We start from the raw sequence: 72089 nt of genomic DNA, 5'->3' as shown, positions 1-72089 counted from the left end.
ATTTAAACAATGGCTAAGTGGCTAAATGCATCTCGTTGTCATGTAAGGGCCCTGTTCGTGTTGAACAGACATTTTAATTCCATTTTGTGTCTGTTAAGAGAAACAAAGACACACTTTACGTTTATGCCCCCAAAGCTGCCGTTTTAGCTGAGGGGGGGCTCTAGGCATTAACTGTAATAACTCCGTGTTGCAAGCACCAATCCGGTTCGTTTTTTTTTTATATATATATATATATAGACTGTACTCACAAAGATATAACGATCAAGATAAACTTAAAAATTCGCTGGAGTTGTCCTTTAATTCCTATGAAAGTTAATCTTTTAAAGGCATGAACTGAACATGCGCCAGACTGAACATGCGCTGTGAATCTATGCCGCAGACGCGTTTACCTCAGCTCTCATAACAAGCTCATCCTTGACTGTCAATATATCTCACTCCTGCAGCATTTTGGGCTGTGAAACTCCCTCAGCGGTTAAATCACATATTGAACACACACGTTCAGTTTTTTATTGTAGTGTCTGTTCTCTCACTGAACTGATTTTATGAAGATGAACGCGGTCGCGGTGGGAAAGTGATCAGTGGTACTTGCTGTTTCCTGTTGTTACTGTACTAGCATCTTGCGTTATCTAGACAATGCTGTCTCTCTAAGAAACTTTCAATTTAATCAGAAATTGTTTAAAAAGCTAGTCAATAAGTGGATAAAATCGCTACTTACTGCTTGCAGGAATATAGTTGTAATTGCCACTTTCTTCAGTTTAAGACGCTGAGCGAAGCTTGTTTGAAATGGGCGGAACACACAAACGTTTTTGAATTAAATTGTTGTGTGTGGCAAGGGGGGCGTGGTTCAGCGAGGTCTGCAGCGGGAGAGAGGGCCGCGGGACGAGCGGTAAGTGAGTGGGTTGGACGCAGATCAATAACACCTGTCTCTTGTTCCAGTAATGAGCGCGGAGACGGGATAAAACACCAGCGGAACCGGAGACCAGGGAGAGAGAGAGTCGGACTGTTGGTGCGAGAACCCAGAGACTGAGTTTACCCGGAAGCCGGAAGTGCCGCGAACCGGAAGTTATTGTTGCTTATGAGTTTGACTGAGAACACACGAAGAAGTGTGTTATTTACATTGAGAAAGAGAAAATAAAAGATACGCATCAACAGTCCAGCCGACCCCTGTGTCCTCTTCCTTACTTACTATATCGAACTTGTTACACTGGTGCCGAAACCCGGGAAGGAAGCAGGACAGCGCCGCCGCCATGACAACGCCCTCCGCCTCGCCATTTGCGGATATCATCAACTCCCTCGCGGTCCTCCACCAGGAACACCATCAGGCATTGCTGGACCTTCGGACCGAGCAGGAGCGCCGCTTCGAGGCGATCGTCCAAGGCCAGCAAGAGGACCGCGAGCGGTTCCGGAGCTGGATGGACCGGGAGGTTCGCGCCGAGGCCGCTGGGCGGGCCAGCGCACCGGTGCACGTGCCCCTACAGAAGATGGGGCCGGAAGACGACCCCGAGGCCTTCGTGGATCTGTTCCAAAAAGCCGCGGAGGCCTGCGGGTGGCCCCGGGCACAGTGGCCGGTGCACCTCATCCCCCTTCTATCCGGCGAAGCCCAGGCGGCCGCGCAACATCTACCGGTCGCGAACCTCCTGGACTACGACGACCTGAAGCGGGCCATACTTCAGCGGGTCGGCCGGACCCCAGAACAACACCGCCAGCGTTTCCGCTCCCTGGAGTGGGGCGAGTCCGGTCGACCCTTCGCATTGGCCCAACAGCTCCGGGACGAGTGCCGCAGATGGCTGCTGGCCGGCGGCAGCGACGTGGACCATGTTGTCGATCTGGTGGTGCTGGAGCAGTTCATCACTCGGCTCCCCAGGAAGACCGCCGAGTGGGTCCAGTGCCACCGGCCCACGTCGCTGGAGACGGCCATCCACCTGGCGGAGGACCACCTGGTGGCGTGCCCGGGGGTCGGCGAACCCCCACTAACTTCTCCCTCTCTCTCTCCCCCCTCTCTCTTTCTCTCTCGACCTGTCCCTCTCTCCAGGTCCCGCCCTCCAGGCCCTCCTCGCGTCCCCCCCGGAGGCCGGGGTGGGATGGGCCTTGGACCGTCTGGGAGTTCGCAGGTCCCGCCCAGGGGGGCGGGGCCACTGGGGGCTGGTGGTGACAATGGCTCTGGTTCCGCCCCCTTTCCGCGCTCATCCTCCAACCCACTCCCCGCCGCAGGGGTGGCGGGTAAGCCTGGGCTGGCCTGCTGGCGGTGCGGTGATCCGGATCATTTTGTGGACCGATGTCCGAGGATGGACATCGGGACAATGATCCGGATCCCGGACGTCCAGCGGACCACCCCCGATCAAGCAGGAGAGTACCAAATTCCTGTAAGTATCAAGGGGGTACATATCAGGCCTTGGTGGATTCAGGATGTAACCAAACCTCGATCCATCAAAGCCTGATGCAGCCTGGGGCATTGGATACAAGCCGCATGGTTAAGGTGCGGTGTGTGCACGGGGATGTGGTGGAATATCCGGTTGTCCCAGTCACGATACAGTTTAGGGGGAAAAAGCATAATGTTGAGGTGGCGGTTAGTCCCCACCTCCGGCATCCGCTAATTCTGGGGACGAATTGGCCCGCCTTTTCGGCGTTATTGGGGTCGTTATGCGCGGATGCCGCTTGGGGAAAAAAGGCTAGGAACGGGGCGGTGCGAGTGCAGGTTGGCGAGACTGATACGGGACCCTTGGGAACAGCTTCAGGGGAACCGAGCGGGGTTGAGAGACTGATTCTCTCGGACCGCGATGACTTCCCGCTGGAGCAGTCCCAAGATGAGACTCTAAAACATGCTTTCCAACAGGTCCGCACTATCGACGGTCAGTCCCTCCAACCCGCATTGCCCGTCACGTATCCTTATTTTGCCATAATTAAGGATCGGTTGTATCGAGTGACCCAAGACACTCAGACAAAGCTAGATACAACCCAGTTGTTAGTACCAAAGAGCCGCCGGGAAATGCTTTTCCAGGCGGCTCACTCTAACCCGATGGCGGGCCACCTGGGACAGGCGGCCACGCTGAATCGTTTAATGACCCGATTTTTTTGGCCAGGCATTCATGACAATGTGCGCAGGTGGTGCGCGTCTTGTCCTGAATGTCAGTTGGTGAACCCACTGGCCGCCCCAAAAGCGCCATTGCGCCCCCTACCATTAATGCAGGTCCCCTTCGAGAGAATTGCGATGGACCTCATCGGGCCATTAGAGCGATCCGCACGCGGACATCGTTTTGCGCTAGTTATCGTGGACTACGCAACACGATATCCGGAAGCAGTGGCTCTCCGCAACATCTCGGCGAAGAGTGTTGCGGACGCACTGTTTCGGTTAATCTCCCGGGTGGGGATTCCGAAAGAAATCCTCACTGATCAAGGCACGGCGTTTATGTCACGCACGTTAAGCGAATTGTACGGATTATTGGGCATTAAATCCATTCGAACCAGCGTCTATCACCCACAAACAGACGGCTTGGTCGAACGATTTAATCGCACTCTTAAATCCATGATCCGTAAATTCGTACAGGAAGACGCCAAAAATTGGGATCGGTGGTTAGAACCCCTCTTATTTGCTGTGCGCGAGGTCCCGCAAGCCTCCACGGGGTTTTCCCCCTTCGAGCTTCTCTACGGTCGACAGCCACGGGGGGTGCTGGACGTCCTACGAGAAACTTGGGAGGAGGGGCCTTCGTTGGCCAAAAACGAAATTCAGTACGTCATGGACTTGCGAACAAAACTCCACACATTGGGGCGGCTATCTAGGGAGAATTTGTTGCAAGCCCAGGACCGCCAGAGCCGGTCATATAACAGGGGTACTAAACTACGCAAATTCACACCGGGAGAGAAAGTGCTCGTTCTACTCCCAACGTCGAGCTCAAAATTAATGTCAAAGTGGCAGGGGCCGTTTGAGGTCGCACGGCAGATAGGAGAGCTCGATTATGAAGTGATACGATCCGATAGGAACGGGGCACGTCAAATATACCACCTCAATCTGCTAAAAAAATGGAATGAGGTGGAATCGGTGTTGTTGGCAACGGTGATCGGGGGAGAGGATGATCTCGGGCCAGAGGCGAGCATTAAAGCACAATCAGTCGCGTTGGCCCCTGGGGGAGATCACCTCTCACCGTTACAACTCGCTGACTTATCGAAATTGCAGGCGGAATTCGCTGACGTGTTCTCGCCCCTACCGGGACGTACCGACTTGATTCAGCACCATATCGAGACCGAGCCGGGCGTGGTAGTTCGCAGCCGGCCGTATCGCTTGCCTGAGCACAAGAAAAAAGTAGTTCAGGACGAATTAGGCGCAATGCTCGACATGGGAGTAATCGAGGAGTCCAACAGTGACTGGGCGAGCCCGATAGTTTTGGTCCCCAAAACAGACGGCTCGGTCAGGTTCTGTGTGGACTACCGCAAGGTGAACGCTGTGTCGAAGTTCGACGCGTATCCAATGCCGCGGGTTGACGAGTTGCTTGATCGGTTAGGTACGGCTCGATTTTATTCGACACTGGACTTAACAAAGGGCTATTGGCAGATCCCCTTGTCTCCATTGTCCAAAGAAAAAACAGCTTTCACCACGCCGTTTGGATTACACCAATTTGTCACGCTTCCTTTCGGCTTGTTCGGGGCGCCCGCAACCTTCCAGCGACTCATGGATAGGATTTTGCGTCCCCATGCTGCATATGCTGCTGCGTACCTGGATGACATAGTGATTTATAGTCACGATTGGCAGCGGCATATGCAGCATGTGAGGGCGGTCCTGAGGTCGCTGAGGAGGGCGGGGCTCACGGCCAATCCGAAGAAGTGTGCGATTGGGCGGGTGGAAGTAAGGTATCTGGGCTTCCACTTGGGTCATGGGCAGGTGCGTCCCCAAATTGATAAGACTGCCGCAATTGCAACCTGTCCGAGGCCCAAGACCAAAAAGGAGGTAAGACAGTTCTTGGGGCTGGCGGGATATTATAGACGGTTTATACCAAATTATTCGGACCTCACCAGCCCTTTGACTGATCTTACTAGAAAGGGGCTACCAGATACGGTCCAGTGGACGGAGCCGTGTCAACAGGCTTTTACCCAAGTAAAGGCTGCTCTATGTGGCGGGCCGCTCTTACACTCCCCTGACTTTTCTCTCCCTTTCTTGTTGCAGACTGACGCGTCGGACAGGGGGCTGGGCGCAGTCCTGGCCCAGGAGGTGGAGGGGGGAGAGCGGCCGGTGCTGTACATTAGCCGTAAGCTCTCCAAGAGGGAAGCTAAGTACAGCACCATAGAAAAGGAGTGTTTGGCCATCAGATGGGCCGTTCTCACTCTCCGCTATTACCTCCTGGGGCGGGAGTTCACTCTCTGTTCGGACCACGCTCCTCTCCAATGGCTCCACCGCATGAAGGATACCAACGCGCGGATCACCCGTTGGTATCTGGCTCTTCAGCCGTTTAAGTTCAAGGTGGTCCACAGGCCGGGTGCTCAGATGGCTGTGGCCGATTTCCTCTCCAGAAATGGGGGGGGGGGGGGCCTGCAGGCCGGACGGCTCCCCGGCCTGAGTCGGGCGGTGGGGGTATGTGGCAAGGGGGGCGTGGTTCAGCGAGGTCTGCAGCGGGAGAGAGGGCCGCGGGACGAGCGGTAAGTGAGTGGGTTGGACGCAGATCAATAACACCTGTCTCTTGTTCCAGTAATGAGCGCGGAGACGGGATAAAACACCAGCGGAACCGGAGACCAGGGAGAGAGAGAGTCGGACTGTTGGTGCGAGAACCCAGAGACTGAGTTTATCCGGAAGCCGGAAGTGCCGCGAACCGGAAGTTATTGTTGCTTATGAGTTTGACTGAGAACACACGAAGAAGTGTGTTATTTACATTGAGAAAGAGAAAATAAAAGATACGCATCAACAGTCCAGCCGACCCCTGTGTCCTCTTCCTTACTTACTATATCGAACTTGTTACATTGTGGTATCCGATTATAAAAATCCACCATGACTGTTGACATTTTTTATCTGTGGGAAGGGTAGAAAAGTCCTCACGTCGCCTGCACAGCCTGGAACATGACCATGAGCTGCCGTTCTCACTATCCTGGCGTGAAACATGTTTATCTGCAGTCCCCATCATTTCCGCCTGACAATGAACATGTTTGGACAGATGCAAATGTTGGGGGTGTGCATATAAATGATCCCCAACGCTTGCGTCACGCTTGGTCTTATGTTGAGAATCACTTATTTCTCCATGGTGTTTTTCATGCACAAGATTTACATATGAAGGAGGATGGTGTTTGAGACTCACTGTATGTGATGTCCATGTACTGAACTCTTATTATTTCACTATGGCAAAGTTAATTCAATTGTTCATTCTAGGGCACCTTTAATGAGAATTAAGTGAGCATTAACGATGAACACCTTATGATGAGCAGAATCACTGAAGGCAAGAAACCACTACAACTGACTTCAGCCACAGCCTTAAGCCCTTCAGATGGTAATTTTTTCTCATGTGGATGTCCATAAATTTGCATTCCACCTCAGTGATAGATTTATTCACTGTGGTGGAGCAAGTTGTCACCATATGAACCTGGGAATGTGCTGCTCATTAGGTCAGTCGACTGATTGAAGTTTAAAATGTTGGACACTAAACACTTGTTTCCTTCATCCTTGAGGCCAGAGGGTGCCCTCGAATGGAAATTTCACATATGCCTCAAAAGGGATCGACATGCGTATTTACTGTTGTATTTTATGACAACACTGGCAGGAAATATTAACCGTTGTCATTTGACAAACTGTTGTGTGCAAGTTTCCAATACTAGCATCTTGCGTTCGATCTAGACAACATGGGATATCATTGGAATGTTGTCTTGGTAAGAAACTTTCAATTTAATCAGAAATAGGGTTGACAGTCAAGAAGTGGATAAAATCACTACGTGCTGCTTGCAGGAATATGGTTGGAATCGGCCCTTCAAGATGCTGAGTGACTTTTTCATTCTAGGGCATGTCTTTTTCATTCTTGTCTGTTGTAGCAACGGCATATGTTTGGCTTTAGGATCAATTTAATAGGACATTTTAAAAAAAATTAAAAACCGGGAAGATGGGCTAAGGTTAAAATGTTGGACACTAAACACTCGTTTCCTTCATCCTTGATTGGAAGTGTCTCACATGCCTCAGAAGTAATATGATGACATGTTCAGGGAATCTCTAATATGAAGCTAGAAACCCCCGACTGCCTGTGACAATATGTGGTTTATTTGAGTTCTTTAAGCCTGCTCTGGTATTTCCATAAATTATAATAATGCAGTGCTAACTGACATAGACTTCATCACTGTATAGAATACTATAACAAATGCATTGTCTGCCTCATGTGATCATTCACTGCAATTTCAAACACTGAGTTAAAATATGTTATTAAACATTGTCTTTCTTTTTTACTAACGCACGTTATAACAGATAGCATGCACAGTTGGGCCAATTCCGGCTGCAATGCGCCACTGTCGGCTTCGGTGAAAAGATAATGGTGTCGACTGTGCATAACCCATCTGGCTGACTGACAGACAACTTTTTCTGTATGGACGCAGTTGTTCTGGTGTCAGGTTCATACTCTGTGTAGTGGCGTGTAAACTCCAGCCCGTGTTTGTTTTGTCACAGGTGGGCCAGGGACTCGCCGACGTGAAACAAAAAAAAGTTTTGCCAGTTAAATCTTAGGAGGATCCTGTGTTTTCTAGAGGAATTTCAGCTTTTCAGCTGAAGTAATTTAATTAATTTAGTGATGCTTTATTTGTCAGGATAAAATGTTTTGTTTAATATCTAGATGGTTTGCAATGATAATTACGTAACTGCAGAACACCCGGAGATACAGAGTGTTGATAAAAAATATCCAGTGAACTATAATGTTGGCTAATGAAATTATATTGAGTTAGATTCCATAAGGTGGTGTTTTCATGTAGGGCACTTCAGGTTCACTCACAGAATCTCGATCATCATCCTCAGAAACACTGTCCTCCTGTGAAACATTCTCCTCTTCAACACCAATGACGTCTGGGTTCTCTTCTCCTCCAGAATCAGGAAAGTATTCCGGTAAGTCCTCACTGATTATTGCTGGTTCGAGCGGTTTCGCCTCAGGATTCAGCTGGATGGGCTTTCCATTTTGTTCAGAACGGGCTGGGAATTTACAACACAGTTCATACCCTTCACATACCTGTGAAGTATCTTCAAAGTCTCGTATTTTACCCTTCTTTCCCGCCGTCCTCCTGTATTAGTATTTTCCTGTAAATATCCCGTATTTTAACCTGCGTTATTAAAAAAATAATAATACCGGAGTAAAAAAAAAACATTTCCAATCTGAGCTCTGTAACTAGCCTTGTGATAACTGCCATCTGCAGTAGCCTACAGAAACTGTAGGTGACCGTTGTCGCGAGGTTAGTGTGTAAGGTCAGATGACGAGTGATAACACAGGGAAAAAACAAAAACAAAATAGAGACGGATGTTGGACGTAACGATAGAGACGGAAAGCACTCCTGCCAAAAAAAAAAAAAAAACCCTCGTGTCAATACCGTGATCAATGGGGCACCAAGTTTAATTTTCTGAAGAAGAGCAGGTAGGGGACAGTCATGCGTTTTGTAAGTTTTGTAACTGCGACTTCAGCATCTCACATCCATATCATGTGCGACAGCGGAAGATCTTTTAAAGTAACCACTTATAATTACAATGTAAAGAACAAAAGTAATTGCTCACTAAATATGCTCTGCTCTTGACTAAATAACTTCAGTACCTTTAATAAGGATTAATCTATATATATAATTCATAACGTCCATCCATCATCTTCCGCTTATCCGGGGCCGGGTCGCGGGGGCAACAGTCTAAGCAGAGACGCCCAGACTTCCTTCTCTCTGGCCACTTCCTCCAGCTCCTCCGGGTGTTCCCAAGCCAGCCAGGAGACATAATCCCTCTGGGTCTTCCCCGGTGCCTCCTCCCGGTGGGACGTGCCCGGAACACCTCCCTTGGAAGGCGTCCTGGAGGCATCCGAAATAGATGCCCGAGCCACCTCAGCTGGCTCCTCTCGATGTGGAGGGGCAACGGCTCTACTCTGAGCTCCTCCCGAGTGACCGAGCTTCTCATCCTATCTCTAAGGGAGCGCCCAGCCACCCTGCGGAGAAAGCTCATTTCAGCCGCCTGTATCCGGGATCTTGTCCTTTCGGTCATGACCCACAGCTCATGACCATAGGTGAGAGTAGGAACGTAGATTGACCTGTAAATCAAGCTTCTTCACCACGACAGACCGGTACATCGCCCGCATTACTGCAGATGCTGCACCGATCCGTCTGTCAATCTCCCGTTCCATCCTTCCCTCACTCGTGAACAAGTCCTGTAAGATACTTAAACTCCTCCACTTGAGGCAAGAACTCTCCACCAACCTGAAGTGAGCAAGCTACCCTTTTCCAACTTAGAACCATGGCCTCGGACTTGGAGGTGCTGATTCTCATCCCAGCCGCTCCACACTCGGCTGCAAACCGTCCCAGTGCATGCTAAAGGTCCTGATCTGAGGTTGCCAACACGACAACATCATCCGCAAAGAGCAGTGACGAAATCGCGTGGTTCCTAAACCTGACACTCTCCGACCCTTGGCTGCGTCTAGAAATTCTGTCCATAAAAACTATGAACTGAACCGGTGACAAAAGGGTAGCCCTGCCGGAGACCAACATGCACCGGGAACAAAAACTTCAAACTGGTCGGGTCACTGCTCTTTTCACACTGCATGACTATCTGCGGTATCATTCAGTCACTGCTGTGTTCACACTGACCGATGGATCGGTGACAGAGAGGTTCACACCGCATGACTGTGAAAGAGGAACAATCACCGATCACTCTCAATCACTCTCTCTGGTGCGCAAACTATGTTTCCCAAATAAACACACGTGCAATGTGACAAGTAAACAACGCAAGATCACACATGCGTTACACTGGAGTTCTCGCGCGAGACCGCGAAACTGCACAAATTTGCTCCAAATTGTCTGTGCTGATTTGTGGAAAAAAAGAAAAAAAAGTTTATGGCAGAGTAAATTGTTGGAGAGACAGAGGGAGTTAGTAAATCTAATTTTGTTGCAATATTATCCTGTTTGACACTGTGAAGCTGCTTTGACACAATCGTGATTGTCGTAGGCTATGAGGGGCGCTCATTCGTCAAAATGAGCTTTGGCGTGCATATGGTAGGCAGTTTTTCACGTGCATATGATATGCACAATATGGCGTGTTAAGGGGGGTTGCATTGCTGATACAATGTTATATCAGATGTAAAATATGTACAATAACAATTGCAGAAAAATTAGTATTAAGATGTCCGGAAATCAATTAAATAGTTCATTTATTGATATAGATCTCGTTTAATAATTGCATCTAAACACAGCGTTGTGCCAAGATTTTTCACGTGAATAAATGCATATAGATTTGCACACTTTGCTTATAATCCCTGGGTAAACTTGTTAGAAATTCTTGTTTCTAATCTGCCCTCGTAGCCTATTTTTTCTCTCAACAAAACCGAATATCATCAGTACATCAAGAGCAGGGACAGTTTTTGTGCATTTTGTTTCGCGATCTGACCGGAACAAATAGAAAGTCTCTGCAGCGGCGTTAAGCGTTCGATTAAAGCGCTCGTCTGTGTGGAGACTGCAGGAGCCGCGAGAGAAATCTGCAGCACTGATAACAGCGGCTACGAGCGCCAGATCGCCTCTTATTTAACAAACGAACAAAATGATACTCTTCTAGTTAACCAGAGATGTTTTGTTTGTATTAGTTAGGCTCATCCGTGAAGCAAGATGTTTTAAAAAAAGTGGTGGGGACATGTTTTGTTCTGCAAAGAGAGTTTGAGGTAAATAAATAATTTTGTAATGTGCTGCTGCTGCGGCTGGATGTGCAATGTTTGGGCTTTGTTTCTGTTTGATAGAATTTTAAATATATCTATTAAAATACTGTTATTCTGTTTATAACTTCTCCCTGGAACCTCCCACTGCCCTGTATCTCACTCTCTCATTGGCTGTCGGTCAAAAAACAACAACTTACATTTTTCTTCTTCTACATATTCTCTAAGTTTACATGTTTTTTTTCCCTAGGTTTGGACACTTTGTCAACAATTTTCCTTTTCTTTTCAGGACGAGTGGGAACCATGCACTGTGCAAATTAATCAAAATGCATTAGGCTATTAACCTACCATTGTGCCTAATACGATGAAAATAGCTTTGTGTCACGTCGTAGTTATTACACAAATATAAATGACATATTTTCAAATCAAATTGGCAAAATGAGACAAACACTCATTAGTTTGCATTCCTTAATTATGTAACATTTATTGTAAAACAGCTAATCAATAGTAAATGCTTAGTTTTCAGCCACTTACATTTTTCACGTCACGACGAGTCACGACCGTTAACTGAAGCGTCACGCTGGAATTCGCGCTCTGGGAATTTAAAACCCGCCTACTTTGATTTGATTGGCCATCATCACAAACATTTTGACACTGACGAGGATTTCTTGGTTTGTCTTGGTGAGAGGACCAGTGCTGTAAAAAGTTCAGACATTCTTAGGAATAGGGTAATACATTTATTTAATTTTTAAATGGATGTATGTTTGTATTTTTAGTGTTTTTGTTCCTCTGAATTATTTATTTATTTATTCTAAATGGATATATTTGTATCTTTTTATATATACTGTTTATTGATACATTATATGTTATTGTTCTTTATATAATAATATAAAGAATGTAAATACAAATTAATATAAATTAAAAAAACGTAGGAATTAGGCAATTCAATGAAATATAACATAATAATAATAATAATAATAATAATAATAATAATAATAATAATAATAATAATAATAGGCAGATTTAAATAAAAACAGTGCATTGATAGTTTTATTAAAAAAAAAAAAAAAAAAAAAAAAAAACGAATGGCTGGCTGTCACAGTGCCCTCTGCTGGTCTGCCAATGCGAACTAATACCCGGATGTTAATCGGCGCGGCGTCCAATGCGCAGCTGCAGGCCGGACTGACTGAGGTGAGCAAAACAAACCCAAACATGTACAAACATACGCAACATATTTCACCTTAGCATCAACACACATGTGTATACATGTCACACAATCTATTAGATTAGTGTTTGAAGGCTGTCTTTGTTGTTTTACCAAGGTATCTCTAACGTTAAGTACTGTATCATAGTTTTGATGTTTTCATCGAAATCCACTGAATAATTAAATGCACAGGATCCGTTTATCAACTTATGTGACACGAATGGATACAAGTAACACTATAACGCCAGCTTTAAGTGCTATTAAACCATTATTGTGCGGTTGAATGTCTCTGTGTAAATGCGCCATGATTAGCACGTTAGCTTGGTAAGTTTATGCAGGCAGATGAATAAAACATCGCTATGTAAACCTTTACAAATGATTCAGAGTGATCATAGTTCCTCTGAAGATGTGCTTCGGTCTTTAAAGTGCATTAAATAACTAATATCATAGTATGGTCATCATCATTCAGTACCGTGTTTTTATTTGTGCACCCGGCTAGCAAACATGTTTTGCTAACGTTTGCATTAAGTTATGAAAACGTTACTAAACTTTCAAAATGCCCCTATTGAATGTTTTAAAACGTTTATTTTGTATATACATCTTTTTGCAAACATTATGATAATGTTTATTTGGAATTATGAAAGTAGTAACGTAAAAAAAAATGTTAGAAAAACGTTTCAAGGGGAAAAAAAGCATTGACCATTCTGTGGGCTGGCTATGCAATCAATGCAATGTTGTGCATAGTGTTTAAGGAGGACATTTTGTTATTAAATGTATTATTTTTATGAAAACAATAGAATAAACTCTTTTCTGCTGTATCACTGGGCTGGTGGACATTATTGCTAAAGGTGCAGCTTTTTTACAACTTGCATGCCATAAATACAGGATATAAAGCACGCTGTATAAAACATTATACAACATTAACACAATTAACGTGTGTGTGTGTGTGTGTGTGTGTGTGTGTGTGTGTGTGTGTGTGTGTGTGTGTGTGTGTGTGTGTGTGTGTGTGTGATCGTTCACAGGAACAGGAAGGGAGCAGCAGTTCATGGAAGACAGTCGCCATAAGACAGGAGACAGCAGTCATCAGGAGGTGTGTGTGTGTGTGTGTGTGTGTGTGTGTGTGTGTGTGTGTGTGTGTGTGTGTGTGTGTCTACCTTGTTTGGCTATAGTTGTGAGGGCACAAACTTATATTGTGAAAAATTATGACAAATGACTAGTGAGGACATTTGACTGATCCTCACTAGTAAAAAAGGCGTATAAATCGGCCAAAATTGTATTTAAATCTATTGTTTTGCACGTTTTCTGGGATGAGTAGGTTTAGGTGTGTGTGTGTGTGTGTGTGTGTGTGTGTGTGTGATGGGTAGGTTTAGGGATAGGGGTTGGGTTAGGGTAATGATTAAAATATCATTAACAACCCTGTGTGTGTTTGTTTGTGTGTGTGTGTGTGTGTGTGTGTGTGTGTGTATGTGTGTGTGTGTGTGTGTGTGTGTGTGTGTGTGTGTGTGTGTGTGCAATCACAAGACATCAATGAAAACAAAAGATTCATGTTTATGTCCAAGCATCTGATGGATGGTTTGTTTCTATTCCAGGACTCTGAAGACAGCACACAAGGTTTGTGTTTTACTCGTGGCTATTCACCAGATTATACTAGTGTACTTCACGGCCATACGCAATATTATCGCTGGTGGGGATTGCAATTGGGCACTTATTTGATCTTATTAGCATTAATTCATGCTTAACTAATAATGTGTGGCTCATGAAGAGCTAAACCATTTATTAATGATTACTGCATTGGCAACACATAAAGACTCTACGTGACTAAGTAATTATTAAAGTGTAATTAGTTAAATGTGTCATATTGTACTAATTCTAACATTATATTAATGGTCCCGTTCTTCGCGTGTTTTCGAAGCTTTGATTATGTTTACAGTGTGCAATATAACATGAGTTCATGTTTCGCGTGTAAAAAAACACAGTATTTTTCACACAATTTGCTTATCTGTACAGCGCTGTTTCCTCTGTCCTACAAACGGCCTGATGATTTCCTTGTTCTATGAAGTCCCTCCTTCAGAAACACGTAACGAGTTCTGATTGGGCCAGCGCTTCCCGAGTTGTGATTGGACAGCAGCTTAGCGCACTTTGCCCCGGAAAGGTCCCGCCTCTTACCATAACGGGTAGATGCAAGCGCTGAATGCGCGCTCTTCTCCACGTGGGAGAGCAACGAGACCACGCCCCCTATTTTGCCTGTTCTTGTGGGCGGAGCTTTAGTCAACAAACGGTTCTAGTGACGTCATCACAGCAGGAAGTGCAGGGCTGTAGTCCAAACCGGCCCCTCGCTGTAGGCTTTGAAAGGGAACTTCTGTTAAATAAAATATCTCGCTTGGCATTGAACTTTAAGCGTTATAATTGTACAGGTATTATTTAAGCTCTAACAGCAACATTACACACTAACTAAAGTTTGAAAGATGGAATCGCGAAGAACGGGACCTTTAAATAATAGCATGGCTTCAACCATTGTGTTAATTAGGGATGCAACAATACAGGTCTACGGTTCAATGGTTTTTAATCACGGTTTTTCAGTTCTCAGGCGACAGGAACAGAAAAAGGTTAGGGAGAAAATGTTTTTATTGCAATACACTTTCTTGATTTTACTTAAAAAACTTGAAAACCCTTACTTAAAACTTTGATTAAAAAACCTTGTACACATTCCCAGTGTATTTTATTTATATATGTATATATATATGATTTACAGTGGCAGCTCAGAGATGAACAGTAGCATTTAAAGGGTTAGTTCACCCAAAACTGAAAATGATTTCATTAATTACTCCCCCTCATGTCGTTGGACACCCGTAACACCTTCGTTCATCTTCTGAACACAAATGAAGATATTTTTGTTGAAAGCTGAGAAAGGCTTCAGAAAGGCCTCCATTGGGATTCAGTCCATTTCCACTCACAAGACCCATAAAGGCACTAAAGACGAAGACACAAAGTCCATCTCACTACAGCGGCTGTAGAATAATTGTACCAAGCGGTGAGAACAGTTTTTGTGCCACAAAAAATCAAAATAATGACTTTATCTGCCAATATATTGTCTTCCGTGTTGGTCTCGTGAACTCACGTGATAGCGGCGCTCCTCTTCCGGGTCGTGTATTCGCTATGATTTGAACGGCGGAGCTGCGTCATATTCTTGTGCATGCGTCGAGTTCACGTCAAGAATTTGGTGGATTATATCGTTATTTTGATTTTTGTACACACAATAACTTTTCATTTTATTTAAAAGACCGAGAAGAAGGTTTTGGCTGCAGCCAGTCTTAAAGAGCAGAGAGTCTGAAGGGGAGGATGCTAATCTTGTACAGGAGCTAAAACTTCATCATGGCCGGTTCTGCACTTACTTTCTAAAGTCTGTGGGACAATTTGAGGATCTCCTCCAGAGACGGCAGCGCATCTGACGAGACAAACATACACTTCAGGAACCAATCGATCTGAGCAGATGTTTCCAGTCGAGTCACAATGTAAACATTTTCCATAATCGCGGACACAATGTTAAGAAAAAAAATCAACAATTTATAAAAGGTTACGTTATTGCTTGTCTGTGGGCAAACTCAGCTGCAGGTGCACAGCTTTAACTAGAACTACAGCTGTAATCTCATGAGAAACGCCACACCTGGCAAAGGTTAATGTTGAGTGAATAACTCGTGACATCAACTGGACATTTCGTCACCTTTGTTTCCTTGTATGTGATTGGTGGAAGCCATTTTTGTCACCACAAGAGTAAAAAAAAATCGACATCGGAACGGGAAAAATGTCGTTTTTTCGCCTCAGCACATTCGCGTTCGGTGTGGAAGCGCTCATTACACAAACAGCTGAGCAAAAAATAAAACACGGCAAAATCGCGTCCAGTGCAAAAGGGCCTTTACTCAGCCTCAAGTTGTTCAAACCTGTAAGAATTTCTGTCTTCGGCTGAACACAAGGGACGATGTTTTGAAGAATGTCAGTAACCAAACAGTTACCGTGAGCCATTGACTTCCATAGTATTTTTTTTCTTCCTACTATGGATATAATGATTTGCAAAAGTATTATGATGTTATTACTTTACTAGTTGAGGCACATGACTATTAACTCTTTTATGATAAAAAAAAAATATATATATATGGTAACACTTTAGTATGAGGAACACATTCACTGTATTAACTACGGCTTTTCCCTCAACAAACTCCTAATTTACTGCTCATTAAAGCAGCACTAGGTAACTTTTCAACCTTCATAATATATTTTTAAGACTCTTCTGATGATAAATCGACTTACAATAGGTTGAATGACACGTCTGCCATAGCCTGATGGGGTCTGTATCGTTTTTAATCGTACTTTTAAACTTCGGGTTTCGGGTAGTAACCCGAGAACAAAAAGAACTACAAAATTCGACTGCTTTACGGCATATACGTCACTTCCACCAACACACACACTTCCTTACATTCAGACGTGCGAGCCCAACTTTGTTCGTCGGATAATATAGTCATGTCCGAAGCAGCACAGACAAATAAGAAAGAAAAGGTTTTGTTGGAGGAAAGCAATAAGAGGAAATGAAAAAGTGATGGGATTAAAGGCAGGACGAGGATCAACATGTGACCAGCGTTTGCTCGTCGGCGTGAGCTGAAGGAGGCGTGCCCGACCGATGCTGTCCTGCTTGTTACGGTGATTACCAACCACTCAAACACTGAACTGAAGGATCATATCCGCTTGTTGAGTCGTAAGGAACGCCGTTTCCGGGTCCAAGCCTCAACTCGTTTCACTTGAGAATGCCATTGATGCCCGTTTATGAGCGCGATTTATTCATATTAAACATCAAACGTTTAAAAAAGTTTAACATTTTAAATACTTACAGTAAACACAACAGTCTCTGTGCTCACAGCGTCACATACATAATTTTAACGATTTATAAAAGATGAATCACTGTCTGGCCATCTGGAATTTTGGCATGGAGAAAAAGGTTATGATTATAGCTTTTTTTGTAGTATTACACCACGTTGTGTGTGTATATTAGCACCGTTTGTAGTTTTTCTTGTGGTATAAGATGGAGCGTTTGGACCCGGAAGCGCTGCCGCGTGACGTCAGCCTTAACAACCGGATAGATTCTGTAAAACGCTAACCAATAGACTACTATAATGACGCTGGCTTGTAAACGTGAGCATCGCGATTATTTGTCATTTTGAAAAAAATAAAACCCATGAAATATGAGATGCTGAAACATAAGCCACTGACTGTACCTGATGAAGACGTTTCACACGCGGCGCCAGAAGAACACCTGCATGTGAACTCCTCCTGCAGTGTTCAGGGGAACTGTTAGTGCTGCACCGACCCGCGGGACGCTTTTATGAAGTTATTTGGCCCGCAACGCACCACTGGATATATCTTTACAACCCGCCGCGCACCCGCGACCATTAAATAGACATACGGGGTCCGCGGGTTATGAGACGACCCGCGCATCACTAGTTCAGGGCTATCAGGGCTGTCATGTCAACAGATGCACGCGCGATGGCATCCCCTGCTGTAGGATTACAGAGCTTACGACAGTAGTTGAGGACATTATTTTTTCCCAACTGTAGTGGGACCCCGAGAGCAAAAGTTGCCAAGTGTTGCTTTAATAGTTAGTAAGGTAGGTTTTGTAGCGTTTAAGTTTAGGTAGGGATTAAGGGATGTAGAATAAGGCATTATTATGTGCTTTATAAGCACTAATAAACAGCCAATATCCTAGTAATATAACACTAGTTAATAGCTGAACCCTAAAATAAAGTGTTACCAAAAATATATATGAGTGAGCAGTCGCTGTTGCGCTTTATCTCAATGCATCGCCTAATTGTGCTGTGAGACTTGCGTCAGGGACATGCTCTGCCAATTTTTGGGAGGATTTTATATAATTTCGCTATCCTTTACTTTCTTCCTTACTGTTCTCCTCATGTCAGAATTGGGCTCGCCTCCATCTGCCGCATCTCTGTCCACCCTTACCTGTGCTTCAGCGCGACCCGGGCCCGAAACACCGCCCCCCTGTGCTGCTGTCGGGGGTTCGTCGGACCCCCCTGAGGGAGGGAACAATGCCAAGTGGGCCGCTGTGGCCGACGGACAGCCCCCCTCCGCGGTGTCCCAGCGCCCCATGCCCCGCGAGGTGCCGCCCCGCTTCCGAAACCAGCAGGAACCCAAAGTGCTACTGAAGAGGGGCCAGCCGCCACTGTCCTGCATGCTGCTGGGGGGCGCGAACTTAGGGGACGCCACGCCCCGACTTCCCCTGCAGGAGCAAGCTGACGCCTCAGGTGGGTCGAGGCATTCACTAGGAAAAAGTATTGTAATAGATGACACAGAACGGCCTCTAACATGTGAAATGTATTTAACAGAGCTGAGAGACTTTTATAGGTGCCGCATGCTTGTAAATCTGCACACTTCCACCTATAAAGGTGACTGTACTTACTCAAATAAGTACTTTATAATATTACTTAAAGCGTTGTTTGCATGCGATTTCACTTTTTAAACTTTAGTTAGTGTGTAATGTTGCTGCTTGAGCATTACAGCTGTATCTATAACGAAAAAACATTTGAGTCTTGACATATCTAGGAGAAGTCAGTAAATTCGAGTAAAATCACAGGCCTTTTCTTATCCCGAGCGAATGTGCCACGCAAAACACAGATGTGGGAGTAATTTCTAAATCTCAGAGGTCCCTAGATAATACTAATCCCGTGCGAATAGGGCTTAAGTGGGCGAATTGGGACGCAGCATATGTCTCCCTCATCTAACACACCTGACTCAACTCATGAGCTCATTAGTAGACCTGAAATGGGTGTGTCAGATATAGGGAGACACACAAAATGTGCAGGGCTGGTGGTCCTCCAAGACGTGTCTGAGAACCACTGCTATAGAGTATGGGTTTGGTTTAGGTTATTTCTACTATAGTAAGTGCATATAGTAATGTCACCTTAAGATAAAGTCTTGCAAAGAGATTTTATTTTGACACAAACTGCAGTTGAGCTTTTAGCATGAAGGATTTTTTTTGTTGTGATTGGCAGGATTCAAAATCTTTTCAGGTTTTCTTTTTTTGTGGACTGGGAACAGATTTTGTGGAGGCTGAATATCATGACAAGAATGACAGTTTTTTTTTTATTCCATCAACTTCACGGTTACAAGAAATATGCAGTGTTAATGATTTTGTTTAATTTTCGATCGTCTTGCCATTATTTTTATGCTTGGTAAAGACAGACTTTGTCTCAGACACTCGTCTCTATGCTGTGAAGGGGTTCCCAGTGCTTTCGCTCTAACCTCAGTGGTTGACTGCACATCTTGCCGTATCTGTAGAAAATACAATCACAACCAGTGTTCACTCTAATTTGTGTTCTCGCTGACCAAAACTTTTCTCTCTTGGGCTGACATTTTGGTGACCTGAGCAAAAACCTTCTTTACACTTGCAGAGCATACCTACACACACACACACACACACACACACACACACACCTGTTTAAACTAACGTGTTACTGATGTGTTTTGAGTTTACACACTACTACTTAATCAGGCCACTCTTCTTTAAAACATGATGAGGTTTTACTTCACGTCGCCTCTCATATTAAGCCTTTTAGACCGCAAACATTCAGACTTCTGCTCACACGCAACATCATTCTCCATGAAACCTGTAAACCGTATTCAGCGGTGCTAACATTACAGCGAAACTTACTCTATAGTGGTTGAACAGAGCACTGTAATCAAGTGGTTTCTCCCCTCATTTCGCATTTTATGTGTGGTCGCTTAGAGGGAACATTAGGTATAAGTAAGTTTTTAAGTTGAAATGGATGGATTTTTATAGTGCACAAATCAGTAAGCATCATGGCCCTTCTCTAGTACTAACCTTAGTTTTACAAAACTAAGTAACAAACAACTTTAAAACAACGCTCAGTGGTTCATGTAGGTTGTCTACAAACCGAAAGGTTGGTGGTTCGATCCCCGATTCCACCTGACCAAGTGTCGAAGTGTCCATGAGCAAGACACCCAACCCCAGCTGCTCCCGACGAGCTGGATGGTGACTTACATGGCTGACATTGCCGTCGGTGTATGAATGGGTGAATGTGAGGCAAAATGTAAAGCGCTTTGGATGGCCATAGGGTCTGTTAAAAGCGCTATATAAATGCAGTCCATTTACCATTTACAAGCATTAGTGACAAAGCACTCTCCTCGCACTCTCCAGGCGGTCTGTATGCTAAAAGTAGGCCCTCTTTAAAGAGATTGTAATGTTTATCTGCTGACCCCCAGGGCATCCAAGATGTAGGTTTGTTTGTTTCTTTCTTCCGTTAATGAAGTGTGAAAACTACAATAAATGTACAATATACAGCATTTATTTTTGTAACATTTATTTTCTGTCACTGTTGATCAATTTCGTGCGGCCTTACTGAATCGAAGTATCAATTTCTTTGAACAAATCAGTGCCCCCAAACATTTGAACAATGTGTATGTTTACTTAAGTTGAGTTTCACATATTGATGATTGTGTTTTTTGTATGCTGATTTTCTTCTTTCAGATCATACGGTAGATTCAGTTTCTCTGCACTCATCGTCTGACGCCTCTGCCACTCCCACTTATGCAAATTACACATGGGGGCTGGGCTCAGAAGGTCAAGCCTCCGCTCAGGGAATGGACAAGGACAATTCTGATGTAGAGAAATGGACAAGACCGGAAGACCATTGGAATAGTGATCAGACTTTACAGTCAGCCAGGTTAGGGATGGATGAGTCCGCCGCCCCGGGAACGAACAGTTCTTCTCAACTCTCTGAATATGCAGAAGCCAGTGCCGTAGGAGGTGCGTCCTCACAGTCCGAGACTAAAGAATCCATTAAAGGAGTCTCTCAACACTTCAATTCCAAGGTGTCGCTACCTTCTGGAGACCAAGAGGGCACTCGAGGTCTAAATCCTACAAACTACAGCCCTGATGACCCTGAGAGAGCAGGTCGAGATCTCTTAACTCACACTGCCTCTAAGGAGTCTCCTCCTGCACCTTTGAGTCCAGCGCTCTACCAGACTCTCAGCAAGAGCAAAGAGCCCATTATGGGGGACTGGGCAGAGCTACAAGCTGGACCAAATGATGGGGGAGATGTTAGAGTGTCCCGTGCGGATTTGTGGGATACAGGACAAGACCCTGTTGGGAAGAGCAGTGATGCAGTTGGTGGAAGTTTAGGTGATTGCACTGGCATCTCTCAGGGAAGGTGGGATGGAGACGCAGTAGGTTCAAACAAACAGGCAGCTACAGGATGGACCTCGAACTCAACAGTTGAAGCATCAAAAGAGGACGCGAGCGAGATCTCTGAGGTAAGACCAGACAGTTTACAGGACTCTTCAAAGCTTGCAAACAGTGTGGCATCAAGAGACGACAATCAGAAAGCAGGAGATGACTGGAATGGCTCAGAGGGTAGAGAAGGCAGTGAGCAAGCCCACAATCTGGTCCAAGGTCCCGCCAAATGTCAGGCAGAAGAAGCCTTACAGAGCATGATCAATCACACTAACCTGGATCCGAAAGTGCTGTGCAACACGGGATGGGGCAAGACCCAGATCAAGCAAAACGCCTCCTGGGATATCGAGGGCGACCGTGGGAATGTTGGTTGGGATGCAGAAGTGCACTCAGACCGAAGTAAGGAGGGCTGGAGGAATGCAGGTGATCTTAACAGCTCCAAAATGCAGAAGCAGGAGGTTAGACAAGTGGGGAGAGCTCAAGGGTGGACTGGGCACGGAGAAATGAGTGTTGGGGTCGGTCGCAAAGGGAGTGGTTGGGGAGAAGACCAGGAGGTTGAAGGTACAGGCAGGAGGGAAGGAATGGGATGGAAGCAGAGTGGTGGAAGTGAGTGGACATCATTGTCTGAAGGTGGAGGCTGGAAGGAAGAAAGAGGCAGTGATACCAAGAATCAGGATGAGGGAAGCTCGGAAGATTTGGGACAGCGGAGTTGTGGCTGGGGAGGTAATGGAGGCAATGGAGGTGGCAGTGTCAAACAGCACCAGGGATGGGGCGAAAAGCTTCTTCCCTCACAGATACCAAACAAACAAACAGCACTTAAAACCCAAAATCAACCACCGCAGCAGCAGCAATCGCAGACCCAGCAGCAAATGCCGGGGTATCCAAAGGCCTTGCAGGATAGGGGTCATCCAGGAGAGCCGGAAGACCAGAACAAAGAGTCCGGGTGGACTTGTGGGCCCATCCCTCAGATTGCTTCAGCTGTAGAGCCGAGTGGCTGGGATGAACCCTCACCTCAGTCCATCAGCCGAAAGATGGAGATCGACGATGGCACGTCTGCGTGGGGCGATCCGTCACGCTTAAACTGCAAGAGCGTCAATCTGTGGAATGACGCACCGGGCCAAAAGCAGTCGTCCGGAAGACCGCCAGGAAGTGCATCTAAGAACTCTGGTATGAAGGCATTGGCTCATATTGAATCCATTAAACTGTTTTGCTTTAGAAACTTCCCTTTTATTTAACACATGTCCACTTTCTAGTTCCTACAACATGGGCACGCAACAGTGGTCCGTCTGATCCGTCTGTGGACAGTGGCGCAACTTCTTGGGGAAAATCGTTTGATGCACCAAGTAGCTGGGGAGAATCGAGTGAACCACCGAAAGGTGGAGGATGGGGAAACTCCCATTCCCATTCCCATTCTGCCAAGTCTGGTAAGAGCCTATCCCAGGCACACATGCCCATTAAACAGTACAACCATGTTCACCAAGTCTGTGGTTTTCCCTTGGGATACTTTTAAATGTCATGTATGTTCTCTTCAGGTTCAAAGTCTATGCAAGAGAGTTGGGGTGACGAAAGCCCAAATGCATCTCGTCACTCCAGCTGGGAGGAAGAGGATAGTGGTGTTGGGGTTTGGGGAAGTCGGGGATCCCAAAACACATACAATTCTGGGGGCTGGGGGCAAGGCCAGGGGTCCAGGAGACACAACACTAAGGTACGTTTAAGTTCTTCATAGCCAAAAATATTGACCTCACCAATTCTTTAAAGTAGGGCTGTCAATCGATTCAGAAATTAAATTGTGATCAATCGCATGATTGAGTTAACTCATCAGTTGTATCAGTTGTAAATGTATCTTAAATTAATTTTTCAAGTTTTTAATAATCTAATCAACATGGGTAAGACTAGACATGTATCAAAGGTCACAGATGTTTTTCAAAAAACTTGACCTGGTACCACACTATACCTGGTGGAGGCTGTAACGAGTAGGAATATAGTGTGGCCCCTTTAAGAGCTCTGCGCTATCTATTGAACTGCCGGTATTTTGTGTGTGTGTGTGCCGTGATTTACTTGAATGTACTGTAAGTGGTGATTGTGTTAATGATTTACCTCGGACATGAGAGTGAGCTTCAGTACATCACGCTCGGACTGTAGAGAATGTGCTCAGTGTAAAAACGCACTTTTCTTTCGACTTAAACAGAATAAAAGTTAAACAGAAAATATGGGAGCTTATGTAGGCTATAATTCCACTTGTTTCAGAATAGTAGTTAACCCTTTTCTTTCCCTATTAATGTTTGCTGTTGCATCCTTTATGTCTATGGCTGATCTCAATGTCTCCAACTACGGGCTACGCCACGGATCAAACTGAAAATGTGCGCAGAATTAATTGCGCGTTAATATAATGAGTGCCGTTAAAATGAATTTGCGTTAACATGTTCATTTTGACAGCAAGGAAAACATTGGATTCCTAAGAAGAACCTTAACATTTCCATCCCTCTCATTTCTGGTTTGTTTATTGCAGAGCCCCCTTAAAGGTAACAGTGGGGACTCGTGGGCGCCTCCTGTGACTCGGCAGTTCTCAAACATGGGCGTTACGGTAAGATAATTGTTTCCTTCGTGCCGTTTGCTCTTGTGTGATGCTGCAGAGCTTTAGAAATATGCTGATTGTTCATGACAGGATGAAGACACCAGTATGGGTCACGATAGACATGACCGGAGAGGAATGAATGACGGTGAGATGCGGAGAGGCGGCAGGATGGGGGGAGCTTTCCGCTCACAGACTTCCAAAGAGATGCCATGTGGGGAGACCGGACCTTACCTGGACAAGGTACTGAGACTCTTCCAGTGCCGTCTTCTCTGAAGGAGAAGGAAACTTGTATCTAATAACAGAGATTGTGTGGCATATAAATGCAGAAGGCATCTCGAGAGGGAAGAGCAAGTAGACATTCTCCAGTCCCAAGTGACCCTGGAGCAACCTGAGGTTTTGAAAACAAATTTTACCCCATTATTTTCTTATTGCATTTCATATACATGTGAAATATTTATCCAGGAATCTTTAATCAAAATGTCACAGCTTGCTCTTCCTTTGATAAGCTCACTTAACGTTTATGGTCCATTGAACCTTCGTTTTTTTATGTGGACTAAGGCTGCATCTGAAATCGCATATTTTGAGTAGATACTTATTTTGAAAATGTAATAACTTCGCAACCACTAAGAGTTTTCTATATAGCATGAATGTAATCTGGATGTACTTGCCTACTATATAGTATGGAAATATGCTATTTGGGATGCAGCCTAAATACCTTTCTCAAGGGTACAATGTAGGTCGATTTTCACTTAATTGGAAATAACCATCTTAAGCCCTAAGCTTTATCCCTTCTTCACTGTTTTGAAGGTCGGGGGTCATAATATGTTTGGCAGCGGTGGGATTCCTCCATTGAGAGGGATGCATCAGGCCGGTGTGCACCCCTTAAACCCTTCCCCTGGGATACGAGCACAAGTGCCTCCCCAGTTCCTGCCACCTCAGGTCAGTTTGTGTTCATGTCTTTAGCGCTGTGATTAAATGGACGTTCATTAGCTCAAGGTTACTCCGTGTTTCTGCAGGTTCCTGGGCCGATGCTGAAGCCAATGGCGCCCCCTAGTGGGGGTATGTTCCCTCCACAGCTCTCCCCTCAGCAAATCGCCATGCTCAGTGGCATTCATCCGCACATGCAGCAGTTCCAATTGGTATGGTATCACATTTGCTCCTGCAAAATTGCCCTTTATGAAGCGTTATTTTATTGATTTATTTGCGTTCCTTGTCCCAGGCCTGTCAGCTCATACTACAACAACAACAACAACAGCAGCAGCAACAGTTTCTGAATCAGAGGAAGTTTCCTCCTCCTGTAAGACAACAGCACGACCCACAGCAGGTACAGCGTAAACCCCTCACCCAAATATTAGTGCAGCGCCCCCTGCTGAATTATCCAGAGAACTGCACCCTTCCTTGACATGACCCTATAAAGCAGGCATGGAGAGTATCTAAGCACATTTACTTGAGTACTGTACCTAGGTACACTTTTTGAGTATCATACTTTACTTGAGTATTATTTTTTTCTGGAAACTTGTTACTTTAACTGCTCTACATTTGAAAGACAAATATTGTACTTTTTACTCCACTACATTTCTATCTAGATCCTCGAAGTCAAAAGTAGTTTCAGTTAGAGATCGACCGATATGGGTTTTTCTATAGCCGATGTCGATATTTAGAGGTCAGGGTCAGCCGATGGCCGATATGTGCTATTTTTGGCCAGTATTTTGAATATTTTGTGTATGATAAAATGTCACACTAATAATAAGTGGATGCTCAAAATTTCTAAACTATTGTTTATTGAACACTGACTTGAAACTCGAAGGTATAAAACTCATGTTGCACAGCCTTATATGCAAGGACAACGCTACAAACCCTGATATTCTTGAAAGTTAACATTATGCGGCTTTAATGAAGATAATAACTGTGCAAAGTTATTATGAACTTTATTAGTCTGATATCCATTTTTATTCACTTTATACGGTTAATGGAAGCACACATATGCACATATTCATGAGGTGAATTATTTTTTTTAAATAAATGTAAAATAAATGCAAAGAAACAGTTCGTCATTTTTGCTTATCTCAGTGTTTCCCACACATAGACTAATTTGAGGCGGTACGCCACAGAGTCAACACCGGGCCACCGCATATTGCTTCTTCATTCATTTTTTTACGCTATTTTAAAGATGCACACGTTCAGCTGCATTTAGATCTCCCTCCGCCTATCGCGCGTCTCTTACACACACACACACACACACACACACACACACACACACACACACACACACACACACACACACACATACTCATACTCATTCTCTCTCACTCTCTCACTCACACAAACATGGTGCGTTGCATTCGACCGTAAGTATTGAACAAGTTTTGTTGCATTTTGCTGCATTTAGTGTGGCATAACAGTTAAGATCAGAGTAAACAAAGTTGATTCTGTCTTAAGTGAAGGTGAACAGTGTGAGAATATCAGATGTGTATCAGTGTATTGGATCCGTGCATTCAGCCTTAAAGTGACAGCAGCTTTATTAAGGGTGTTGTAACTTTTCTACAAGTATTTAAATGAGTTAAGTTAGTCGTATGCTAGCATGTCAGATGGAGCATCACTGACTGGCTTAAACCATGATGGCATAATGTGCATTACAAAAATGATAAAATAATGCGTTGACAAAAACGGAAATCTACTTTTAATAGTTAAGTACTTTTAAAAACAAATACTTCTGTACTTTTACTTAAGTAAAAATCTTACAACTTTCACTTGTAACAGAGTAATATTTGACCAGTAGTACTTTTACTTTTACTCAAGTAATGTTGTGTACTTTGTCCACCTCTGCTATAAAGCCTGCTGTATCACTTTTGATGTATGACAAGTCTCCCAGAACTGATCACATTAAGTCTTTTCCACTAACGTGTGTTTTCTCCATAGCTGGCGCGGATCATGGCTATCCTACAGCAGCAACAGGGGGTCGGCGGGCCCAAACTCTCGCCGTCGCCCATGGTTGGACACGTCCCCAAACACCCAGATGCGCACCTCCATCACCTGAGCATCAACGCTCACAAGCATCCTGATGTGTCAGTGCATTCGGCCATGGGATCTGAGCTGCACAACAAAGCTCCAGCTGCGTTCACAGGTGAGGACTATAGAGGTTCCCCCTATGGATGACCAGGTGTTAACCACATTTTCTACTGATTGAGAGGAAATACTGCAGTAGATTGACTAGAATGCCCTATTGGACGTCATGCTGAGTGAATATTATAGAACAATTCCACATTAGAGTTAACCACTTCAGCTCTGCACAAAATTGCATCATAATCTTTTTAAAAAATCTATAACTCGCGCACCACAAAACTAGACATATATGGTATCATTTGAAAGATTAGAACCTCAGCTTTCTTAATAACCCAATAACTTCTGCATTTATATTACATAGAAGAAAATAATACGGTCTGAAATCGACCCCCCCCGCAATGATCACCCCTTGAGAAAATCATGCAAATAATATAAAATTTCATATTTTTATTACACAAACACACCTAAAGTAGACAAGTCATATATCAAATGAAAGCTATCGGCCTCAGGAATATCGCTGAGCAGTTAATTTCACCGATCCAATAATTTACAGTAAATTTATTATCAAAAGAATCACAAAGATGGAAATGACTCCTTTGAACGAGCAAACACGAGTCATATTCCTGTTCAGATCACAAACTCGTTGTAAAGCTACTAGCCTCAAACTATATCAGCTTGTTCCTTAGGTTGTTTGCTTCAAAATGAGACTATTTTTTCATGTCTGTGAGCAAGCATGGGCAAATGACACTGTAATATGTCACCGATGTCCAGATCAAAACATGTGATGCAGACAAATACTCTTATTATTGCTAGTTTTGATTGTCGATGTTAGCCATGGTTTTTGATGATGTCATCACATATTTCATCATGCTACAGAAAAGCTGAGGATCTCAGCTCTTTATAGACATGTGGATCATGATTCTAGACCAATCAGAGCCCGAGATCTCCCTTTACACACTTGAAGAGGCGGAGCCTTCTTTTCGATTTCCTAGTGGCCAGTTTATGTCAATGCAGATGAGTAGGAGTTGTTAGACACTTTGGTCAGATAAATCTTTAATTACAGAACAGATAAAACTTTTATTTGCAAGGAGATATCAAGAAAATTAGTTTTCCCCTTTTTAGTGCCAATTTATAGAATCAACAGAAACTTCCAAAAAGCTTGGATCCCAAAATGATAAAAAAAAAAAATAGATTTTTAAATAACAAATTAATTAAAAAATAAATCAAAATATATATATTTTTTTTATCTATGTTTATCATAAGATTGTGAATAAATTCAATATAATATATGAAATATTCCACCACTGTGTTAAAATTAATTTTTTTCTGTAAAATGAGACAATTTTTATCAATTTACTCCAATGTATGTGGGTAGGGCGCTCTTTTAAATTCAGATAGTCCTAATTCTCAAAAAAATGCAAAATGTGCTGCAGAGCTGAAGTGGTTAATACAGGTTTGCAAAGCCCGACTAAATGATGCTGTTGTGAGACGACAACCAATAAAACAGCGGCACACTCGTTACAGAAGCATGAATATTAAAATATGACCATGGAGAGCAAAAAAAAGTTGAGTTGACCGCATTTTCAAAATCTAACCCTATAGAACAACAAACGAGGCTAAAACGAGGGATAAACGTGGAATAACATTTAAAAGGGTCTACGGATATCTTCAGTACATTTAGGAGCACTAGTCTCTGAACAAACAACACACATCAGTTTCACACAGAAAGAAGATAGCAGTTACTTTTTTGCCCAATCTTTGAATTTTGAGTCTGTTTATTAACTTACATCATCGTCTTCGGTGTAGCAGAATAATCTGTCGTGATCAGACGTATCATCATCATAAAATCATATCATAACAAAAATAAATGCAGATTTTCGGTATGAACCGATATACCGCCCAGCAACTATTAAACACTTTAAATAAGATTACTTTTTTTAAATTATTATTAAGAAATGTATTACGTTTTCATCTCTGTGTCCGACTCAGGTTTTGCGGGCGGAGCCGATCTGGACTCTCTGATGAGTTCTCCTGCTGGTTTGAAGGATGGGTCTCAGTCTCGATTTAAGTGGATGATGGACGGAAACAGTCTGACGCCCTCGCCGCCGGAGCAAACGCTACACAATGGTAAAATACTACATATACTGTAGGGCCCTATGATGTGCACCTAAAGGGAATTGAGGAATCCAGTCTTAAATTTAATTTACTGTATAACGCAGAATGTCACATAGTTTTTAGATGAATAGTTCAAATATAATTGATGCGCTGTGCGCCTAATAAATCAGCCAAGGTCTTAAATCCAGTGGTCTTAAAGGGTTAGTTCACCCCAAAAGCGCTGCTCTTTTTTCGTTACATCAAAAGCGTAAGAGGCTGACACAGGCTAGAAGTAATTGTTGAATAAAGTCGTTATTTCGTAGCGCACAAAAAGTATTCTCATTACTTCATAAAATTAAGATTGTTAAAACCGTCCATGTGACTGTAGTGGTTCAATGTCTTTCTGGCACTTGAAAGTGTCAATGGAGGGATCAGAGAGATCTCGGAAAAAAGAGGGAATTCAGAATTAATTACAAAAGTAACACAGATTGGGAAAAATAAGCTTGTGTGTGTGTGTGTGTGTGTGTGTGTGTGTGTGTGTCTGTGTGTGTGTGTGTGTGTGTGTGTGTGTGTGTGTTCAGGGCCGGTAAAGCTGGCCGGCGGCGGCTCGTTCTCTCAGTTTGACATGTTGGGCGGCGGCTGGCACAGAGGCGTGGCTGCTAAAATGGACACGCCTCCTGCAAACCCCACCTGGCCTCCAGGTAACGCACACAGATCTGACAGCTCTTATTATCATCAATGTCTAAATCTGATTTATAGGCATTCCTACACTACCGCTCAAAGCAGATATTTTAAATGTTTTTGAAAGAAGTCTCTTCTGCTCACAAAGGCTGCATTTATTTGATTAAAAAAAACAGTGAAACATTTTTGCAATTTAAAATAGCAGTTTTCTATGGGAATATACACTGATCAGGCATAACATTATGACAGGTGAAGAGAGTAGCACTGATGATCTCTTCATCATGGCACCTGATAGTGGGTTGGGAAATATTCGGCAGCAAGTGAACATTTTGTCCTCAAAGTTTGAAAAATGGCCAAGCGTAAGGATTTGAGCGAGTTTGACAAGGGCCAGATTGTGACGGCTAGACGACTGGGTCAGAGCATCTCCAAAACTGCAGCTCTTGTGGGCTGTTCCCGGTCTGCAGTGGTCAGTCTCTATCAAAAGTGCTCCAAGAGGAACAGTGGAGAACCGGCCACAGGGTCATGGGCGGCCAAGGCTCATTGATGCACGTGGGGAGCGAAGGCTGGCCCGTGTGGGCCGATCAAACAGACGAGCTACTGGAGCTCAAACTGCTCCAGAAGTTAATGCTGGTTCTGATAGAAAGCTGTCAGAATACACAGAGCAGCTCAGTTTGTTGTGGATGGCCGGGTGTGTGTGTGTGTGTGTGGCTTACCTGGGGAACACATGGCCCCAGGATGCACTATGGGAAGAAGGCGAGCCGGTGGAGGCAGTGTGATGCTTTGGCCAATGTTTTGCTGGGAAACCTTGGGTCCTCCATCCATGTGGATGTTACTTTGACACGCTCCCCCTACCTAAGCATTGCTGAGACCATGTTCAGCCTTTCATGGAAACGGTATTCTGGTGGCTGTGGCTCTTCCAGCAGGATAATGCTCCTGACACAAAGCACAAATGCTTCAGGAATGGTTTGAGGAGCACAACAACCAGTTTGAGGCGTCGACTCGGCCTTCAAATTCCCCAGATCTCAATCCAATCGAGCATCTGTGGGATGTGCTGAACAATGGGATGAGCAAACAAGTCCGATCCATGGAGGGCCCACCTCGCAACTTACATGGCTTAAAGGATCTGCTGCTAACACCTTGGTGCCAGATACCACAGCACACCTTCAGGGGTCTAGTGGAGTCCATGCCTCGACGGGTCAGCAAAAGGGGGACAGACACAATATTAGGATGTAGCATAATGTTATGCCTGATCGGTGTGTTTATAAACTGTTTTGTTCCTGTGACGTTAAAGCTGAATTTTCAGCATCATTACTCCCGTCTTCAGTGTCACATAATCCTACTTAAGAAACATGTATGATTATTATCAGTGTTGAAAACAGTTTGAAGTTATGGAAACTGCAATCGTGTCTTTTGAACAGAACAGATTAACAGAAAGTTTGAAGAGCAGAATTATAACTCTTTACTGAGCCGCTTATGAATGACATGACCCTAAACTTTTAAACCGCACTGCACTTTTTTTGTTATGTGAACTGCAAATCACTTGATGTTTCCAAAGCCACAGGCTTAAAATGAGATTTCTGGAAATTGGTTTCGGTCATATCGTAGTAATACTCGTTTAATTTTGAGTTGTATGTGACAGAGTTGAAGAACTGCTCAGTGTGTGTGTCGTTAGACTGCTTCATATGCTTCTTTATTGCTGTAATATATGTCTCGTGTCACTCAGAGTTTCAGCCGGGCGTCCCGTGGAAGGGCGTCCAGAGCCCCGAGCCCGAGCCTGACCCCTACATGACCCCTGTGGGAATGATGGGATCCGCCGTGCTTGGTGATACCGAACATCATCTGCTGCAAGACAACACAGGTACTGAGGGAGAGAGGGTTCACCGTAACCTCTGAGCTCATGGTTTATATCAGTGCCGTATTCAGCATGTTTGAGGAAGAGCAAAGCCCTGGGTTTGGCTGTGAGTAGGTATTTAGTGTTTTGATTATTAAAATGTGCCCGTTAAACTACAGATTGACCAGCACACCTGTTAAGGTGTTACAGTAGTGAACCGGCCACAGGGTCATGGGCGGCCAAGGCTCATTGATGCACGTGGGGAGCGAAGGCTGGCCTGTGTGGTCCGATCAAACAGACGAGCTACTGGAGCTCAAACTGCTCCAGAAGTTAATGCTGGTTCTGATAGAAAGCTGTCAGATAGTGATGGCGAAGTGAAGCTTTCAGCACAATTGAATCAGAAAAAGGTTCATTACTCGAAGCTCGAGAGCTCGACGAGGACCTCTTCTGGTGAAAGTGAGGGAAAGCGCTGTGTCGCAAAATGTTTTGCAACCATTGTCTTATAAGTAAAAAGAATAAAAAATAATGGATAGATGTATAAACGAATGAATCAATATGTTAAATACATGACGACAATCTGTTCCTTTGCATACTCCTAGAAACTAAGTTTTGTATTGTGAATACGGACATTTTTCCTGTTTGTAAACAAATAAAACTTGATACAGAATAATGCAAGTAGACTTAGGGTGCGTTCACACTTGTAGTTCGGTTAGTTTGGTTAATCAATTCTGATTTTTTGCTTAGATCTGATTTTTTGTTTGGCTGTTCACATTACCTTTTAAAATGTGGCCTAAATCTGAATCCAGTGTGAACTGTTTCAGGTTTCAAACTAACACACATGTGAAAAAGAACAATATCAATATCATCAGACGCAGCACGCTGTTGCACTAAAGTTCGGGAGTTTATAGAGGAAGTAAGAAAAAATGTTTGTGTAATGGAAGCCATAACATTAATGAGCAGGTGCTGAAGAGAAGAACGAAAAGAAAGAGAGCAAAATTGGTTATTTTGGCCTTTTGTCACCTTTGGCACTGAAGCCACGTTTTTCTGTCCCCGTTCTTCCATTTCGTGAGCTTTCAAAAACGGAGCGGTTACGGTAGGATCCTTCTAGTTGAGCTTGATCTGAAGTAACTCCCCATATACCAATGAGGTCTAACACCTCACTCTCCCTCCACTGACTCGCTCCATCGCTGTTCTCCTTATCTAGTCAGGTTTTTAATGTTACGGTCTGTGTCTGTTGTGTCTAGGGCTAACCCGCCGGTGCATAATTGTGACAAATGTCGACATAGATTGACGTAAAATACGCATCATATCCGCATCAAATCCGCTTTGGTTGTTCACACTGCAGCCGCATTGGAAAAAATCAGATCTGGGTCTGATTCAGGAACACGTATGTATGTGGTCTAAATCTGATTTGAAAAAATCAGATCTGGGCTAGATTTGAGTGTTCGCACTACCTCTGAAGAGGCCTGACCTGGTCACTTGACCAGATTTGGGACACTTTTGCCTGCAGTGTGAACTTAGTTTGGTCCGGACCAAAAAACAAAACATATAGTCCTGGTCCGCTTAGCGTTCACACTGGCATTTTTAACAGCGAACCTAAAGTTACTGAACCAAAGGCATAAGGAGACGGTCACAATTGGTCGGCTTATATGACGTATATCTCGCTTACCGAACATTCAAAACAACGCTGTGTGCGGATTAAACACGATTATTTTATGCGTGTGGCATTATTTTTACCCGTTGAGAACTCATGAAGAGCTCATGAAATGTTCAAAACATTCAAAACAGCAGCAGGATTTCCTCCGTTGTGCAGAAGAGAGACGGCCGTTCTGTCGTCTGTCTGTATACTAATTAGGGCTGTGTATTGCCAAGAATCTGGCGATACAATACGTATCACGATACAGGGGTTACGATACGATATATTGCAATATATTGCGATATTGTAAGAGAGGCAATATATTGCAATATTTCTTTTTTGTGTGTTTTTGTTTTTTATAATTTAAAAGAATAAAGAACACAACCATAAGCCTAAAACACGAGACAAAGTATTTTATTTAATTAATCCAGTATCATTTATATCACTAATCATATGCAATGTGCAATCTAAGTTAAGAGGAATGTAAAGTGACTGCAGGATTCTTTATGTGTAAATGTTTTAAAGGTTCACAGTATAGCAGTGGCTATTTAACAACAGAAAGTGCAGTCCATTTCATGACTGAATGACTGTTTGTTTTATATTTAACACAGTAGCCCCGATCACACAGAACGCGTTTTTGCAGCGAGAAGCCATTTTGAATGGATTTCGTTTGGCAGAGAGCGTTATGCGCGCTGCTTATGCGCCCTGGGCGCCTCGCGTTTCTGAAGGAGCTTCTCCGAGCGCATGAAGTGGAAAAAAAGTCAACTCTGAGCGGAAAAGCGCGCAACATCATCGCGCTTATGTTCTGTTGTCCAATCGAATGAATGAAGCGGCGGGCCTTCCGTTGTGTTGACCGTTACATTGATTTGACTGACAGTACAGGTGATTCGGGGGTTGCCTAGAAACATTAAAGCGCACTGCTCATTTTTGAATGAGAAAACGCCGACCAAAAAAGGGAGTGCAGTGCGCCTAAAGCTGTTTTCTATAAAGCGGTCTATTGTATAAAGTGCTATTTCAAGAACTGAACTGCAGAGCTGGTGCATCCATATCCACATCGCTATGATCTTTCGTTCTCCTGCCACCGCTGTCAGTTTTGGTGTGTGTTTATTTTGTTACTGAGAGGAAAACGTGCAGTACATTCTATCGAAACGCTTCTCGGCAGCGCGGGTGACGTCAGGATGTTAAGCGAGCTCTCTATTTCAATGTGTTTCCCGAGTATTAGATTATAACTTGGCCTATTTTGCAAACAAAATGATTCTTGTCGATTTCCTTAGTGGCTTCTTTATAGTTGAAGCCAACATGAGCCCACACTTCAGCTCTGTATACTGCAAGAGCGGAATAATGCTATCGTCTTGAGAGCTGGGTTTGCTAATGTAAACACTAGTGATGCGCGCACTTTCACCTTCCGCTTCTCCGGCTCCGCGTCAGTTATACGGTCTGAGATAACACTGCCATCTAGCGGTTGGGTGTTATACAGTCTGTGGTTTAAACCGAACACAAAGCCACGAATCTTGGATGTAAATAAATAAATATATAAATATCGATACAGCGTTTTTGAGAATCGATACAGTATCGCCAAACATAATATTGAGATATTCACGTGTATCGATATTTTCTTACACCCCTAATACTAATGGGCAACACGGGTCCTTTGATGAGAAGAGCCAGGTTTGCTGTTTGTGCGTTTTTTCTAGCATTTTCGAAACATGCTCGTCTGACCAAATATTGATGAGGCACTTCCTCGTTGCTCTACGTTTGCCCTCTAACGTACATTATTCATTTTGGATACACCGATCGATCTTTCTGCGTCGTCAAATCAGCTGACTTGTAGCGTTGCATCTTGACATCACGTCCTGTTTTTGGTCCGTTTACATGTCTTTGGTCCGTGTTGCGTTCATATATCAGTTGAACCGCACCAGAGTTCGTTTGGAAGCGGACCGAGACCCATCTTTTTCGGTCTCGGTCCGCTTGTTTGGTGCGCACCAGGGTTCAGATGGCAGCGTTCACATATGTTCAAATGAACCGCACTAACCGAGCAATCGCACCAGGGTTCGACTTAATCCAACCAAACATGACAAGTGTGAACGCACCCTAAATAAACACACACACACACACAATAAGCTAGTGCAATACAACATTTCTAACCACCTGCGTCACGCTTTTCGAATCGGAGTATGAAGCAGTCACGTGGGCGTGTGTGAAATGAAGCTTCGGACGTCATAGGTCACGTGATTTTGATAGAACGAATCAAGCATCGATACAAAGCTTCACTGAAAATCAATTCATTTTTTGGTTTCACTGTTAACATCACTACTGTCAGAATACACAGAGCATCTCAGTTTGTGAACCGGACACAGAGTCTTTTGTTTTGCATAAAGTTGTAATAATAAATATCAGATACAGATGAATGCACTTGAATTGAATGCGTGTAAATCTGTTTTTCAGGGTCAAACTCTCTGAACACCTGTATGCCTTCACCTGGTGCCTGGCCATACAGTGCCTCAGATTCTGCACATGGGACAGGTAACGCCTCAACACCATCGTTTATTATTTTAAGGCGTTTGATTTGCAAGCACAGCTGGTGATATTTCCTAATGTTTAGCTAAATACTCGGAGCTGAAGTCCAGCTGGCCGCCGGAGCCCATTGGACACGGCAAATCGTGGCGGACCAATCGGAACGCTTCTCACTTGCCCCGCCCCCCGCCGGGCCTCAGCAGTCAGAAGTGGTCGGGGGAGGGGCCTCGGATGCCCCGGGCGTGGGGGGGCGGAGCCAGCGGCCCCGAGTCGGCCTTTAAATCAGGTACTACAGACACACGCCGCCATCTTACATGAGCAACGGACGCGCGAGAAGCTCAACCTGTTCATGTATCGTGTTCTTCAGAGTGGAGCGACGGAGGAGCGTCGGCGGGAAAATCATGGCTGCTACTGCGGAACCTCACGCCACAGGTACAGCGGAGTTTATTCGATCAAAAATACTGGAAAACTGGGAAATACTGCCATTTCCAACGGCTGCTGAGAGGGGAAAATGCTCTTCTTACTCAGTGATTTTGACATGTTTCCAGTCCAAATATCTAAATATTCTTAAATCAAGATGCATTTACTAGATTAGTAAAGTGACATAAGAAATGTATTCTTGTTTTCTGGGGGAAAATATCAAAATAAGGGGAATTTTTGCTTAAAAAAGGCAAAATTATCAGCCAATGGGGTGAGAAACATAATCTTGTTTCTGTTTGAAATCTTATTTCTTTTTTCCATTTTGATCATTTTGCCTGTTTTAAGCAAAAACTCCCTTTATTTTGATTTTATTTTTAACAAAACACACAAAAAAATATCTTATGTCATTTTACTTGTGTAGTAAATGCATCTTGAGTTAAGAATATTTAGATATTTAGACTAGAAACAGGACAAAATTACTAAGTAAGAAGAGCATTTTTTGCAGTGTATACCCAAATAAAAGACGAGGTTTGTGTCCTAAAATAGGCTGAGGAATGGGGGGTCGTCTTATACGGCTGCTGTGATCAGAGCTAAAGTCCTGATTGTTGCTTCTGCAAAAAAAAAAAATGCTCTTCTTACTAAATTTTTGTCTTGTTTCTGATTGAAATCTTGTCTAGTCTAAAGCCGGTGTACACTGTATGATTTTGGCCATCTGAAATTTAGCAAATCCTAAAAGATTCCTCTGATCCGAGGCTAAAATCTGACGTCTTTGGTCGTTAGTTTGATGTTCAGACGATTAATGAGCGCTGCGATCAAACTTTACCTCAGACGAAATTCTGGCAGTGTCAGAAGATTTGGCACACAATCCTGCAGTGTGACTTCTCCTACGACGACTGTCAAATATCTCCGTTTATCAAGACAAACTATGACCAAAACGAGAGCTAGAGATTTTTTTGTTGCCAGCCTTTCAGTCCTGCGTGTAATGCAGCTCACCGTCACCGAACGCTTCATTCATTGATGATATTAAACACCGGACGAGTTTTCTTGTGCGCGTCCGTTTTTAGCGCGCCTTCACTATCGTGCAGTCTGACATTAATGACAACTGAGATCTTACAGTGTGACAGCTTACAGCGGCGATCATGTTCGTACAGTCTGACAAGGGACATTCGCAAAGGATTTTGAAAAATCGCACAGTGTGCAGGACCCATTAGTTACTTTACAGATTACTTTAAAAGTAACTAAGTAAGATTACAAGTAACAGCGGCGATCATGTTCGTACAGTCTGACAAGCAACATTCGCAAAGGATTTTGAAAAATTGCACCGTGTGCAGGATCCAAACTTCATGAAGTTCTGCTTAAGTTCACAGTAAAAACTACATTTTTGCTGTCATTTTTCTTGAAATTATATTAATTTAATCCATTCTCAGAATAAATAAATGTAAAATTAGGACCTCAAATGAGCTAAGATGGGAACTTCACACTGCAAAAAAATGCTCTTCTTATTTAGTGTTTTTTGTCTTGTTTCCAGTCCAAATATCTAAATATTCTTAAATCAAGATGTATTTACTAGATAAGCAAAACGACATAAGATATTCTTTCTTGTTTTCTTAAAAATAAAATCCAAATGAAGTGAGTTTTTGCGTAAAACAGGTTAAAATGATCTGCCAATGGGGTGAGAATAATAATCTTATTTCTGTTTGGGACAGAAACAAGAAACAAGATTTCAGTCAGAAGCTAGATTATTATTCTCACCCCATTGGCAGATCATTTTAAACTGTTTTACGCAAAAACTCACTTCATTTAGATTTTATTTTCAACAAAATAAAGCGTCATTTTACTGATCTAGTAATATTATTAACTATTAGAATTTTTAGATATTTAGACTAGAAACCAGACAAAATTACTAAGTAAGAAGAGCATTTGTTGCAGTGTATATACCCAAATAAAAGACAAGGTTTGTGTCCTAAAAATAGGCTGAGGAATGGGGGGTCGTCTTATATTCGCAATACAGACATAATTTAGGTGGGAAAGGGAGAAAGCACTAGAGGGCGCCGACAGTGTGTGTGGAGTCGTCTTATACGGCTGCTGTGATCAGAGCTGAAGTCCTGATTGTTGATTCGGCAAAAAAAAAACTCTTCTTACTTAGTGATTTTTGTCTGGTTTCTGATTGAAATCTTGTCTAGTCTAACTTTCTAAAGGAAAAAAAATCCAAACTTCATGAAGTTCTGTTTAAGTTCACAGTAAAAACTACATGTTTGATGTCATTTTTATTGATATTATATTAATTTAATCCATTCTCAGAATAAATAAATGTAAAATTGGGACCTCAAATGAGCTAGATGGGAACTTCACACTGCAAAAAAAAATGCTCTTCTTATTTAGTGTTTTTTTTTTTTTTTCTTGTTTTCTGGGGGAAAATATCAAAATAAAGTGAATTTTTGCTTAAAACAGTCAAAATGATCTGTCAATGGGGTAAATTTGTATTTGGGACGGATACGAGAAACAAGATTATTTTTCTCACCCCATTGGCAGATCATTTTGACAGTTTTAACCCTTAAATGCATACCTCGGGTCGCGTCATTCACTACCCTGCTCCTCATTCATTTTTTAAAGTTAGACATCAACCTAATTAGTATTCCTCAATCAATCCATTTTAAACAATATAAGAAGAAAACAATAATAGAATTATAATTGGATGCCTGTTTTTCCACTAGTTTTTTGTCAAAATTGTATAGGGTCGCTAATGACCCGAGGTGTGTAGGATTGTACGTATATATTTTTTTGCACACTGATAAATTAATCTATAATGACGAAATACGGCGCAATTCACCTTTATTCCACAAGGTGGCAATGTCTGAAACGCAATGGTGAAGTGACGTTTCACTCATAGTCGCCTCTGACAGAAAACGAAACAATAATAATCTGCAAAACTTAAAATGGCTCAGTGATTTACAGCAGAGAGCAAGTACTAAACACAATCAAATATTAGTGTCTGTCTCTTGATGATGGATGTGGTCAAGAAGCTGTCAGTGATCAAAATATTGATTTTGAAGACATTGAAAATGAGTTTGGAGAATATGCTCGAGATCGCGAATATGCGGCAGATGCTGAATCTACTGGTAAACTCTGACGAGGTCATATGATGATGGTATTAAACATCTGCTCACACTGAACCATTCCAAGCTCCAAAAGGTAACGAAATAGGTTTTATTTTATCTTCTGTAGCTGTTACTCTAACATCAGGAGTTTTATATATTATCACGACAGGTAGAGGTCTATCCATGTTAAATATAGATCCGGGTCGCTAACGACCCGAATATGTAAGAATGTTTGGCGAAACAGTCATGCATTTAGGGTTAAGCAAAAACTCACTTCATTTTGATTTTATTTTCAACAAAACAAGAAAAACTATCTTATGTCGTTTATCTGATCTAGTAAAGGCATCTTGATTTAAGAATATCAAGATATTTAGACTAGAAACAAGACACATTACTAAGTAAGAAGAGCATTTTTTGCAGTGTGTATACCCGAATAAAAGATGAGGTTTGTGTCCTAAAATAGGCTGAGGAATGGGGGGTCGTCTTCAGCGGCATAGCACCAAATTTTACCCCATTGTAAAAAATACATTGAGATAATTTTAATAGTTATTGATCAATAATTGTTCAAATCAAACGATGCCCAACCCTAAGGAACATGCTGGCCACATGAATTTTTAGTAAAAAATAACAATGAATAATAACAAGGTCTGTTATATTAAGCATCTTATCTTTTTTTTTCTTTTTTTACTGTGGTATCGATTTAGTATCGATATATCGATATTTTAGTCTGGTATCGTATCGAAGTCATAATTTTGGTATCGTGACAACACTAATACACACATAGGTCTACATAAACTTTGGTATTTTTGTGAAAATGTTTTTCATTTTTGTCACTCATTCGTTCATTTCTGAACTCATTGACAGAGTGCACTTTCTTTTGTGACAAATTATTAATAACAAATTTTTAATGAGTGCTGTTACATTTTTTCCAATTAATTATCAGTAGAATTTTCAAATACAATTATTTTCTATTGGAAACCAATTTTTTCCCCCAAAATAAGTCTGGATAATGGGGTGGTCGTCTCATATACGGTAAGATGACAGAGGATATTTGTTCTTGTTTTCTGGGGGAAAATATCACAATGAGTTTTTACTTAAAACAGGCAAAATAATGGGATGAGAAACATAATCTTGTTTCTGATTGAAATCTTGTTTCGTTTCCGTCCCAATTTCGTTTCTCTCACCCCATTGGCAGATTATTTTGCCTGTTTTAAGCACAAACTCACTTCATTGTGATATTTTTCCCCAGAAAACAAGAAAAAAAAAAACTTTTGATGTTTTATTTATCTAGTAAATGCATCTTGATTTAAGAATATTTAAATATCTGGACAGGAAACAAGGCAAAAATACTAAAGAAGAAGAGCATTTTTTGCAGAGCGTTTACAGGACGGAGAGAAACCAGCCGTTTTAAACCGCAGTAATGTTCGACTGTTTTGCTGTATTTTTGATCAATAAATAAATGCAGCCTTGGTGAGCAGAAGAGGCTCTCCTTTCACAAGCATTAGAGAGATCTTCCCGAGCCCAAACCTTTAGAGTGTGTGTGTGTGTGCTGGCGCTTCATGTGAGTTGGTGTGTGTGTGTGTGTGTTGATGTCTGTAAGTGTGTGAAGCATCAGGATGAGTGTGTTCACATCTGTGCAGATCGACGGCTCCACCCTGAGGACCATCTGCCTGCAGCACGGCCCCCTGCTGACCTTTCACCTCGGCCTGACGCAGGGCAGCGCTCTGATTCGCTACAGCAGTCCTCATGAGGCCGCCAAAGCCCAGAGCGCACTGCATATGTGAGTCCTTTTGTTTGGTTTCATTGTAAATTTCTGGGATTACCTTCTCTGAAAAATGTCCTCGACATGATATCTTAAACTTGGGCTCCAGCACATTGAACATTTGGATGAATTTTCCGTTCTCTACCATGTTAAATGGAGCCATATAGTCCATATAGCGGACTTGACGGAGGTAGAGTTGGTGTCAGCGCTTGTTTCATGGCCAGCTGTCCCTTCAGTAGGCTCGTTTTCTCCGGGGCTGTCTTCGCGTTTTTATGGTGACGTTGAAGGTGGTGGTTCATGTTTGATGTGTTGGATGTGGTGTACGGAATGACAGCATGACATACACACAGTCTTAGTCCTGTCAGTTACTCTATTGCCGTCTTTGTCTTTTTTAATGAGAGACCCAAAATACTGCCAGACATATGACTTGTATCCAGGCGGCGTGTCCTCAATTTTGACCTCATTTTGACTCCATGGTCGGCTGTTTGGGAGCAAGGCAGTCGGTGCAAATTAGGGATGCACCGAATCCAGATTTTTTGACGTTTGGCCGAATACCGAATCCACTGGTTAAGATTCTGCCGAATCCGAAACCGAATCCACTGGTTAAGATTCTGCCGAATCCGAAACCGAATCCACTGGTTAAGATTCTGCCGAAACCGAATACCGAATCCACTGGTTAAGATTCTGCCGAATACCGAATCCACTGGTTAAGATTCTGCCGAATACCGAATCCACTGGTTAAGATTCTGCCGAATCCGAAACCGAATACCGAATCCACTGGTTAAGATTCTGCCGAAACCGAATACCGAATCCACTGGTTAAGATTCTGCCGAAACCGAATACCGAATCCACTGGTTAAGATTCTGCCGAAACCGAATACCGAATCCACTGGTTAAGATTCTGCCGAAACCGAATACCGAATCCACTGGTTAAGATTCTGCCGAAACCAAATACGGAATCCACTGGTTAAGATTCTGCCGAAACCGAATACCGAATCCACTGGTTAAGATTCTGCCGAAACCGAATACCGAATCCACTGGTTAAGAATCTGCCGAAACCGAATACGGAATCCACTGGTTAAGATTCTGGGAATCCACTGGTTAAGATTCTGCCGAAACCGAATACCGAATCCACTGGTTAAGATTCTGCCGAAACCGAATACCGAATCCACTGGTTAAGATTCTGCCGAAACCGAATACCGAATCCACTGGTTAAGATTCTGCCGAAACCGAATACCGAATCCACTGGTTAAGATTCTGCCGAAACCGAATACGGAATCCACTGGTTAAGATTCTGCCGAAACCGAATACCGAATCCACCGGTTAAGATTTTGCCGAAACCGAATACCGAATGCAACGGTTAAGATTCTGCCGAAACCGAATACCGAATCCACTGGTTAAGATTCTGCCGAAACCGAATACCGAATCCACTGGTTAAGATTCTGCCGAAACCGAATACCGAATCCACTGGTTAAGATTCTGGGAATCCACTGGTTAAGATTCTGCCGAAACCGAATACCGAATCCACTGGTTAAGATTCTGCCGAAACCGAATACCGAATCCACTGGTTAAGATTCTGCCGAAACCGAATACCGAATCCACTGGTTAAGAATCTGCCGAAACCAAATACGGAATCCACTGGTTAAGATTCTGCCGAAACCGAATACCGAATCCAACTGGTAAAGATTCTGCCGAAACCGAATACCGAATCCACTGGTTAAGATTCTGCCAAAACCGAATACCGAATCCACTGGTTAAGATTCTGCCAAAACCGAATACCGAATCCACTGGTTAAGATTCTGCCGAAACCGAATACCGAATCCACTGGTTAAGATTCTGCCGAAACCGAATACCGAATCCACTGGTTAAGATTCTGCCGAAACCGAATACCGAATCCACTGGTTAAGATTCTGCCGAAACCGAATACCGAATCCACTGGTTAAGATTCTGCCGAAACCGAAACCGAATACCGAATCCAACTGGTTAAGATTCTGCCGAAACCGAATACCGAATCCACTGGTTAAGATTCTGCCGAAACCGAATACCGAATCCACTGGTTAAGATTCTGCCGAAACCGAATACCGAATCCAACTCCCATCCTCAGTCCATTATCACAGTAAACACATTAATGACATAAACAACATCCACAGCAGTGTATTTTAAATTTAATTTAAAAAAATTAAAAAAGGCAACATTATGCCAGGATGACAGTGCCGTATTGCTGTCTGTAGATTCCTTCATGCACAACTCTTATTCTCTCGGTTCTTTCGGACAGTTCGTTTCAATGAACTGGTTAAAAAACCGGATCACCGGTTCTTTTACATCCTTACGTAATGACGTCATTTCTATCATCCCGGCGGATACATTCAAACACATCCATATAAAGTATTTGTAATCAAAACTTAGTATAGTAATAATTATTATTGACATCATCATCATCTTGGATACGTTTTTTAATTCATGTTTAGCAAAAGCACTCAATACAGCTACTGTCGTGCAAACACTGATGTTTTACACAGATTAAATAAACTTACATTGACATAACACAAATTTACACAAGTCCTTGGTTTAATCTGCCCGCAAGTGTCGTCTAGGAACTCTCAATACCCTTCTGAGCTGTATTCCCCTCACTCTTGCCGGGCCAATCACATCGTGTATAGAGTCGGCGGGCGGGGCCATAATGACGACGGCCGAGTTGCGTTTGCATGCTTCTAGTAAACACAGAAACTGGCGAACGGCGGCGGTCTTTCGAATCGGCTTTGACTCGGAAGACTTGGAGTTAAGCTTTTCTCTGAGAAAAGAACTATTATTTTTTATAAGGGTATTGTGAGTTCCTAGACGACACTCGCGGGCAGATTAAATTTGCTGCCGCTAGGGTGCGTCTAGATTTCTAGGCTACCTTTCAGCATTCATTTTCAACATTTAGCACTGATAGATAAAGGCTTAGAGCAGTTTCGAACTGTTTTTCTTCGCGGAAGCTTTGCGTAAGAGCTGATCAAATATTTAATCTCAAGACAATATTTTGTGTCTAATTTATTTGAGACTAGTAGCCGTGTAATAAGCGGGATAATGTCCACCCAGCCGGTTGTTATCTCAGAATAGACCCCTTCAGAGTGATGCTCCGCTTCGCGTCGGGGTCCTGATCACTCTGGAGGGGTTTATTCTGCCATAACAACCGGCTGGGTGGACATTATCCCTTACATATGAATTGTTTCCAGGCCTGTTACAAAATTTTAATTTAGATATTTTTAAAATGTATTTTATTTATTTATTTATTCTATTCAACAAATATTTTTGGATTTAATAATTTAAGCTACAGAATTGTATAAAATCTAAGAAATTTCTATAAATCAATTATATTTTCTATTTAACTTCCAAGGAAATATTAGTGCTTTTTAAATGAAATGTATTTTTTTGTGTGATTCTCCACTGTTGACCTTCGATAGGATTATTGAGTTTCTTAAAGTTGCGAATTAGCACTAGCTATAAACTCTACATGCTGCGCGTCATTTACAGTAATTGTATTGTAGCTATGTTTGTATGCATTGTCCCTGTTAAATAATTAAATAAATAAATAAATAAATAATGTAATCTCAAACATTAGTGTGATTTGTTTAGTGAGGTTGTGTCTGATCTAAAGTGTGTGTGTGTGTTCAGGTGCGTTCTGGGAAACACCACCATCGTGGCGGAGTTCATGAGCGAGGAGGACGTGGTCCGGTACTTCACACATTCCCAGAGCGCCGGGGTCGCGGGGTCACCGGAGGGTTCTTCCGGCTCTGACTCCGCCCCTCGAGAGGGCGAGCGGCCCGGGGGCGGGGCAGTGGACGGAGACTGGCAGGGATTGGACGTCTCGGCCGGAGAAACGCCCGGACTCGCCCTGCTCAGCCAATGGAGCAACAGCGCAGGGGAGGGGGCGGGGAAAGGGGTCTGGGGGGGCGTGGCTCCCGGTTACCACGGCGGCAGCCTATGGGGCACTCCTCAGTTAGAGGACGGCACAGCCGGGTTGTTGCCAGGCAACCTGCTTGGAGGCGGGACTGACAGTTTGTGATTGACAGTTGATGAGATACTGGTACGTGGAGTTTAAAGTGTGTCAAACTGCAAAAATAATGATCGTTTCCAAACACGTGGAAGCGCCAGTGCTTTAGTATAATTTTTCCGTGTAGTTTTTCGGGAACACGAAAAGGTTGAACCTCATTTTAACTCGGAAAGTAGAACAAGTTTTTGCTTTGTGACATTGTTTGTAACGAAAATTAATCATCTAATTACTATATTCACCATTTTTTGCTGTATTGGTTTATTTTAATGTCATTATGATATCATTAATATGTTCACACGCAAAAAAATTGTTTTAAAGGCAGCACAAACATGATTAAAACTAGCTTAATGATGTCACATTGCAAACAAACAAAACAAGTGTGTGTGTGTGAGTTGCATATCTCAATGAAAACTAAAACATATTCTCAAGGTGTATTTTTATTTTATTTAGGTAAGTCACCAAAAAAAGCATGAGACGCACGGCTTCTGTATGTGTTCATTGTTTTTGCAGTTGTTTCTGGCGAGGCTGATTTCACACGCCGCAGCTTTAAGACACACACACACACACACTCGCATCCAGAGAGCTACATTTCCACACAGACACTGGATGCGCTGACAGGCTTTGGTATCCAGTGAGATGTTTAACACACACACACACACACACACACACAGGTGCAGTGCGAGCGCAGTGGGATTCGCTTACAGACATTCTCGTCATTGCCAGAGTTAAGCTATCATGTATTTGAATGCAGGGACTGTTTCTAAAGGCCTTCTTTCTCACACACTGCTCAACTTGAACAACCCGTGTAAATTTGATGTTTCGCTGGCACACGCAGACACTGTTGCAATGCTTCGACAGTGGATTTCCTGAGTTCGTTTGAGCGTTTTGATGCCGGCAGATGCGTGAAAGGCACCGGAGAACGGGCCACGGTTCACCCCGGAGTCGCTTTGGCCCCAACGAGAGCCTACTTTTAGGACCAGTTTACAAATCGTGCTATTATTTTCATGATCACATTTACTCGCACGTTGTCGTAAGGCTGTAACGTTTAACCGTGAGTAACACCGTAACGCGGTTTAGCTTTTGATTGAACTCAAGTTACTAATGAGAAGTGTTTAATATTTTGCAGAACTTTTGTCACAATGTGTTTCGACACGAATCAAACGTTCAAATCAAAATTTTCCATAAAGAAAACTGTTTTTTAGGATTTTTTTGTTGTTGTATTGTTATTATTTGTGATATTTTCATATGGAAGCTTGTTTCCACCATTATCTCACACTTGAAACGTCGATTTTATATAAACGTGCAACTGCGAGTTAAAAGGGGCAATTGTTATCTGACCTTTTTCCCTCAGAATTACAACTTGCAATTGTGAATTTATGTCACAAATATGAGACAAAGTCAACTGCGAGATTATAAACTGGCAAATGTGGAAAAAAGTCTCGCAATTCCAACTTTTTTCTCACTTTTGCGGTATTCATATTTTTGCATTTGCACGTTTATACCCCACAGTTCTGATTTTTTTCCTCACTATTGCAGGTTTATATCCCAAAAGTTTGACTTTTTTCTTACTATTGCGGATTTATAGACCCATAATTCACTTCTTCTTTTTTTTCGCGATTACAATACGCATTTTTTGCCTTTGTATTCTAAGTTTATATCCCGAAATTCTGACTTTTCTTACTATTGTGAATTTATAGACCCATAATTCACACTTTTTCTCGCTATTACAATACACATTGTTTGCCTTTGTCAAGTTTACTATTGCAAGTTTATATCCTAAAATTCAGACTTTTTTCCTCACTATTGCAAGTTTATATCCTAAAATTCAGACTTTTTTCCTCATTAATCTAAGTTTATATCCCGAAAATCTGTGAGTTTTTTTCCTCATTATTCTAAGTTTATATCCCAAAATTCAGACTTTTTTCTTACTATTGTGAATTTATAGACCCATAATTCACACTTTTTCTCGCTATTACAATACACATTGTTTGCCTTTGTCAAGTTTACTATTGCAAGTTTATATCCTAAAATTCAGACTTTTTTCCTCACTATTGCAAGTTTATATCCTAAAATTCAGACTTTTTTCCTCATTAATCTAAGTTTATATCCCGAAAATCTGTGAGTTTTTTTCCTCATTATTCTAAGTTTATATCCCAAAATTCAGACTTTTTTCTTACTATTGTGAATTTATAGACCCATAATTCACTTTTTTTGCTATTACAATACACATTTTTTGTTTTTGTCAAGTTTATATCCTACAATTCATTCTTTTTTCCTCACTATTGCAAGTTAATATCCTAAAATTCTGACTTTTTTCCTCATTAATCTAAGTTTATATCCTGAAAATCAGACTTTTTTCCTCATTATTCTAAGTTTATATCCCAAAATTTAGACTTTTTTCTTACTATTGTGAATTTTTAGACCCATAATTCACACTTTTTTTTGCTATTACAATACACATTTTTTTGCCTTTGTCAAGTTTATATCCCAAAATTCGTACTTTTTTTTCTCGCTATTCCGATTTTTTTTTGTGCATTTGCATTTGCGAGTTTATCCCGATATTGACTTTTTTCTGCTTTTACAATTACATTTTTTTGTTGCCTTTGCCAGTTTATATCCTGAAATTCAGACTTTTTTTTTTTTCGCTTTTACAATTTAATTTGTTTGCCTTTGCCAGTTTAAAAAAAATTTGGACTCTTTTCTTTACCCAAATGATATACCCATAATTATTGCGAGTTTATATACTAATAAATCAGACTTTGTTTTCTCGCTATTACGATTTTTTTTTTTTGCATTTGCGAGTTTATACCCCAAAATTCACACTTTTTTTGAGTTTACATCCCGCAATTGTGGGGGAAAGAAAAAAAGTTGGAATTGTGAGAAGTTGCGATCTTTACCTTCTTTTTTTTTTTTTTATTCCGTGTTGGAAAAAAGTTTCCGTATTTTTGGGCCGAGCACATTTACTCACAAATTTTCATTGTAATCCAAAAAAAGTTGTTTCTGCAATCCTCGTTATTCTCGTTATATTCTCATAACTGTAACGATAATAGTTTGATATATCACAGCGAATATTTTTACATTTAAATCCAGAGTATGACGCATAAGTGCTTTAGAGTTTAAATGAGGCGGTTTTTCTGGATGTTTAAGAAAACGATCATCACGTTGAACGAATTGTAACGGTCCTAAAAATGACATTTCATCGCTCAAAGTGTCGTTTCCTCGCGACTCCGGTGCGAGACGTTGCGATGTTTTTGCGGGATTCACGCAGCTTCTCTTTCTTTTATATCCGGCGGCGTTCCTGTGAATTTTGTGTAACTTAAACGCATCTGTACTCGTACTGACCTTCCACTGTTCCCTTCTTTATCTGTTCGTCAGGTTTGCTGTTACATTTATACGATTCGTACGCTGTTTTTTGCTAAGCATTATACAAGTTATCTTCAGAGACTTTCAAGTGTGTTGGACGGACGGCCGTCTATAATGTGTGTATGTGTGCACTTTACTGTTTTCGTCTGTGTTTGTGAGTTGGTGTGCGGCTGTACATTGTTAACTGTGCACTATACACTGCTGGTTGTGTTTTACAGACGTTGGCATTAGCGGGTTTCTGCGATTTTTGGCGTTTCTCTCGTTGTTTTTTAAGCGTACTCATGTAGCCTTTTGTATTGGCTGAACTGCAATAATAATGATTCTACAAGCATTTTTAAGACACAAACGTGTGACGGCGTTTCTGCCAAACTTATCCGCCTGTCCAGAGTTTACAAACAGCTGAAAGACATGTGTTTTTATGCGTCTGTATTGTTGTTTTTGTTTTAAATTAAGACTTTAACACTCCTTTCAGTGTTTCATTTTTTTGAGATTTTACAGAGGACATAAGTGAAGAGTTTATTTAAATAAAAGTGACATATGCAGCTGTTACAAAGATGTTTTGTGTGCTTTTCTGGACTCTCTCTGTCGTACGTCCAGCCAGAATTTGTTTAGAGGTAAGTTACCAGTCGTATTTTGTTTTTTTCTCGGTAACACTTGCTTTACAATTAGGTCTCATTAACATAATACATTAACTAACATTAAACTGATGATGAGCAATATGTTTTTACGTCTTGATTTTTAGTTAATACGATGTTTGTTAGTTTACACTGTGTTATAACAGATACAACTTATGACCTATTAGTAAATGTGGAGATTAACATTAATAAAGATTCATTGTTTTATTAATTTGTTTTTTGTGTGTGCGTTAACTGTTAAAACATCTTGTACAGTGTTATTTTTTTGTTTTAATCAATCACTTTAACCCTCTTTTTTACTTTTTTTTTAATGATTTATTTTCAGTTACACTTTCTATGAAGCTTAAAATGAAATAAAGCTGCATTTATACATAGAAGAAGGTATTAAGACTTCCCAAGCATTGTGATTTTAACGGTAAAAGACTGTAAAAATGCTACGGTGGAAAACTGGTTAACGCAAGTTTCCGGTAGATAACTGTAATAGATCTAACCTTACATTTAATGTAATTTAACAGTAAAATACGGTTAAATTGACCGTTTTTGGAAGTGAAGAAGGAACAAGTCGTCGTGTAAGTTACGTTGATAACCCGTAAATTCACCGTGACGCTTCACATTTGATGTATTTTCGTTGAAACACCGGTTTCTTATTATTTGTTTCTACTCGGTTATGTACATTATGGTTTTATGTTACATCTAATGTTGTTAAATTGTTCATTGCATTTTTAAAATGTCGTGTGTGTTATCATGATAGTGTTTAGCGTGTGTGTGCACTTCTCTATATTAGTCTTGTCCTCCTGAAAGCGTTGGTTCATCATGTGACTCATCTCCACTGTGATTGGTTGTTGTCGGTGTATATCAAAGCTACCTAACAGATATTAGTATTTCAATAGGTTGGTAATTTAACATATGTTTTTATTTTTTACTGTAAATTGAATGTACATTTTTACAGTGTACACCTAATTATTTCAATATAATCCTTTAAATGATATGACTTCGAACTGTAAAAGAGACAGTGAACTAAGTGCTGTGCCGTAAAACCTCAAATGCTGCTACCATATTTGTTTACGGTAAAGTTCTGGCAGCCACAGCTGCTGTTTTTTTACTGTAAATTTTACTGGGATTAATTGTCACACATTTGATTTGTCAATGCGCATGCTCATAATCCATTATACACTGTTTTTTTCCCCCATCCTCTGATGGCTACTTCCAGCAGGATAATGCACCATGTCACAAAGCTCGAATTGTTTCAAATTGGTTTCTTGAACATGACAATGAGTTGACTGTACTAAAATGGCCGCCACAGTCCCCAGATCTCAACCCAATAGAGCATCTTCGGGATGTGGTGGAACGGGAGCTTCGTGCCCTGGATGTGCATCCCACAAATCTCCATCAACTGCAAGATGCTCTCCTATCAATATGGGCCAACATTTCTAAAGAATGCTTTCAGCACATTGTGGAATCAACGCCACGAAGAATTAAGGCAGTTCTGAAGGCGAAAGGGGGTCAAACACAGTATTAGTGTGTGTTCCTAATAATCCTTTAGGTGAGTGTGTATGGTTATTGTGGCATGTCTAGTTAAATACAAAATAAACCAATCCGACAAAAAAATAAAAGTTAGGCTTCACTATGAACCATTCCACCGACTTAAATGTGCTATTAGTATATCTCTCTTTATAAGAACGGATATTTAAGATGAAACAGCCTAGCCTATGTAAAATAGTTAACTTGAATAAGCAGTTCGTTTTGCAATGGTATTGAAGGTTTATGAAATCTATATGGTTTTAGTTTCAGTTTAGCCTATATTTGTCCTGGGATGCTTTTAAATATAATAATGACACTCGGGTGTTTTTACTTCGCTATCCGGTAAAAGACTAAAAATGCTACGGTGGAAAACTGGTTAACAGAAGTTTCCGGTATATAACTGTAATAGATCTAACCTTACATTTAATGTAATTTTACAGTAAAATATAGTTAAATTCACCGATTTTGGAAGTGAAGAAGGAACAAGTCATCGTGTAATTTACGTTGAAAACCCGTAAATTCACTGTGACGCTTCACATTTGATGTATTTTCGTTGAAATACCGGTTTCTTATTTGTTTCTACTCGGTTATGTAATCCAAGGTTTATGAAATCTGTATAGTTTTAGTTTCAGTTTAGCCTATATTTGTCCTGGGATGCTTTATAAATATAATAATGTCGGCGGTGTTTTTACTTCACTTTCCGGTACAGTTGTGCTAGTTTCAGCAATAATTCTAATTCAGTCAGGTGTGGGCTAGAAACTGTGCATTCAATGTGGCAAATGTGTATTGTGTGTTAATGACTTATTAATGAGTGTTATTATAAAGACTCGCCCCGTCTCAAGCGCGAGCGCCGCTGCGTCCTCGGTGACATCACAGGGAGTCAGCGCACGCAGGCACGCGCCGCACCGCGGAACAACATCATGCGGGATTTCACGAGCTGAGAGCTGCAGATGAGCGGGATCCACTAAATTACGTGAGTGAGTGTGAGTGTGTGTGTGTTTCACTTCGGGAGATCTAAAATCAGAATCAGCTGCGGGGGATCATCAGCGCATCCGCACGCGACGCGACGCACCGCAGCACGCGCGCATCATCACACACCAAACGCACTAGACGCGCGAGCCATTATCAGTAAAGAGACAAAAGTGTCTGGACGGTAAAGTTGCTAATCTCTGATATAATGTATAATAGTGTAGTATAATAGGCTATAACGCGCGTCGGTGATCAGATCTTCTGGAGACCATCACATCATCAATGACATCATCATCATCATCACGGAACCGGTAAACCGGTAACTGAAGAAGGCCGGATCGCTGTGTGTTTATAATGTTTAGATCTGTTCATCTCATCCTTATTAAAAAAAACTAAGAGCGACTGTTTGAAGTGAGAGCCTTTACGCGTAAAGATGGGTATATAGGGAAATATTATTGATATTACCACGTTTTTGGACCGGGTATTAGAAGTTTGTGTACCTTGTAAATATCATGGGATATAAATACGATCATGCGTCGAACAACAATTGTTAAAAATATAGCTTTCGATTGTTTTGATTTTTGTGTAGGCTATTTTGGATGCTCTTTCATTTTCAGTATTTTTTATAAATAAAGCGACTCTTTTTAAATAAAGAATATCAATAACTTAATTAAAATATTTATTGGTATTCGTTTTAATTATTAGGTACTACTGGTGACCCGGTGACATGGCAACTCTGAGACTATCCACTTCCAGGAAGACACACACGCGCACACACACACACACACACACACACACACACACACGGTTTAGATGATGTCATTGATGCTTTATCATCACTGCAGGATATTCTTACGCATCTCAAATATTACTATGGCACCAAACCTCCACATGACTGCAGGAAAGTGTTTTAGGCTCATTGTTATCATGTGACTCCATCTTTGATTTGGTTGTGGTTTGTTGTTCTTTGTGTTGACTCCACCCCCGGTGTTTAGTGAGTTCTGATTGGCTCTCGTCTGCAGATGGCTGTGCTGTGGAGGAGGGGCGTGTCTCTATTGAACGGCTCCTTGGTTGGCATGGCGCCGGGGCCCGGGGTCGTTACGGTGGCCCCTGAGGGTCACAATCGGTCGACTCCAGTGGTCGCCGTGGAGACGCCCATCTTCCTCATGACCGCGGCCGCTCAGACCATCTCTGGGATCTTCACCTGGACGGCACTGCTGCTCACCTGCCAACAGGTAACACACACACACACAAACAAACAAACAAACTCACTGACACGTGTACACACACACACACTCACAAAAACATACACTTACACGCACTCACACTGACACACACTCATAGACAGACACTCACACTCACAGACACACACACACACAAACACACACTATCACTCACACACTCACAGACACAAAGACGCTCTCACACACACACACAAACTCACTGACACATGCACACACACACACACACACACACACACAAACTCACTGACACATGCACACACACACACACTCACAAAAACATACACTTACACGCACTCACACACACACACTCACACTGACACACACTCATAGACAGGCACACACACACTCACAGACACTCACTCACAGACACTCACTCACAGACACACACTCACAGACACACACACACTCACACTCACAGACACTCACTCACAGACACACACACTCACAGACACACACACTCGCACTCACAGACACACACACTCACACTCACAGACACTCACTCACAGACACACACACTCACACTCACAGACACACACACACACACTCACACTCACAGACACACACTCATAGACAGGCACACACACTCACATTCACAGACACACACACACACTCACAGGCACACACACTCGCACTCACAGACACACACACTCACAGGCTCACACACACACTTACTCACTCACTGATTCACACACACGCACAAACACAGACGCGCACACACACACATAGAGACACACACACACTTTTATCATTACTGCATAAATACAGCATAAAGTGTGTATTGCCTTATATTTTCTATCATACTATCATTTATATTGTGTTTTCTATTAATTAAACTTCTGTTATGATATGCGATGGATGATTACGTTGCTTTGATGATTTGCAGTAAAACATGATAATTCATGATTTATTTATTGTAACACAACAGACATAAACGAGAATGAGGAGCAGTTGCTCTGGCAACAGGTGGCATGATATCAGAGAGTAGAGGTGGTTGCATAGCAACTGCATTCAGAACTCCATCTGCAGTGTGTGACACACACACACACACACACACACACACACACACACACACACACACACACAGTGATAAAAGCGTCACCTGCTCCACTGACACACAAACACACACAAGCGTTTATCTTTCATTCACACGTGTTTGACTTGCATATGATACTCTTATATAAAATGACGCTGTTCTTCTTCTCAGATTAAATGTGTAATATGGGGGATCATGACGTGTGTGTGTGTGTGTGTCAGATCTACATGCACCTGAGTAACTATAACACCCCTAACGAGCAGCGGCACATCGTGCGCATCCTCTTCATCGTGCCCATCTACGCCTTCGACTCGTGGCTCAGTCTGCTCTTCTTCACCAACGAGGAGTACTACGTGTACTTCGACACCGTCCGCGACTGCTACGAAGGTCAGACTCACCTGTGTGTGTGTGTGTGTGTGTGTGTGTGTGTGTATGTTCCTCCTGCAGCAGGAGAACCAGAGGACACTGGCCTGCTAGAACGACAGACCGACATTACAGACATTGATCTGAGCTCCGACAGAAGTGTGTGTGTGTGTGTGTGTGTGTGTGTGTGGCCTTTTCAACTTCTGTTCTAACTAATACTCAGAACTGATTATGGGTTGTACTGACCCTATCAGAAGAAAACACACCTTCAGCTGAATTATTATGAGTGTTATTATCTGCTCTACTGCTCAAATGCGTTGCATAATTGATGAAGTTTGCGCCATTACACTGTTAATAACATCCTGCTGATCACTGTACAGCTGCTTTAAAACTGCAGGGTGTGTGTGTGTGTGTGTGTGTGTGTGTGTGTGTGTGTGTGTGTGTGTGTGTGTGTGTGTGTGTGTGTGTGTGTGTGTGTGAGTGTGAGATGTCGAGGTGATAAATCAGCGTGGAGGAGGAGTGTGATGTTGAGATGATGGTCAGGTCCAGACCTGTTCAAATACAGAGGGAATGAGATTCTCTCTCACTGCTCAGTTATGCTGTGGTTAATATTAGCTGTGTCTCTCTCTGGTGTGTCTCCTAAAAGTCCTCAGGAGAAATAACAGAGTCTAGAGCTGTAAGAGGACCTTTGAGCAGCTTTGAGTTTATGTTGAGATCTCAGACTTTAGGGATCTTTAGCGAATCTGAGCACAGTCTCTGTCTCAGTTGGAGAATGAATTGTGAAATGGTGATTTGTATTTTCTGTGCTGATTCTCTCTCTTTCTTTGTGTGTGTGTGTGTGTGTGTGTTTCTGCAGCGTTCGTGATCTATAACTTCTTGAGTTTGTGTTATGAGTATCTGGGCGGCGAGAGCGCCATCATGGCCGAGATCAGAGGGAAACCCATCCAGTGAGTTCAGTGACTCTCAGTTTCTCTGGCACATGTCTGATCAGCTGGTCTGAAGTGAGTGTGTGTGTTTGTTCAGGTCCAGTTGTGTTTACGGCACTTGTTGTCTGTGGGGCAGAACTTACTCCATTGGCTTCCTGCGCTTCTGCAAACAGGTAACACACACACACACACACACACACACACACACACACATATATGCACACATACACACACATATATACACACACATAATATATAATATATAAACACACACACACGTGTTTCTCAATGACAAATAAAGACAATTTTTGTGCCAAGTTTTGGCGAATACAGCCTGTTAGATTATGTATAATATATGTACAGTAGTGGAAAAGTCTGGCCTACCCTTTAACCAAATAATAATCAATGTGCCAAAGATTTCGTAGGCATATTGCATATTGCATGTGTTTGGAGTCGATTGTTTTATTCGTGATTACACTATGAAACATGCCAAATTGTTTGACATTATTTCTGGCTGTCATACAAACAAATTACAAACCCAATTTCAAAAAAGTTGGGACACTGGACAAATTGTGAATAAAAACAGAATGCATGTGGAAGTTTCAAATTTCAATATTTTATTCAGAATACAACATAGATGACAAATCAAATATTTAAACTGAGAAAACGTATCATTGTAAGGCAAAAAAAAAGTTGATTTTAAATTTCATGGCATCAACACATCTCTAAAAAGTTGGGCCAAAGCCATGTTTCCCCCTGTGTGTCATCCCCTCTTCTTTTTATATCAGTCTGCAAATGTCTGGGGACTGAGGAGACAAGTTGCTCAAGTTTAGGAATAGGAATGTTGTCCCATTCTTGTCTAATACAGGCTTCTAGCTGCTCAACTGTCTTAGGTCTTCTTTGTCGCATCTTCCTCTTTATGATGCGCAAAATGTTTTCTATGGGTGAAAGATCTGGACTGCAGGCTGGCCATTTCAGTTGCCGGATCCTTCTTCCACACAGCCATGATGTTGTAACTGATGCAGTATGTGGTCTGGCCTTGTAATGTTGGAAAATGCAAAGTCTTCCCTGAAAGAGACAACGTCTGGATGAGAGCATATGTTGTTCTAGAACTTTGTATTACCGTTAAGCATTGATGGAGCCTTTCCAGATGTGTAAGCTGCCCATGCCAAACGCACTCTTGCAACCCCAAACCATCAGAGATGCAGGCTTCTGAACTGAGCGCTGAGAACAACTTGGGTTGTCCTTGTCCTCTTTAGTCTGGATGACATGGTGTCCCAGTTTTACAAAAATAACTTCAAATTTAGTTTCTTCTGACCACAGAACAGTTTTGCACTTTAGCACAGTCCATTTTAAATGAGCAATGAGTTTGACAACTGACCTTGCAGCAAATAATAAAAAAATATAAATTATTTTAATTATTTTATAATCTTTTGCGCTCTAGTGGTTAACAAACAGAACAGCATGTATTGCGGAAGAACATTGCAGCTGGATTTACTTCTCTGTCTATGGCGAGTTACTCGGGTACCGTGCTCCTCCGCAGCGATGCTGACCCGATCCAGTCTAAAATAGTCCCAATATCAACACTTATTATAAGAGTACCATAAGACACAAACACGGTCTGGATTCATGTTGTACATTCTCATGATATAATTTTTGTAAATCTTGAACACAAAAAAAGTTTTAGTACAGCAGCTTTAAATAAAAGTTCACCAACTATGTTTTTGTTTTTCTTAAACTTCATGATCTAAAGGGAAAGAGTTAATTATTTTTGTTGAACCGTTTCATTCCGTGATGGTTCACTGTTGGGCTGATAACAGATCTCTCTCCTGTATGAATTTTGAAAATGAGTTTTTGAATAAGAGTGTGTGTGTGTGTGTGTGTGTGTGTGTCTCAGGCGACGCTGCAGTTCTGTGTGGTGAAGCCGCTGATGGCCATGATCACCGTGATCCTTCAGGCCTTCGGGAAATACAGAGACGGAGACTTCAAGTGTGTGCATTCATATCAGCCATCACACACACACACACAGATGCCAGTAACGGTTTTATTAAAGCATCTCTGTCTCTCTCCAGCGCGGCCAGCGGTTATTTATACGTGACGATCATCTACAATGTGTCGGTCAGTCTCTCTCTCTACGCTCTCTTCCTCTTCTACTTCGCCACTCGAGATCTGTTGGAGCCGTACGGCCCCATGCTAAAGTTCCTCATGGTCAAATCCGTCATCTTCCTCTCCTTCTGGCAGGGTGAGTCTTCCTCATTCACCACATCTCCACCACAGCCCTGTGATCTGAAGGCTGATTTGGGGTTTACGTCCTGAATAACAGGAGTTAGTTGCGATTAATCGCGAGTTACCTCATGACAATCATGTGATTAATCGCGATTAAATATTTGAATCGATTGACAGCCCTAGTTATATAAAACTGTGTGTGTGTGTGTGTGTGTGTGTGTGTGTGTGTGTGATGTAGGGATGCTGTTGGCGATTCTGGAGAAGTGCGGAGCGATTCCTCGCATCAACTCTCCTGAGGTCAGTGTGGGGGAGGGGACAGTTGCCGCCGGTTACCAGAACTTCATCATCTGCATCGAGATGTTTTTCGCCGCTCTGGCGCTCAGACACGCGTTCACATACAAGGTCTACCTGGACAAGAGACTCGACATACAGGGTAACAATCACAACATCACTGCACAGCCAATCACTGCGCAGGAAATACAGATCAAACATCCAGCTCTGGATATACGATCAGCGTTAAATAAATACAGGAGTACAGGACTGTTGTGTGATCAAACCACATTAATATGTGCAGAAGCATGCCCGGTCACATTAGATATAGTTTTTAATGATAAATTAAGCCAAAGGCTGCATGTCCATCAAGTGAGCGCTTTATCATTTTCTCATCGCAACGCTCTTTTCAGTGTAGACTCTTTGCTTGTGATGAATATCTGCAGAAGTGTTACTAGCGTCTAATTTCACAGGTAGTTTGTTTCTGTATTGATTCTGTAAAAAATTGCCGATACAATGTAAAGTATTTGCTCTGGGTCTTGTTTTAAATGATTTTGTTCCGTTATTATGCTGCTTGTTTTCATCTGTGGGATGAATGCTGAATGCCGTGTTTTACTCAAAGTTTTTCTTCAACTCTCGGCAAGCAGTAAAAAACGAGCACTCGACGTTTGAGCGTGAAATACTCGCTCAGCACCTCGATACGCTCATGGCTTTCAAAATACGCGGTGCTCCCTTTGAAACCAATGGAATACGCCAGCCAGACGCATGAAAAAACGATTTGGTGGACACTACAATTCTGATTCAGTTTAATTCCCATTCTTTTGAGTGCAGTTGTGAGTTACTTTCGCTCAGATAAAAACTATTTATTTTGCTGATTTAGCACACTTATAAAGCTGAAATACGTGTACGTCTCAGACTCTGAATGTTTCTGAACTGATCTTCCTCTTTTTCTCCCTCACTCTTGGGTCTGTTTCCACTTCTTCCGCCTCTGTATTTTCTGTCCATCTCTGTCTCTCTCTCAGGTTGTGTTCCTGTCTATGGCCAGTATGGTAGGTTTAATGTGTACTTTATCTTCCATGTGAACATAACAGACTTTAATTCATGTGCTGTGTGTCTATAGAGGAAAACTTTCATTTTAATTAAGTTGTTAACAATACATTCATTGTGTTGAATATGATCACATGTTGTTCATTTGTCCATTTCCAGATGTTTGTCCTGTTAAATGCTCAATAGTGTGAGATCTATCCTTAAACGTACTAAATATTAGCAATAAGTGTTTTTCGATAGAATGTTCCCAATCAGGAAAAAACATTGTTTACTAACTTTTTTTGACAGTTTTACCAAATAATGAGTGTAATTGTTAAATATTATGGCTGATATTATTTACCGTTGATGAATCGCACTGGGTATTGAACTCAAGGGCTTTGGATTGTGGGATACGGTTCACATTCACATTTATTCATTTAGTAGATGCTTTTATCCAAAATAACTTAAAAATGAGAAATACAACAAGCTATTCATCCCAAATGAGGCAATAAAATACTAATACAGGTTTCAGATCATTTGTGTTCAAGCTAGAACTGGGAACAGTCCACTGTATCCTTCTTCAGACATTATTAGAAAGTTTCTTTTGAATGTTCTCGGAACATTCTGTAACAAGTTTAACATTTAAAAACGTTATACTAAGTGGCTGTTGAATGCTCGAATCTGATTGGTTTATGTATGTTCTATAGTATAAGCTTGTTATAATTTGAGTGGGATTGGTGGATTTCCATGGGAAATTTGAGCATGTATTTGAAAAAAAAAGTCACATCTGTATACATAAAGAAGGAGTCCGGTTAGTATCGCATGTGAGGATGCTGCAGGTGGCGGATCATTTACAGCTGTCAGTTTACATCATTTACATCGTCAGTTACAACTGGAGACTACAGAAACTGAAATCTACAGTTAATGCTAATACACACTAAATACATGCAGTGACACAATGCTGATGTCGTTAACATTAACAATTTGAGAACAAAGTATAATAATAATAATAATAATTAACATGGTGTGATGTGAGCTAAGCGATCATTAGATTTAATCACTGTTGGTAGAGCGATTCATTGTTCAATTATTTATGCTTTTTTTCTCAGTTAATAATAATTTGTTTGATTTAGATTCATCCGCGCTGAGAAGTCGTGCTGATGCACAACACACGTAAAGATGATAATTCCACAAATAACTGCAATCGCAGGTTTCAAACCGAGATGGCGACAAAGAGGCAAAACTTGCTCAAAAAATTCCATAAATATTGTTTTTGTGCTAATGTTTTGAGAACTGTAATAAAGAGCTGATCACATTGAACAAACATTCTATCAACATTACTGGAAGAACATTTGCTCATAACTTTGAGAGAACCTTGACACAACGTTAGTGTTTACAGTAGTGTGTGTCAAATGCAGTAGGTCATCCAGGTATTGTAAACTGTGCATGAGTGTAGTATATACTGCAGTAGAGTAGCATGGTGAAATGTTCTAGCCATGCTTTTGTCAATCTATTGTTTATTTGATTTTCCCCATTTTTGTGTTTTAATGGGAAATCTGTGTGTGTGTGTCTCTCTCTCAGGTCGCTGTGCTCCCATGAGCATCTCCAGCAGTCTGAAGGAGACGATGAACCCGGGAGACATGCTCCAGGACGCCATCCATAACTTCTCCCCGGCGTATCAGCAGTACACACAGCAGAGCCGAGCCGAGCCGCTGAGCCGCTCCAACAGCAGTAATGAGAAAACCCTCCTGCTCAGCTCCGACGACGAGTTCTGACGCCACACACACACACACACACCCTGGAGAGCGGAGGATCATGAGGAAGTCATCAGAGACCTTCAGACCGCGCTCACACATATACAGATCCCGCGCTTATATAGCAAACGTAAGACTTACAAATACACACCGGTGAATTCAAATTCGAATCAGATTTTCTAAATGAAATGTTTAAGAATTTGAATAAAAGGTATATTAATTTAAAAGTGCACATTTCCAGACTTGCCTTGCGCTTCACAGATTGAGAATCAGTGGTTTAATCGAATTATCGAATCACTCACTACTGAGGGTTTATCAGCGGCCGGATCCAGACAGATGATTATGAGTCATAATGATGTGCCATATATACACACAAACACTCTTCTCGGCACTTTCGACGTGTGTGTTTCAGGGTAACGGGAAGATTTATTTACATGAAGTATCTAGAGATTATAAACTGCTGCATAATAAACCACAGGAGCAATTAGTTCATAACTTAAATGCCTTAAACATGTTACACACACACACACACACACACACACACACACACTCATGTGATTGGCTGGACTGAAAACTGTACTGTAGGAAATACCTGCAGTTTTGATTGAAGCAATGCAGTTTGCATTTTTATTATTGCCGTTGTTCTTTCTTTCTTTCTTTCTTTCTTTCTTTCTTTCTTTCTTTCTTTCTTTCTTTCTTTCTTTCTTTCTCTCACTCTCCTTGAGTAAATGAGACTCTAGCAGAGACTGAAATCTCTTCTCATATGGATGTTAAGATGAGTGAGATACAGAATAAACCTCATCTGATGTTGGGTTTCCTCTATAATTGTCCTCTCTAATTATCTTTTAAGACTATTAAATTAATTGGAATAGGCAGTGTGCGTGTTAAATCTTGTTTGTTCTAATTGCTGATCTGTTTAGAACGAAGAGCAGTGAATGGTCAGTTTCTCCATAGATTATTGTCTGAGAAGGAAGAATTTCCCACTATTGAAGTTGAGTTTATACCATCTCAGTTAGATTTACTTCTAAATCATTAACGTTAAAAACAAATACATGGACAAGGACAAACACTCACCTTTATAAAATCATTTGATTAAGAAATAAATAACCATATAGCTTGTACTGCAGCTGAGATTGTCTGTTGTTTTAAAATCTCAATTGTATTGGCATTAATTGTCATCAATCTGTACACAAACCCGCTAGGTGCAGTTTTGGTAAGACAATACCCAAACAACTGTATAATGTAAACTGTAAATTTGGTAACAATGCATTTATTAATCAGCCAAAACTAATTTTGGCGTGCATTTGATACGCTGTTTTCGCGTGCATATGATATGCACTTTATGGCGTATTATACATACGAACCCCCCACCCCACTACCCTAAGAGAGCGTATACACGTCATTAAGAGCGTATCATATGCACGCCAAAATGAGTTTTGGCTATACATTCCACGATGTTGCACACTCGTACTATTTATACGCATTTATGTGTGATCGGGGTGCAATTTTCCAAATTGAATATTATTTAATGGACCTGAGCTAACATAAACCAACAATAAACTGTTTTTTCATTATTTTTTTTATTATCATTAATTAAAAACTGTACCACGTGTATTGCTCATTTTCAGTTAATGCTCATGTTAACTAATGGGATTGTAAAGTGTTACCAAGCATAATAACATCATGCACTCGGCTTCTGGGTTCACATGATTTAAATATCAGTTCATATAATTTGTGTTTAGTAGTTCATCTGGCAGAAAGTAAAGCTCAAATCAGCCACAAAATGCGTGTTCATGCGTTTGTTTCTGAAGTGTTTCTGGGAGAACTTCAGAATCTGTCCTTTGTGCTTTAAAGTTTCCAAAGGAGGGCGCAGGAGAGTTTTTCTTCTAGAGGTGCTCGGTTGACTTTCGGTTTAGAAACCTAAGAGAGCTGCTGATATAATGGCACATAGTGCATGTCAAATTTGAACTTAGCAAACAGAGATATGTGTGCTAGCATGTTTCTTCACTTATCAACAAGGATTACCTGTTATTGACACCGGATAATCTCACTGAACCACTAAACCTTTTTCTCTCAAGTTGTTTACTGTTGTGCATGACTGTGTTGTTTACCAATGCCTTCCCTTTTCCCTACCCCATTCGTTTCGCGGGTCTCGATTCTCTTTTGGTTGGAGGGGTAGGGGTAAGGAGAAGGGCCAGACAGCCCTAAAAATGAAGGGGTATGATGAATGTCCAACATGGCTGCCCAAGGGGCAACGGAACCCTATACGTAGTTTAAAGGTGCACTATGTAGTATTTTTGCAGTAAAATATCCAAAAACCACTAGGCCGGTGTTATATATTTTGTTCAGTTGTGTACTTATATCCCAAATGTTTCCAACTATTTGTAAATTGTGAGAAAATTGCTATTTTAACTAAGGACCGGGACGTGTCAGCATAGCGTTTGAGGGAGTCACCTGTCAATCGCGTCATATCTGCGCTACCCTCGGTTTCGGCTTTTATTTGGCAGGAGCGCTTTACTCTTAGCAGTGTGAACAACTGAACGCATGGAGTGACGTCATAACATCGTTTTAAACACACTTAAATGTATCTAATATGATAAACAGAGCTCCATTACCTCAAAATCATAACCGGAAGAGCGGATCTGTGCAGGCGCCCGGCGACTGTGTCCCGTCCCGTCATAATAAAAGTCCCGGTATTCGAACCCGGTACATGAACGTGATTTCTGCCTGAGTCCTATTTTCCACCGGCTGTGAGGTGAAGACCACATCTCCCAAGATGATGCGCTCACACTTTGCATCATCAAACTACGCATTTGTTTTGAATAGGCGCCCTCCAGTGGACGGAAAGCTGCATAGTGCACCTTTAATGACAAGTCATAATTTGTTTTGTAAGGCCTACATATCGTATGTTCATATTTAACTGTTGTGTTCTTCAAAACAAAAACAAAAAAATGAAAATTTTGTCACACCATCTGACTTTTAACCACTTATTTTGGTAAAAAAAATAGCTGCAATTATCCACACAACTGAGACGACTACAGCTAAAGATGGCATCTTGGAAGTGTTTGATAAACATCAGCGCAACTCCTGTGACAACGGAGTTAGGGGATATCTCGATATTTCATGGGGATAGGATGGGGTAGGCATAGGGGAATAACATGGGTATTTTTTTATGTGTGTTATTTATTTAATTGATTGATTTAATGTTCATTTATATGACTTTGAGTTTGCTGTGCAATGAAATAATGCATGTTTGTTGACCATGTGAATTAATTGAATGGGTGTATTTCGCTGAAACCTAGTGCTGAATGTTACCCTGTTTGGTTTGGTCTTAGTCTTTTATAAATTAACTTTGGTAACGCTTTAGATTACGGCCCGGAAAGTACTGCATAATTAAAGTGAATTTACAGCCTAACTTTCGGTAATTATAGTGTAACTATAAAGTAAGTATGTGTAGGTATAAGAGAACAATATGTAATATTGGGGGAATAAAGGGGTAACTATCTAGCCTGACAAGTCAGACCCACATCAAGATGTTTGGTCTGGAAACTCACCATTGACGGCTCAATCCGAGGGGCGGATAAACGGTTGTCTTTCAAACTCCCTCTGCACGCGATAGGATAGCGCTACACCAACCAGAGCAACGAAGGTGAAGCAGAGCTCGCTGACTGATTAAACATTCACCGTATCCGGTCGGCTAAACTCCGAACACATCTTCCCTTTTTAAGAATGACTTCAGTGCCGCTCTTTGTTCTTTTCTCAGAGAAAAGCTTAACTCCAAGTCTTCCAGAGTCGCGGTCAAAGCTGATTTGAAAGACCGCCGTTCGCCAGTTTCTGTGTTTACTGGAAGCACGCAAACGCAACTCGGCCGTCGTCATTATGGCCCCGCCCACCGACTCTATACACGATGTGATTGGCCCGTCCAGAGTGACAGGAACACAGCTCAGAAGGGTATTGAGAGTTCCTAGACGACACTTGCGGGCAGATTAAATTTGCTGCCGCTAGGGTGCGTCTAGATTTCTAGGCTAGTAACTATCAGGAAAGTAAAAAAGTATTTTTTAATTAGGGGGTAATTATCCGTGTAGTTACGGGGTAAGTAGGCTATGAATGTGTGGGCTGTAAATTAAAGTGGCTCTTGTTTCCCCTCTTGAATTTAAAGTAATGCTGTAAATTCACTTTAATTATGCAGTACTTTCCGGGCCGTAATCTAAAGCGTACCGTTCAATTACAGCAAATTATCATACATTTCAAATATGCTCAGTTTAATTGTACATCTTGTACAAGTTTTTCTTAGTACTTGGGTGTTTTCTTGGTTATTGAGCCTGTAAATGTGCTCGGGGTTTTTGTTACAATACCATTTTGCTAAATCAGTTAAACAAATAAATAAATCATGAGGAACTTGGAAGCATGCCCCGGAATATTTTGGTAAACAACAATATATGATTTTTAGTGATAAATAATAAATAATCGTATCTAACACAAACGTTGATTTTTGTATGTGTAGCCTACACATAGCCTGTTTTGTGTGTGTGTGTGTGTGTGTGTGTGTGTGTGTGTGTGTGTGTGTGTGTGTGTGTGTGTGTGTGTGTGTGTGTGTGTGTGTGTGTGTGTGTGTGTGTGTGTAATATGTAAAAATACATACAACAACTTATATGCAAGATGCAATTGAATTTGACAGCACATTATTTTATACTAGCCTAATTATTATATTCTGATATGAGGGTGCAAAACAATAAATCGAACCTCTATTGCTCACGACATAGCTTTATATAAGTTAACCCATATTTTACGTTACTATCCTTGTAATCATACACTCACGGGCTATAATAAAAAAGCAGAAATGGTTGTTTTTGTGGCTTTCTATGGATTGTGACTTCTTCCGGTGTTCGCAGTGGAGAGATTCTCCATTACCTGCGCGGGCGCGGCGATCTGCTCTAAATCTGAATCATGTCGTCCTCAAGCCCCACAACAGAGGCCAGAGGTACGTTTTCTGCCTTTAAGAAGAATCTGAGATTAACTTTGATGGAAATAATTGTACATCTTAGCACAGATACTTGTGTATTTTGTCCAGAGTTTTCCGCTTTTACTTTCGGTTTGTACGAAAAGTGCTGTTTACATCGGCATCTGAAACTAAACTAGCCTGCTTTTATTTTAGAGTCCCGTCATCGTTGGTTCCATTTCATAATGTCAGTTTGTCACTGTAATTTAATTTCCCTTCAAAGTAATAATAAAAATGTAAAAACAAGTATGGTTGAAAAATTACAGAAATATGGCTACTATCAGTTGCTTAACGTTCGTTCGATTGAGAGTTGAGCGGGCCTAAATCTGGACTTTTCACTCTTGAAACTGTTGAGAAACCTAAAGTAAAAAGACTACAGGAAATGTTATAATCACTGGTGTTGTATGGGTTATTTAATATAGAAAATACCCAATTGTCTTCAATCAGGCAGCTTGGTCAGTTTTAGCAAAATAACTTGCAAAATAAAAAGTGAATGTAATTATTCTTTTTTTCTTTTCTTTTCTTTTATAGGCAGAAGGGGGAGTTTTGGAATCCATCCTCCAAATAGTGAGTATACAGAGAATGCTTTCCCCCTTTTTAAAACTGTATGACCCATTGTCTATTTTAGATTGTGTGAATTTTTAATCATCTCGCCTTTTTCAGTGTCCTTGAGAAGGATGGTGCTTGTAGGAAAGACTGGAGCAGGTAAAAGCTCTTCTGGAAACACCATCCTGGGAAGAAAAGTCTTCAGAGCTGCTAAAAGTGGTTCATCTGTGACTAAAGAGTGCTGGAAGAAGTATGCAGAAGTGGCTGAGAGAGAAATTACTCTGGTAGATACTCCAGGTCTGTTTGACACAGATGTTACAGAGGAGTATCTGAAACAGGAGATCAGTAAGTGTATAAACATGACGGCCCCTGGACCTCACGCCATCATCCTGGTCATTAAAGTGGGTCCGTTCACTGAAGAAGAGAAGATGTCTGTGGAGAAGATCAGAGCTATATTCGGACAAGAAGCAGATAAACACACAATCGTCCTCTTCACTCACGGTGATGAACTGACCGGCACTATTGAAGAATACGTCAGTGAAGCTGGTGAGGATCTTAGAGAAATCCTGAGTCTCTGTGGAGGAAGATTTCACATCTTCAACAATAAAGACATGGAGGATCGTAATCAAGTTGTGGAGCTTCTGGAGAAAGTGGATGACATGGTCGCTGCTAATGGAGGTGAATATTACACCAGTGACTCTTACCAGGATGTGGAGCTCATGCTGAAGACCAAAGAAGAGGAACTAAGACGAGAATATGAGAAGAAACTACAAGAGAAAGAAAGAAATCTGGAGTCAAGATTTGCTGAAGAAAAGAGGAAACTACAGGAGAAAATAAAGACTCTAACAGCATCTGATCAGGAGAAAGAAAAGACGATCAAAGAGCTGGAACGACTGAACCAGAGGAACATGAACAAATTGACCGAGTACAAGCGATATTATGAAGCAAAGCTCAGCGAGGCCAGACTAGAAGCACAACTCACTCATATTAATGAGAGAAAAATGATGGAGATCTTTACTAAGTTACAAAGTCTACAACTCTAATGACTGATTTCATGTTGTAAAATGTTCATATGTCTGTTAAAACCTTTTGGACCACACGGTCTGTATCATTTTATGACTGATATTAGGGGAAACCGGGGATGGTTTGACCTTTCTGATATCTTTGAGTACTTTTAAGCCAGTGTGTTCAAAATGTGATTCAAACTAGTTACAAGTGTCTGCTATTAAATGAGATAACTATTATCTCTGCAACACAAACAGAAAATGGTTTCGTTTCAAACAGGAGGAGTGAAATGTTACAATTCACCCCATAGTCTGGGTTAGTTGGAACATACCCTGGGGTGAGATGTAACATTATAATATCCACCGGGGTGAAATGTAACATAATGAAATTAGGATTGTGGCAAAAAGCTTTTTTTTTTAAAGCTTTTTATTCAAAACTAACTTTTCATTATAACTGATGTGTGTGCCACAGTGTGTGACACTCTCATTCTCAGTGTGTGTCATACTAATTGACCATAACAACTTGAACACAAGCATTATGTAAGCATGTTTGTTACTGTCAGTCATAGCATTAGCCATAGTAAAATATTGAAATTGAACACTTGAGCGTGCATGTGTGTGTTTGTGTGTATGTAGGGTGACCATATTTTGATTACCAAAACCAGGACACTTAGCCCGGCAATGAGTTACTCAAATGATACTTGAAGTTTACTGAAAAGTCGCCTTATTAATTTCAATACATTTAAAGTATGCCCCCTGTGTATGGATAGAAACTTGTTATATTAGGGCCAGGACAGAACTTGAAAACAGGACATGTCCTGGGAAAACAGTACGTTTGGTCACCCTAATGTGTGTGTGTGTGACTCTGTTACAACTAACCTGAGTCATGTAGCCATGAACTAGCCCACCTTACAGCTAACAGCTAAAACATTAGCACTAACAACTTGGATGACAAATATCTACACAGACACACAATAAACATAATTTAAATTTGATGTGTTTAACTACAAAACAGAAAATGTAACAAAAATAAAACAAAAATAAAAAGTAACAAAAATAAAAAGTAAAATAACTTTATGTCAAAATATAATATTTTTTTACGCTATGTCTGCCACAGAGCTCTACTTTATCACATGTGGAATAAGGACTAAACTGAGCATGTGCGAAGTGAATTAGATGATTTGTAACTAGTTCCTGATTGGACATATTGGAGTTGTTATAACTGACCCGTGTTACAACCATCCCGGCGGTCTCCCTATCATTTGTAAATAACATGTTTGCACAATTTCCATATGTATTTTGCCCATTATGTGCTTGTGGGAACTTTTTTCTTGAGTTATGTGAGCTTATCTTAGTTTGATTATGTTAAAACATTATCAGATTTTCACATTATAACCTTTAAATTAATTGGATTAAATTAGTTTGGGGTTTAACACAGAACTTGCTTGATTTTTGTTTGTTTTTTGTTTTTGTTTTAACATAGCCTACATAGGCCTGTATATTTTAATTAACTATACAAGGTGCACTACCTAATTCCAAATAAAGTCAACATAATAAAATTGAGAAGCTTCTAACCGGCCAGTGACAATAGTCGGTCAAGCTAAAAATTGTGGTTAAAGGGTTACTTCAGCGATTAACATATGGCTTTGTATCAGTAGAAACCATGGAGTATATTCAAATGATCCTGCTCCCCCCTCTTATATCCCCCTGAGACATTTATGCATTTTATTTCTGGAAAATTTCCTCTTGTGACGCAAATTGACGATATTTGCGTCACGAGAGGAATGTTTGCCCAGAGGCTAAAGACTACAGCCAGCAGAGGGAGCCATTTCCGCATGTTTTGAACCCGCACATGGGGGATGGAGATCACACTCAGAGCTCAGCTCGCAGCTACAGGCATTAATTTATACGGATTCTAAGCAATGTAAGTGTTTTAACTTCTCAAATTAATTTCTATGAAAGTTAAGCTTCCAAAGGCATGAACTGAAAACGCGCTGTGAATGTATGCCGCGAATGTGGTCGCGATTACCTCAGCTCTCATCACGAGAGCTCATCAACTCATTTATGACGTTAAATGTAATCTGACTCCTAATCTGAGTCCGCTGTGAAACTCACACGGCGACTCGATCGTTATATTGAACAGACATGTTCAGTATTTAATTGTACTTTCTGAACTTAGTCTCTGTAATCCAGTAGCGGTGGCTTTGGGAATGACCTCACAGGGCAGCGAAGCATTCTGGGAATTGTAGTCTTTCATCCCCATGAGACAAAAATACATTTTCTGTCTTTTCTCAGTCTAGAAAGCACCAAATTCAAATTCAAAAATAATTTCACATTTTTACTACATTAATGACCTAGTTTAAATACAGATTTATCTTCCCGCCCTTTAATAAACAGAACTGCATGAGTCTTGCGGAAGAACATTGCAGCCGGATCTACTTCTCTGTGTTTATGCCTATGGCGGATCACGCAGGGACTGTGCTCCTCCGCAGGGGTTCCTATCAGTCTGGCCTGAGATAGTCGCAATATAAAGAATTATATTAAGTGTACCATAATGATTCAGGGTAAGACAAAAGCACGGTTTGAAAAATGGAGTCATGTTGTACATTATTATATATTTTTGTAAATTTTGAACACAAAAAAAGTTACGGACAGCAGCTTTAAGTAGTGCTCCGCCCTTCAGCATTCGTACATTTTGTGGGAGTTAAAAAGCCAAGGAAGTTGTCAGGAACGTATGCAGTCGAGTCTATGGTCGACAATTTGAAGCTCGATTTCAGATACAAAACACAAGTCGAAAGATCTCCAAAATCATTTAATGTGAGGTAAGTTTCAACAACTATTTCTTATAGGAAAAGTGTAATGATTGTATGCCGTAATCCTAGCTGTATTTACAGCTGATAAGTTTCTCTCTAAGTGCGTCATCACGCGTACTAAAGGTGTACAGAATTTATTTATAGCTATATTTCTAGCGCTGCCTGATATTGAATATCCTGTCAAAGATTTAAATTAGTTTCTGTTTTACGGTTTTATTTTAAGTTTAATAAAATATTTCGCGGTTATTTCTTGTTTATTATAATAAACCTAAACTTGTGTTAAAAAAATATAGGCCTATGTACACAATTATATAAAAAATACATTGCATATACTTGTGGAAATAGCGGAAATAGCAGTGGCTATCTACGGGTTTGTATTGTTAGAGACGATGGGGGTATTTTTAGTTTCGTTTTTGACTGCAAACTTCCTCATAAGAACCTTTAAGGAATTATAACTTATTTATGATTTTAAAACACTTGTCTGTGAGATCTTCGTTGGCCTGTGGACTTTATTCGCATTAGTTTGGAGTAAGTGGAATCGATGCTTTTTCAATAAATTATCATGGATCCTTTTTACATTTCCTGGTTTACACTAACGCCAATGTTATGAATGTACTTTTTTATTTTATTTTATGTAAATAATAAAAAATATTTTAGTTAGAAAACCTTCATGACTGTTTGTGAAAAAGGTCCATGGGTGCAAAATGTTCCCAATGGGATTGTGGAAGTATGACACCAGAGTCTGCAATACTTTATCAACATATCAATCTACCGAATTTGTTGAGTGACTTCCGGATCTATTGCATAAATACAGCAAAATCCCCTGAGTTAAATCAACTCTGCTCAAAGCCATGATTTATAAAAAAAATAAAAATAAAAAGTTACACCAAAAACATTGAGTGCATTTTAAAGTTGTGAAATTACTAAACTAAATGTACTGTTTAAAATGAGTAACTGTAAGTCAAAAATTAAATAAATCTGAATAACTAAATTATCTTATATGATACATTAAATTGAGTCGATATGATTAAAATGATGAATTACCACAACAGAAATTCTGTGATGGTAGAATCATCATGTAGTATCACATCACCATCTGAATGTATAATAAATGTTGTAATAATTATTAAACATTGATAATTGCAGCCAAGTTTTACAGAATGAGTTCTTTGTAGTAATCAAATTTCAAATTTAGTACTCAAAAATGATTAATCAACATTACTGAGACACACAGACTTTAATAATCAGCATATGATAAAACAAGCTACTAAAACATCAGAATAAAAACAGTAAAAGTAAATTGTAAAAATTAAAAAAAAAAATCAGAAAATTCAGCTGCATAATTTATAGATGCTGCAATGCATGCTGGGAGCTATAGGTGAGTTTTGATTGGTGGTAGCCAGCATGCACTGCAGCAGGAAACATGTTACCATTGTTGAGATTTATATGCTGATTCTTGAAGTCTGTGTGTGTCTCAATAATGCTGAAAAGGTTTTTTCACTCCCAGAAGGAGGCAATGAAAAATATATTTTTCTCATTGTTCATAAAAAAAGTGACTGTAGGCAGTTTTTTGACATAATTTTAGTTTTTAACTAAAATATATAAAACTCTACTTTACGATTGAGATGTCAGTTTGTGGTAAATCTTGCTTTACGTTTACAGTAGTTTATGATTTTTTTTATGTTGAATGAAACTTGTAACAATGTTAGTACAGTATACATGTATTGGACTATATATACACTGATCAGGCATAACATTATGACCACCTTCCTCTATTGTGTTGGTCCCCATTTTGCTGCCAAAACAGCCCCGATCCGTCGAGTCATGGACTCCACTAGACCCATGAGGTGTGCTGTGGTATCTGGCACCAAGATGCTAGCAGCAGATCCTTTATGTCCTGTAAGTTGCGAGGTTGTGCCTCCATGGATCAGACTTGTATGTTCAGCACATCCCACAGATGCTCAATTGGATTGAAATCGGGGGAATTTGGAGGCCAAGTCAACGTCCTGAAGCATTTGTGCTTTGTGTCAGGAGCATTATCTGCTGGAAGAGCCACAGCCACCAGAATACCGTTTCCATCAAAGGCTCAACATGGTCTCAGCAATGCTTAGGTAGGGGGAGCGTGTCAAAGTAACATCCACATGGATGGAGGACCCAAGGTTTCCCAGCAGAACATTGCCCAAAGCATCACACTGCCTCCCATAGTGCATCCTGGGGCCATGTGTTCCCCAGGTAAGCAAAGCACACAAACCCGGCCATCCATGTGATGTAAAAGAAAATGTGATTCCTCAGGCCAGGCCACCTTCTGCTCCGTGGTCCAATTCTGATGCTCATGTGCCACTGTTGGTGCTTTTGGCAGGGTCAGGGGTCAGCATGGGCACCCTGACTGGTCAGCGGCTATG

At 41.5% G+C, this 72089-nt stretch overlaps 3 protein-coding genes across 7 annotated transcripts; all 3 read left to right on the top strand.

Moving 5' to 3' along the window:
• The first annotated feature begins 11951 nt into the window (after positions 1-11951).
• tnrc6bb.1 (trinucleotide repeat containing adaptor 6Bb.1) lies at positions 11952-49204 on the top strand. 3 transcript variants are annotated; one of them, XM_067454827.1, is made up of 21 exons: positions 11952-12020; positions 13056-13123; positions 13623-13644; positions 17994-18338; positions 20582-22453; positions 22540-22710; positions 22819-22991; positions 23796-23870; positions 23952-24101; positions 24669-24800; positions 24878-25000; positions 25081-25185; positions 26781-26985; positions 28914-29051; positions 29600-29719; positions 31423-31557; positions 35612-35689; positions 35769-35966; positions 36048-36112; positions 40799-40978; positions 44617-44756. In XM_067454827.1, the coding sequence occupies exons 2-20, from the start codon at positions 13079-13081 to the stop codon at positions 40946-40948; spliced, it is 4302 nt and encodes a 1433-aa protein (XP_067310928.1). In that variant the 5' UTR covers positions 11952-12020; positions 13056-13078; the 3' UTR covers positions 40949-40978; positions 44617-44756. The 3 variants fall into 3 exon arrangements, with proteins under 3 accessions (XP_067310928.1, XP_067310936.1, XP_067310918.1); XM_067454817.1 differs by having other exon boundaries at positions 11953-12020; positions 40839-40978; positions 44617-49204; XM_067454835.1 differs by lacking the exon at positions 36048-36112 and having other exon boundaries at positions 40839-40978.
• A 2131-nt stretch (positions 49205-51335) lies between these two features.
• Positions 51336-60875, top strand: LOC137091016 (transmembrane protein 184B-like). Of its 3 annotated transcripts, none has more exons than XM_067455089.1 (10): positions 51336-51487; positions 52506-52718; positions 53982-54147; positions 54980-55070; positions 55147-55222; positions 56947-57038; positions 57122-57291; positions 57514-57708; positions 58568-58594; positions 60153-60875. In XM_067455089.1, exons 2-10 carry the CDS (start codon positions 52506-52508, stop codon positions 60344-60346), a joined length of 1224 nt encoding a protein of 407 aa, XP_067311190.1. In that variant the 5' UTR covers positions 51336-51487; the 3' UTR covers positions 60347-60875. The 3 variants fall into 3 exon arrangements, with proteins under 3 accessions (XP_067311190.1, XP_067311207.1, XP_067311197.1); XM_067455096.1 differs by lacking the exon at positions 51336-51487 and adding an exon at positions 51782-51802; XM_067455106.1 differs by lacking the exon at positions 58568-58594.
• A 4397-nt stretch (positions 60876-65272) lies between these two features.
• Positions 65273-66913, top strand: LOC137091082 (GTPase IMAP family member 9-like). Its single transcript, XM_067455213.1, has 3 exons — positions 65273-65306; positions 65856-65891; positions 65988-66913. Exons 1-3 carry the CDS (start codon positions 65273-65275, stop codon positions 66911-66913), a joined length of 996 nt encoding a protein of 331 aa, XP_067311314.1.
• The last annotated feature ends 5176 nt before the right edge of the window (positions 66914-72089 follow it).

This window comes from Pseudorasbora parva, chromosome 2 (assembly GCF_024679245.1).
Source record: "Pseudorasbora parva isolate DD20220531a chromosome 2, ASM2467924v1, whole genome shotgun sequence".
Taxonomy (NCBI): Eukaryota; Metazoa; Chordata; class Actinopteri; order Cypriniformes; family Gobionidae; genus Pseudorasbora; species Pseudorasbora parva.
This window is presented reverse-complemented; position numbering and strand designations above follow the sequence as displayed.

Excerpts from the sequence above, each read along its gene's own strand:
- tnrc6bb.1 (XM_067454817.1), top strand. The coding sequence starts at position 13,079 with ATGGAAGACAGTCGCCATAAGACAGGAGACAGCAGTCATCAGGAG. Across the intron at positions 18,339-20,581 it reads GGAGCAAGCTGACGCCTCAG|ATCATACGGTAGATTCAGTT; the intron begins GTGGGTCGAGGC and ends TTCTTCTTTCAG. Across the intron at positions 23,871-23,951 it reads TCTCAAACATGGGCGTTACG|GATGAAGACACCAGTATGGG; the intron begins GTAAGATAATTG and ends TGTTCATGACAG.
- LOC137091016 (XM_067455089.1), top strand. The coding sequence starts at position 52,506 with ATGGCTGTGCTGTGGAGGAGGGGCGTGTCTCTATTGAACGGCTCCTTG. Across the intron at positions 55,223-56,946 it reads TCCTGCGCTTCTGCAAACAG|GCGACGCTGCAGTTCTGTGT; the intron begins GTAACACACACA and ends TGTGTGTCTCAG. Across the intron at positions 57,709-58,567 it reads CAAGAGACTCGACATACAGG|GTTGTGTTCCTGTCTATGGC; the intron begins GTAACAATCACA and ends TCTCTCTCTCAG.
- LOC137091082 (XM_067455213.1), top strand. The coding sequence starts at position 65,273 with ATGTCGTCCTCAAGCCCCACAACAGAGGCCAGAG. Across the intron at positions 65,307-65,855 it reads CCCCACAACAGAGGCCAGAG|GCAGAAGGGGGAGTTTTGGA; the intron begins GTACGTTTTCTG and ends TTTCTTTTATAG. Across the intron at positions 65,892-65,987 it reads TGGAATCCATCCTCCAAATA|TGTCCTTGAGAAGGATGGTG; the intron begins GTGAGTATACAG and ends CGCCTTTTTCAG.